Source organism: Tachysurus vachellii, chromosome 18 (assembly GCF_030014155.1).
Source record: "Tachysurus vachellii isolate PV-2020 chromosome 18, HZAU_Pvac_v1, whole genome shotgun sequence".
In the NCBI taxonomy this organism is placed as follows: domain Eukaryota; kingdom Metazoa; phylum Chordata; class Actinopteri; order Siluriformes; family Bagridae; genus Tachysurus; species Tachysurus vachellii.
In genome coordinates this window covers 9046295-9116391 of record NC_083477.1, presented here as the reverse complement: position 1 = coordinate 9116391, position 70097 = coordinate 9046295, and the positions used below count along the sequence as shown (strand labels likewise).

The 70097-nt window shown below is 38.7% G+C and overlaps 8 protein-coding genes and 1 long non-coding RNA gene across 10 annotated transcripts in view; 5 read left to right on the top strand and 4 right to left on the bottom strand.

The window, feature by feature from the left end:
• Window positions 1-22786: 22786 nt before the first annotated feature.
• On the bottom strand, window positions 22787-26390 carry LOC132860584 (chymotrypsin-like protease CTRL-1). Its single transcript, XM_060891805.1, has 6 exons — window positions 26192-26390; window positions 25233-25253; window positions 24953-25124; window positions 24454-24710; window positions 23894-24036; window positions 22787-23817 (listed from the first exon to the last, which is right to left on the bottom strand). Exons 1-6 carry the CDS (start codon window positions 26250-26252, stop codon window positions 23542-23544), a joined length of 930 nt encoding a protein of 309 aa, XP_060747788.1. The 5' UTR covers window positions 26253-26390; the 3' UTR covers window positions 22787-23541.
• Window positions 26391-27791: 1401 nt separating this feature from the next.
• On the top strand, window positions 27792-36865 carry LOC132861521 (chymotrypsin-like protease CTRL-1). The gene is made up of 5 exons (XM_060893083.1): window positions 27792-27801; window positions 28047-28067; window positions 28212-28383; window positions 28630-28685; window positions 36186-36865. The coding sequence occupies exons 1-5, from the start codon at window positions 27792-27794 to the stop codon at window positions 36401-36403; spliced, it is 477 nt and encodes a 158-aa protein (XP_060749066.1). The 3' UTR covers window positions 36404-36865.
• Window positions 28772-31447, top strand: LOC132860582 (uncharacterized). The gene is made up of 2 exons (XM_060891803.1): window positions 28772-29521; window positions 30247-31447. Exons 1-2 carry the CDS (start codon window positions 28904-28906, stop codon window positions 30571-30573), a joined length of 945 nt encoding a protein of 314 aa, XP_060747786.1. The 5' UTR covers window positions 28772-28903; the 3' UTR covers window positions 30574-31447.
• LOC132860580 (uncharacterized) lies at window positions 31488-35586 on the bottom strand. Of its 2 annotated transcripts, none has more exons than XM_060891801.1 (2): window positions 35050-35586; window positions 31488-34141 (listed from the first exon to the last, which is right to left on the bottom strand). In XM_060891801.1, exons 1-2 carry the CDS (start codon window positions 35191-35193, stop codon window positions 32204-32206), a joined length of 2082 nt encoding a protein of 693 aa, XP_060747784.1. In that variant the 5' UTR covers window positions 35194-35586; the 3' UTR covers window positions 31488-32203. The 2 variants fall into 2 exon arrangements, with proteins under 2 accessions (XP_060747784.1, XP_060747785.1); XM_060891802.1 differs by lacking the exon at window positions 35050-35586 and adding an exon at window positions 34501-34641.
• A 3702-nt stretch (window positions 36866-40567) lies between the features above and the next one.
• On the top strand, window positions 40568-43679 carry LOC132861354 (uncharacterized). The gene is made up of 3 exons (XR_009649926.1): window positions 40568-40626; window positions 42022-42098; window positions 43333-43679. It is a non-coding gene; the product is annotated as an uncharacterized LOC132861354 (long non-coding RNA).
• Window positions 43680-51094: 7415 nt separating this feature from the next.
• Window positions 51095-55192, top strand: LOC132860687 (chymotrypsin-like protease CTRL-1). Its single transcript, XM_060891961.1, has 6 exons — window positions 51095-51264; window positions 52201-52221; window positions 52436-52607; window positions 53234-53490; window positions 53906-54048; window positions 54125-55192. Exons 1-6 carry the CDS (start codon window positions 51204-51206, stop codon window positions 54401-54403), a joined length of 933 nt encoding a protein of 310 aa, XP_060747944.1. The 5' UTR covers window positions 51095-51203; the 3' UTR covers window positions 54404-55192.
• A 2296-nt stretch (window positions 55193-57488) lies between these two features.
• Window positions 57489-60617, top strand: LOC132860688 (tryptase-2-like). The gene is made up of 6 exons (XM_060891962.1): window positions 57489-57694; window positions 58063-58083; window positions 58339-58501; window positions 59355-59620; window positions 59711-59856; window positions 59952-60617. Exons 1-6 carry the CDS (start codon window positions 57634-57636, stop codon window positions 60219-60221), a joined length of 927 nt encoding a protein of 308 aa, XP_060747945.1. The 5' UTR covers window positions 57489-57633; the 3' UTR covers window positions 60222-60617.
• Window positions 60618-60792: 175 nt separating this feature from the next.
• Window positions 60793-65017, bottom strand: hirip3 (HIRA interacting protein 3). The gene is made up of 8 exons (XM_060891960.1): window positions 64831-65017; window positions 64520-64640; window positions 64278-64434; window positions 62651-63409; window positions 62381-62565; window positions 62098-62248; window positions 61900-61998; window positions 60793-61161 (listed from the first exon to the last, which is right to left on the bottom strand). Exons 1-8 carry the CDS (start codon window positions 64896-64898, stop codon window positions 60971-60973), a joined length of 1731 nt encoding a protein of 576 aa, XP_060747943.1. The 5' UTR covers window positions 64899-65017; the 3' UTR covers window positions 60793-60970.
• A 684-nt stretch (window positions 65018-65701) lies between these two features.
• Window positions 65702-70097, bottom strand: part of kctd13 (potassium channel tetramerization domain containing 13) — a 6922-nt gene continuing 2526 nt past the window's right edge. Inside the window, exons 3-7 of the mRNA XM_060892641.1 lie at window positions 69824-69993; window positions 68888-68977; window positions 68725-68777; window positions 68011-68206; window positions 65702-67890 (exon numbers count right to left, since the gene is read on the bottom strand). Of these exons, the coding sequence (XP_060748624.1) occupies window positions 67639-67890; window positions 68011-68206; window positions 68725-68777; window positions 68888-68977; window positions 69824-69993 (761 nt within the window). The 3' untranslated portion in view covers window positions 65702-67638. The remainder of the gene's footprint in view (window positions 67891-68010; window positions 68207-68724; window positions 68778-68887; window positions 68978-69823; window positions 69994-70097) is intronic.

Below are 70097 nucleotides of genomic sequence, written 5' to 3'. Positions count from 1 at the left end.
GCACAGCTCGGCGATTACCTCACTTTCAAAGTTACGACCTTGATCGGAGTGCAACCTCTCTGGGACGCCATACTTCATAAACCACTCCTTTAACAAGACCTTTGCTGTGGTATCGGCCTTTTGATCTTTTGTGGGAAACGCCTGTGTAAACTTTGTGAAAACGTCGGTAACAACCAAAACATTTTCACGCCCGTCAGAAGCAGGCTCTAAGACTGTGAAGTCCACCGCAATCACTTCCAGGGGTCTGGAAGCCAAAAACGCTCTCACAAGGGGCATGAACTTTGGGCTGAGGCAACTTTGTGAGGATGCACCGCTGACACTTCTTTACCCATTCCTCCACATCCTCATACATACCGGACCAAAAACACCTCTGCTTCAACAACCCCAATGTCCGTTCAATGCCCTGGTGCCCCAAATCGTCGTGCACACTTCGCAGCACTTGTTCCTTTAAACACCCTGGCAACAACAGTTGCCAGCAGCTCTCCCCAGAAGGGACATCTACCACACGATATAGCAACCCATTTCGTTCTTTTATGAGGCCCCACTGCTTCAGAAGGCATTTCACAGACCTGGACAGAGACTGTCTTTCCAGGTGAACTGGTTTCTTTTTCTTATCCCAGAACCCTCGAAACACCTGCAGAACAGGATCACTTTTCTGAAACTCAACCCACTGTTCCCTGGTGTATCCGGGAAGCGTATGAGTGTTACCTTGGAGAGCAGTGATAGCATCTTCCCCAGCCTCCAACGCACGAATTTGCCTCAACCTGCTGCATTCAACACCCTTCAATGCAAGTTCAGGTTCCAAGGTGGTACCTCGCCTTATTACACCGCAAATCGCTACACACTCATCCCAGTCAGCGTCTGGATAAAGTTCAGGCTCCCCTGCAAACTCCTGCCTAGACAGAGCATCAGCTGCAACGTTACTCTTGCCCGGTCTGTACTTCACCTCGAAGTTGAATACCGACAGCTGTGCTACCCATCTCTGTTCGATCGCTCCTAACTTGGCAGTTTGCAAGTGACAGAGCGGATTATTATCCGTAATCACCTCGAACCAAGACCCAAGTAAATAGCCGCGAAATTTCTCGACTACAGCCCACTTAAGAGCCAGTAGCTCGAGCTTCATGCTACTGTAATTACGATCATTTCGCTCTGCATTACGCAACCTGCGGCCTGCATACGCAATGACCCTCTTCACGTCACCCTGTTTCTGGCACAGGACGGCTCCTAAGCCATTCTGGCTTGCATCGGTTTCGAGAATGAAAGGACAAGTGAAGTCTGTGAAACCAAGCACAGGTGCTGTCGTCAGCTCCCTCTTCAACTGATTGAATGCATGGTCACATTCAGCAGACCACAGAGTGCTAAAGTGACGACCCCTCCTTACACATCTGCCTTCACTCGAGCACGCATTTACTAGGTCATGTAAGGGGCCAGCTATCCTAGAAAAACCCTCAATGAACTTTCTATAATAGCTGCAAAACCCTAGAAATGACCTCAACTCCTTGACGGTTTCTGGGGTCTTCCAATTACTGACTGCAGCAACCTTGTCTGGGTCAGGAGAAATCCCTTGCGCTGACACCTGGTGGCAAAGGAAACGCACAGAGTCTTGGAGAAACCGGCACTTGCCCAGCTTGACCTTTAAACCAGTCTCAGCCAACCGTTTCAGCACCATCTCTAACCTTTCTAGGTGTTCCCCAAACGTCTGTGAAAACAGCAAAATGTCATCTAGGTACACTATCAACACCTGGAAGATCAAGTCGCTCATGACAGCCTGCATCAGCCGCTGAAAGGTTGACGGTCCATTACAGACCCCAAACGTCATCCTCCGGTACTCAAATAAACCGAAAGGCGTGGTGAAACGCCGTTTTGGCCCTATCCCTGTCACTCACCGCGATCTGATGATACCCAGAGGCCAAGTCCGCAGTTGAGAAAAACTTTGCTCCCCTGAGGGCATCAAAGCTCTCGTCAATTCTGGGTAGCGGAAATGCGTCACGCCTCGTCTTGGCATTGAGTTTGCGATAATCTACGCACAACCGTAGCGACCCATCAGTTTTTCGCACCAGTACCACAGGCGAGGCGTAAGCACTCACACTCTCTTGAATGACACCCTTCTTCAGTAACTTAGTTATGTGCTCTCTAACCTATTGGTACTGATTTGGGGGAATTCGTCGGTACGGCTGATTCACTGGTATGTCATCAGTCAGATGTATCTCATGCTGAACCTTATCTGTATAACCCAAATCATCGTCCTCCAGGGCAAACACACTTGAATACTTGCTCAGCAGAGCTTTTAACTGAACCTGCTGCTCAGCAGTGCCTCCCATGTTGACATAATCTAAGACTGACTGGGCCTGAGGCTCAGAAACAGGACCTCCACCCATAGTGACTTGTTCTGTGTCTGCAGAGATTCGCTGAAACCTAACTTCGCAGGACGAACCCTCACTGTTACCACCTACCGGGGACAGCAAACCCAAACGGGCCCTAGGTTGAAGCCAAAGATCTTCCTGTGACAGGTTAAGTACTCTCACTGGACACACAGGTAACTCTGACGTGACCAAGGTAGGTACTACAACCAAACCTTCTGGTAAGGGCAAATTTGCTGGTTCTACCAACCACACAGAACCATCCTTTTTACTGCATTCAATCCCCTTAATCAGGACAGTGGCTGCCGACCAAGCTGGCACATGAGCAGGAGTCTTACCCACGACCCGAGCAGATGAAACTCGCTCAACTAACTCGACTGATTGTGCCTGCTGGAAGACTGCCCTCCAGTCAGAATCCAGCCTACCACCCAGCGTGGTGTCAAATTCAGCGTGAACAATCTGTCGGCACTTACTGATAATGTTCATTCCGATAAGCACAGCCACAGATGTTGGGCTAGGAGCTTCCTTCACGATCAAGAACCCACACTCGGGCAGGGTCATCCCCATAACCTCCACGTCCAGCTCCATGTAACCCAAATAGGGAATATCTAAACCGTTGGCTGCTATGATCTTCAGCCAGCTAGAAGTAGACAACACATCACTCTCATCCCCAAACAGGTGCTCTCGGAAAAATTCCTCAGTAATAGTACTGACCTGACTACCAGTGTCAAGCAAACATGACACTGGAACAGACTTGATTTTCAGTTCTACCATGGGGCAAGTTCCAACTGCACGTTCCAAGAAACGGTCTCGACTAGTTCCCTCAGGCGGTAAACCAGAAACTACCCCTTGTGCAGCCTGACTCATCGCAACAGAAGGACCTGGTTTTTCTTGACCTTCAGTGGTCCGGGTAGCACTTTTAGGTCTCCCACCCCGTCTCACAGTGCAGCGTCTAGCGATATGCCCAACCCCATTGCACCTGAAACAGATAGGTTCTCCCTTTTCTGTAAACCTGGGAGGAGAATTTGATGAAGGCGCGAAATTCTGCAGAACTGACACTGACCGCTGCACAGTCAATTCTTTGACCACCTTAGTGAGCTCTGAAATAGTCTGCTCTTGCTCACTTATTCGCTTGTCTTGCCGGGAAATTACCTGCAAAATATCATTCAACACAGAAGAGTTTTGATTCTCAGACCCGACAGAAGTACCTTCAGGTTTCCTTAACACTTCTAAATGGACCGGTCGACTATTTGCTACTCTGGTTGACCTGGTCTCTTCCATGGACCAGAGAATGGCCTCATTACGAATCTCAAGCAGGGTCAAATAGGGCTTTTCCCTGATTATTTTACGCAGCTCTCGCCTCAATGCGGCATCTCGCACGCCCTCTACAAACTGATCGCGCAAAATCCCCTGCTCGTTAGCCAAACCATCTGGGGACTGTTTCACAATGGAACTTAACAGGCGAGGGAGAGCATGAGAGTAGTTTTGGAGATCTTCCCCCTCCAATTGTTTGCGATTGTAAAACATTTGCAACAACTGAGTCCCACTACGCCGTTCCCCAAACGCGTCCCGCAAGAAAGTAAACAAATCACTGGCCTGTCTGGACTGATTTCCCACACATAAACGCACCTCTTCCAGTGCAGGCCCCCGCAAAAGTGAGATGATAAAGTCCAGCTGTTCTTCTTGTGTTTGGTCTCTCGCCCGTAGAACCCTTTCCACCTCCTCAATAAACTCCTCCTTCCATCTTTGTTATACTCCCCGCTAAAAGGTTGTACCTGGCGTTCACGGGGAACATAAATGTAAGAGCGGGTTGTATTACCCCCACCAGCAGCCCTATTGGCCAGAGTGTCATTCCTCCAATCATTTAAATCTTGAATTTGACCCTTTATTTGCTCTATGACATCATTCCCCACAGCCCCAACATCAGGGACTTGTCAGAGTCAGACATTTTCTACAGAAGTAGGTCAAAAAGCATTAACTCAGAATTAACTCAACTCAGTTGAAGATTAATGTCCTTGGTGCGAAACTCGTCCCACTTTCTGTCTTTTTTTTTTTTTTTTTATTACCTTAGACACACCCTCACACTAATGCACAGTTCCTGGGATGCAGCCATGAGATCCTGGAAGGCCATACGTTGACAGCAGGAAACGCATCAGTCTGGACCGATCTTCTTAGCAGCCGTCAAGCCTGGCACACAGGAAACCCAATCAGTTGCACGCTGACCACCTCATCTGCGATCCTCTGCACTCTGGAAGTCCTCCGCCTCTGTAAAATATTCACCACTGCCGTACTGTCTAACTAAACCGCTCTAAAAAAACCTAATCAGATTGAATAAACAGCCCCACTCCTGGTACCAAAATGTGTGACCGGGGATTTAAATTCACCACCAGGAACACATTGAGGGGTTCTACTTTATTGTTTATTCATTTACTGTTTTTGAGAAAATGATTCACTATCAAAAGTGACCTCTCAACTTAATTGAGAAGAAAGTTACAAAAAGATCAGTAAAAGTGAAACAAAATTTATATAAACAAAATGAGCACTTTCACAGAGCTGATGACACAAATTTAAACCTTCGTAGCTCTACAATGTTATTTTCAAATGCAAGAGAATAGGAAAACAAAAATCTAAGTGCAAAAAAAGATAGAAAATAAAACAATTACAAGTAATGCAACAATATCAAAATGTTACAACACAATACGGCAGTGGGAATACTGTACAAAAAGGACAAAATGACATGAGTACATTTTTATATTACCCACTTACACCATTTGAGTGAAATCAGAGAAAATAACACTCACATCACGATGAGCTCCAACATAAAACCAGATACACTTTACAAAGGATGAAATCTCCAACATTTGTTCACTGCGTAAAGAATCACATTAAATACACATCACATGAAAAGCACAACAACATTTGAAGAATAAAGTGTACAACATTTTCTTAATGTTAAATGAAACGGGCTAAACCGCATGGTATGACGTCATATCAGCATGGCCATTATACACGACATATCATTTCAAATACGACAGTTCTCCAAATCAACATAACAAAATATACATCCAAAATGGGTATTTAACAAAAATATAATCACAAATCAGTGTATTTACCCATGGATGATCACAATTTACAGAGAACACGCGTTGCTTGCACTGCTTGCAATTTCAACGAGTGAGAGCGCATGCACACTGTCTTATAACACACGCAGTGTCACCTGCTGACCACTCCAGGAACATACATGTAGCTACTGTTTATCTTAACTTAATACACTGAAAATAATGAGAATAATAAAATAACAGAATTTAACCTGCAAGGAAAGAAATAAATTTTAAGGTAATTAAACCACCCGGTTACATATGTAAGTGACAAACGTGGAAAAACATTTTAGTTCTGTGGGATCAAAACCGAATTGGTGACATCTAGAAATTCAGAGATATATATCACATAGGTCACTAACAGGCAGGCCGCGGTCCGGGTCCGGACCCAGAAGCTGTCCAATCCGGACCCTGACCTACGGCCAAAACAAAAGGTTATGATTTAAAACTTGACGAAGCGCTTCTATTTTAACCGGCGCAGCTTTTGCAGTCTTTACGGAAAAGGTAGTGGAAACGCACAGACCAATCGTCTGTGCATTCCTGAAGTAAACACTGCGACTCAACAGTGCAAGACAGATGAGAGAGAATTAGAGTAAAGTTACACGTGAAAGATAGATAGCTATACATGTAGAAAACAAAGGGAGAGAAACAGTCGAGTGAGACGGAGAAAGGGAGAGAAACAGACGAGTGAGACGGAGAAAGGGAGAGAAACAGATGAGTGAGACGGAGAAAGGGAGAGAAACAGACGAGTGAGACGGAGAAAGGGAGAAAAACAGACGAGTCAGACGGAGAAAGGGAGAGAAACAGACGAGTGAGACGGAGAAAGGGACAGAAACAGACGAGTGAGACGGAGAAAGAGAGAAACAGACGAGTGAGACGGAGAAAGAGAGAGAAACAGACGAGTGAGACGGAGAAAGGGAGAGAAACAGACGAGTGAGACGGAGAAAGGGAGAGAAACAGACGAGTGAGACGGAGATAGGGAGAGAAACAGACGAGTGAGACGGAGAAAGGGAGAGAAACAGACGAGTGAGACGGAGAAAGGGAGAGAAACAGACGAGTGAGACGGAGAAAGGGAGAGAAACAGACGAGTGAGACGGAGACTGATTTCTGTTCACACTTCACACTAAACCAGTGTGTCTCATATTAAAAGTGTTAATGTGAAACGCCATTATGAGACAAAACACACATGTTTTGAACAAACATATCCACTCAAATCTGAAGACAGCGTCCCTGAGACAGCTTTCCCAGGTCTGAGGGAAGTAGCCCTATACATCCTGACCATGTTTGGCTCTACATACAACTGCGAGGCAGCTTTCTCTGCAATGAATATAATCCAAACTAAATATGGTTCCAGGGTCACTAATGAGCACCTCCACATGTGTATGAGAACGGCCCTGGCTCCATTCAAGCCCAGGTTTAACATCCTGGCAAGCTAGAGCTCAGTTCTCTCACTGAGATATAAAAGGGAAAGTTAAGGACTTTATTTAAACATACACAATTTTCACATTTTATTTATTTTCTCTTATTTTGAAATGTAGCCCTTCTTTTATTTATTTAATGAGAGAATGTTATACATATCTACAATCATACAGATGTTCAGTTCTATGTTACGTGACAATAAATATTGTCAAAAGGTTTTTGAATTGTACTGAATTTATTTGATTTGACAGTCAGGTTGCTTGCTTGCAGATGTTGATACAACTACTAGGCTACTTAAATATATATCACACTAACTAGTGAGACATTATGATCTTCCGGACCTTTGCTTCAAGAAATTTTCTCTTACTGGACCTCTTTAAATTTTAGTTGAATACCTCTGGTCTAGTAGGTAAATATAATTAGACATTAGACATACCCTTTTTCACTCATCTGATTTTTATCTTTATGCTATGATGAAACATTTCTATTTTGATGAGGCACGAGGGCAACTGTGGTTAAAATGGTTTGTTTAGACTTAAATGTAAATTTCATTCATTCATTCATCTTCTACCGCTTATCCGAACTACCTCGGGTCACGGGGAGCCTGTGCCTATCTCAGGTGTCATCGGGCATCAAGGCAGGATACACCCTGGACGGAGTGCCAACCCATTGCAGCACTGTAAAAAATCCAACTTGCAAATTGTTAACTCAATTTAAAATTACAAGTTAGGTGGACAAATTTTTGAGCACAGTGTTGAGTTTACTCATAAAACAGATTTAACTGCACGTTTAGTACTATTTTGTCCAATGAAAATAAACAATTAAGTTGGTAAAACGTAATATTTTGATTTCATAATTCAAGCGTTTAACTTACTGTCATTGCGCATGTGCAGTCTGTTTCCGTAGCATTTTGCACAGGGTTTCCCCCTCATCAACTGCATTTTAGAAGGGGCTGAATGTGCTCTGGTTCAGGTAAGCTTTCTTTTAGCTTTATTATCAAAAATAACCTAAATAAATTACACAAATGCTTAACGTATAATGTAAAGTTGTGTTTTTGGAAAGGCTATTTTAAGGAATGTAATGATATCTTCCAATGAGCTCATTGAGGTCAGACAGCTAACGTGCTTCATTTGAAGGTCATGTACAGTACATTTTTAATGAAATGTATCAAATTACACGATTTTATTTTGTAAGTTATAGTTATTACAATAAACTGTATTTAAATGGATTGTGTGTTGTGGATGGAGTTAATAGAATTTCTAGTATTTAAGTCAGAGAAGCATACGAAAGCCATATGAAACACAGTCATACGACTAATGCCAATTACAAATGCTAAATTGAGAATGAATCTTTCTTTTTGGATACATCTTTGCTTGATTTGCGTTAGAGGAAGGCTTTAGGACCCGGCAGAATCCTCTGCCAGCTGGTCAGTTTCATTTCACCATCCGTGTTTTGCTTTGTTTAAATCAGTTTAGGCTAACTTTAATGCTAAATACGTGATTATTGATCAGAGAAACAGAGCACTACTTATGGGGAAAATGCGATCTACCATTACACGAGTTAATACCATTACACGATCAACAAGGAAAGCCGTTAGTATTGTTAAATAGAGGGGAAAACAGCATTTACATGTAAGTTATAGGGTATTCTTAACCTTGTTAACCGTGTGGTTATTTCTGATCTTAGACGTACAACATAACGTGCTTTACATAACATCCGGTCTCAAACAGAAAATAGATCATGTTGATTTATCACAAATGTCTAGTATTTTAGGAGCTTAATTGTTTTTTTAGTGTAGCTCTTCTTAGCACAATTTAACTAGTTAAATGTATCCATCCATCCATCCATTTTCTACCGCTTATCTGGGGCCGGGTCGCGGGGGCAGCAGTCTAAGCAGGGACGCCCAGACTTCCCTCTCCCCAGACACTTCCTCCAGCTCTTCCGGGGGAATACTGAGGCGTTCCCAGGCCAGCCGAGAGACATAGTCCCTCCAGCGTGTCCTAGGTCTTCCCCGAGGCCTCCTCCCGGTTGGACATGCCCGGAACACCTCCCCAGGGAGGCGTCCAGGAGGCATCCGGAACAGATGCCCGAGCCACCTTAGCTGACTCCTCTCGATGTGGAGGAGCAGCGGCTCTACTCTGAGCTCCTCCCGGGTGACCGAGCTCCTCACCCTGTCTCTAAGGGAGCGCCCGGCCACCCTGCGGAGGAAACTCATTTCGGCCGCCTGTATCCGGGATCTTGTCCTTTCGGTCATGACCCAAAGCTCATGACCATAGGTGAGGGTAGGAACGTAGATCGACTGGTAAATAGAGAGCTTCGCCTTGCGGCTCAGCTCTTTCTTCACCATAACAGACCGGTATATCGACCGCATCACTGCAGAAGATGCACCATTCCGCCTGTCGATCTCCCGCTCCATCCTTCCCTCACTCTTGAACAAGACCCCAAGATACTTAAACTCCTCCACTTGAGGCAGGAGCTCTCCACCAACCTGAAGGGGGCAAGCCACCCTTTTCCGGTTGAGAACCATGGCCTCGGACTTGGAGGTTCAACTATCGGCCGAATTCTCCTCTCCAGTACCCTGGCATAGACTTTTCTGGGGAGGCTGAGGAGTGTGATCCCCCTGTAGTTGGAACACACCCTCCGGTCCCCCTTCTTAAACAGAGGGACCACCACCCCAGTCTGCCAGTCCAGAGGCACTGTCCCCAGCCTCCATGCGACGTTGCAGAGGCGTGTCAACCAAGACAGCCCCACAACATCCAGAGACTTAAGGTACTCAGGGCGGATCTCATCCACCCCCGGTGCCTTGCCACCGAGGAGCTTCTCAACTACCTCAGTGACCTCAGCTTGGGGGATCGACGAGTCCACAACTGAGCCCTCGGCCTCTGCTTCCTCAATGGAAGACATGTCGGTGGGGTTGAGGAGAACCTCGAAGTACTCCTTCCACCGTCCGAGGATGTCCCCAGTCGAAGTCAGCAGATTCCCACTCCCACTGTAAACAGCGTGAGCAGGGCACTGCTTCCCCCTCCTGAGGCGCCGGACGATTTGCCAGAATTTCTTCGAGGCCAACCGATAGTCCTTCTCCATGGCCTCACCGAACTCCTCCCAGACCCGGGAGGGCTGAAGCTCGCTTGGCCCTCCGGTACCTATCAGCTGCCTCCGGAGTCCCCCGAGCCAACCAGGCTCGATAGGACTCCTTCTTCAGCTTGACGGTATCCCTTACTTCCGGGGTCCACCACCGGGTTCGGGGGTTGCCGCCACGACAGGCACCGGAGACCTTACGACCACAGCTCCGAGCGGCTGCGTCGACAATGGAGGTGGAGAACATGGTCCACTCGGACTCAATGTCTCCAACCTCCCTCGGGATCTGGTTGAAGCTCTGCCGGAGGTGGGAGTTGAAGACTCTGTCAAACGTTCCCAGCAGACCCTCACAGTACGTTTGGGTCTGCCAAGTCTGTCCAACTTCCTCCCCCGCCATCGGATACAACTCACCACCAGGTGGTGATCAGTTGACAGCTCCGCCCCTCTCTTCACCCGAGTGTCCAAGACATACGGCCGGAGGTCAGATGAAACAACCACAAAGTCGATCATCGACCTCCGACCTAGGGTGTCCTGGTGCCATGTGTACTGATGGACACCCTTATGCTTGAACATGGTGTTCGTTATGGACAAACTGTGACTAGCACAGAAGTCTAATAACAGAACACCACTCGGGTTCAGGTCGGGGGGGCCGTTCCTCCCAATCACGCCCCTCCAGGTGTCACTGTCGCTGCCCACATGAGCGTTGAAGTCCCCCAGTAGAACGATGGAGTCCCCGGTTGGAGCACTTTCCAGCACCCCTTCCAGAGAAGGCACTCCTTCCATTTGGCCCGTAAACACAAATAACAGTGAGAGACCTATCCCCGACCCTCAGTCGCAGGGAAACGACCCTCTCGTTCACCGGGGTGAACTCCAACACATGGTTGCTGAGCTGGGGGGCTATGAGCAAGCCCACACCAGCCCGCCGCCTCTCACCACGGGCAACTCCAGAGTAGTAGAGAGTCCAGCCTCTCTCAAGGAGTTGGGTTCCAGAGCCCAAGCTGTGCGTGGAGGCAAGCCCAACTATCTCTAGTCGGTATCTCTCAACCTCCCGCACCAGCTCAGGCTCCTTTCCCCTCAGCGAGGTGACATTCCATGTCCCTAGAGCCAGATTCCGTGTCCGGGGATTGGGTCGCCGAGGCCCCCGCCTTCGACTGCCACCCAATCCACATTGCACCAGCCCCTTACGGTCCCTCCTGCAGGTGGTGGGCCCACAGGAGATCGGCCCCACGTCGCTCCTTCGGGCTGAGCCCGGCCGGGCCCCGTGGGGTAAGACCCAGCCACCAGGCGCTCGCATGCGAGCCCCAGCCCGGGGGTAGGCTCGAGAGTGGGGCCCCGGTTGCGCCATACCGGGCGACGTCATGGACCTTGTTATTAAATCACTCATAAGGGGTATTTGAACCGCTCTTGGTCTGGCCTGTCACCCCTGACCTGTTTGGCTTGGGAGACCCTACCAGGGGCAGAAAGCCCCAGACAACATAGCTCCTAGGATCATTCAGGCATGCAAACCCCTCCACTACAATAAGGTGGCGGTTCGAGGAGGGGTAGTTAAATGTAATTTGGCATTATTATTTTGCTTTGAATGTGATTCATTGTATATTCTCATTTTTTGTATGTAATATTTATGTAGTGTTTTAAAAAATTAATGTCAATTTAGTTGGAATGTAACAATGCACATGTCAAACAGCGCTTGTTTTTCTTTAAATAGGTTTGGAATGCAGTGTAAACATTGCAAATTTGCCCACAGTAGCAGAGAGGTCATCTTGAAACACTACAGGCTTCGGCACTATCAAGGGCGATCCTGGCAGCATCCTTGCTTGTATACTGACTGCATCTGCACTTTTAAAACTTTAGGTGCGTTAAAAACACATTTGACAAGATCACACAAACACACTGCAGTTACTGACCACATTAGTTTTTCATGTGAGTTATGTGATTTCAAAGATGTTTGTCAGCCATCCCAGTTTTTAAACCATCTCAGAAATCATTTGAGGAGGCATGACACAGTCAATTGTCCTTTTAAAGGTTGTGAGCTGACAACAAATGTTCTTTCAACATTTAGTAGCCACATATCTCGGAAGCATAAATTTAAAGGTTTTGAAGATTTTAGTTCTTCTGTTACATTGCAATCTGGTTGTTTTGGAAGCAATGAAGAGACAGGGTCTGAAGAGTCAGGAGATTTTATGCAGAATCTGCAGTCAAATTTTACTGATGTCACTGTTCCTGCAGTTCCTTCTGAACATGAAACAAACGTGTATTTAGAGCCTGTAGAGTATAGAGCTCTAGAGCACAAACTTGCATCATTGATCCTTTACATGCAGACAATTTTGCATGTTTCAAAAAGTGCAATTCAGGATATATTAAGTTGGATGTGTGATATTGTTTCGTTGTCTAGATATAAAGCAAAACAATCAATCAGGGATATTCTAAGAAAGTATGAAAGCCACATTGATGAGTCATTGGCAGAAGAGCTTGCTGAATTGTTATCAGCAGAAGTGCTCAAAACAAATCCTGTTTTTATAGCCACTGCAAAGAAGGGTACTCTCTCAACAGAATACAGAAGGAATGCTTATTTTAAAGAGCATTTTCAAGTAATTGATCCTGTGGAGTACCGATTTCATAGACTACACCAAAATAGCTTTGTGTATGTCCCAGTGTTGAGGGTTCTTGAAGTGTTGCTAAACCGAGCAGATGTCTTGGAAAAAGCAGTTTTTGTTGAGGAGGATTTACCAGGACAGTACACATCAACTCGTAGTGGACAGTATTTAAAAAAAAAACAACTTCTAGGGGTACAAAGTGATTGCATTTCAGTGTCGATGTACACTGATGAATTTGAGGTTTGCAATCCCTTGGGGACTTCAAAAAAGATTCACAAAATCACAGCCGTTTATTGGGTGCTTCTGAATTTGCCTGCCAAATTCCGTTCTACTCTTCACTCAATACAACTTGCTCTGCTTGGAAAAAGCAGTGATATAAAACAGTTCGGCTATGACAAATTTTTTGATCCACTGTTAAAAGACATGAAAGACCTAGAGCAGAAAGGTGTGTTTGTTGAAGCACTGAATGCACATCTCAGAGGAACGGTGTATTGTGTATGTGCTGACAATCTTGGGGCTCACAGTCTTGCTGGCTTTCAAGAAAGCTTTCAGGCTGAAAACCTGTGTAGATTTTGCCAAGTCAGCAAAGATGACATACAGACACAATATGCTAGTTGTCTTCAGCTTCGAACAATTGAACAGCACAACTCCATTACAAATGAACCGAGGGACCACCATGAGCTTCAGAGCAGACTGGGTGTAAAAAAAGAATGTGTTCTCAGTAAGCATCTTTCTTTCTTTCACCCAATAACAGGGTTCCCACCAGATGTCCTACATGACACTTTGGAGGGAATTGTTCCATTTGAGTTATCAGTTTGCTTAAAAGAACTCATCACAAAGAGACATTTTACTCTTGATGTTCTGAACAAATGTATTAAGTCCTTTTCTTACAAGGACTCAGACAGAGTAAACAGACCCAAATTAATTTCCCAGTCCAGTTTCTCAAAGAAAACCATAGGTGGGAATGGTCATGAGAACTGGGCATTACTACGCTTATTACCATTACTGATTGGTAATCTTGTACCCAATTCTGAGCCTGCTTGGGAAATTTTGATGGACTTGAGAGAGATAGTGGAGTTGGTCATGTCTGCAAAGTTTTCAGAAGAAATGCTATGCTTTTTAGAACGAAAAATTGTAGAACACCGACAACTGCTCAAAGACAAAACTTGAAATTGCGCCCAAAACACCACTATGTGGAGCATTATCCACACCTGATTCGCTGTTTTGGACCATTAGTTGAGCTTTGGACGTTCAGATTCGAGGCAAAGCACAGCTATTTCAAAGGTGTTGTGCGTGATGTCCACAATTTCAAAAACATTCCACTCACCTTGGCAACTAAGCATCAGCTTATGATGGCCCATTATCTCAATGGTCCAAGTCTCTTTTCATCACCTTTGTCTGTGCAGAAGGTAAAAACTGTAAGAACTTGTACATTGGAAGAACTGCAGAAGACTGCAGTTCGTAAAAAATACCCGCACAAAGAAGTTTTGTCACTTGCGTCTGATGTGCATTTGCATGGAATTCACTTCAGTGAAGGCATGATTTTGTCCTCAGGTCAATGCAGTGGCTTGCCTGATTTTTTCAGAATACTCTGTGTACTTGTCAATGCTAACAAGGTAGCCTTCCTTTGCAAAAGGCTTTCGTCATGGTACATTGAGCACTACAGGTGTTACGAGTTTTCTGAAACAAGTGCAATTGAAATACTTGAGCCAGAGGATCTAAATGATCCTCATCCTCTCACATCATATAAGGGAAGGAACATGATTGCACTAAAGAGATTCCTTCTCCATTAATTGTTTTTCACATAGCCACACAATGATTTCCTGATTTGAACTTTAACGTAACAAAGTATGTCACAGGTTGAAGGAACTGTTCTCCGAAATGTAAATTACATTTTAAACCTGTATGACTTCCTAATGCAGAAGACAAAAGCGGGTGTTTTAAAGTGATAGTTCACCCAAAAAATCCAGTAATTCCAAAACTGTAAGATCTTTGTTGGTCTTTGGAACACCAATTAAGATATTTTTAATTAAATCCGAGTGCTCTCTGACCTTCCTTAGACAGCAAGGGTCTTCAACATTCATGCACTTGAGTCGGTCTTCTTTATAAAAGCACTAGGCCCCAAATAAATAGCTCAGGTGAGGCAGTGGGTTTCCATGTGACATCAGGGGTTCAACTGTGATTTTATGAAGCCATGAGAATACTTTTTTTGGTACTCTCCAAAATGACACTAGGGTGATGTGGAGGAGAAGAATTGTTGAATAAAGGTATTTTTCACACACAAAATATTCTTGCAGCAAATTATGTAATTTTGAAAGTTTAAATTTTTGAACTACCCCCTTTAAGTCATTTAACATGTTACCACATATAAAGCTTTGCTATATACTTAATGTACTTTTAATCAGAATTTTGTTTTACAGAATATGCGGCTCCGTGTTGTGTTGGCCCCTGATAATATTAGGAGGCTGGATATTTTGCAAAATCTCACTTCGGTTGAACATTTGAAAACAATTATTCAAGAAAGGCTTGAAATCAAGGATGATTTTCTGATTCAGTTTGAGGATCCCGAGTTCGGAAATGAACTCTGTAACTTGACCAATATAACAGAGCTTCCACCAGAAAGAGCAGTGCTGAAGATCATCCAGAAAGTACCTGAAGATTCAGAACTAGAGACCTCGATTTCCTCTTTAGACACTGCCAGTATGTCCTCCCCATCTGATAGCTCAAACCAGAGTTTCCCCTTTGTGTCTGTGAGACAGCGTGAAATGTCTTGGTGGCCATTTCCTTTTCCGATTCCCAAGTTCTCTTATGATGTTGAGTTGCGGCTTGAGAAAGGGAATGATAATTTTAAAGAAGATGGAATACTGCTCACAGTACCAAGAGAAATGAAAATGGACATCCTGGATAGCATAGCTCAGGCAATTTTTTCATTCAAAGCTTACCCAAACAATCAAGAGTTGGAGTCTGTGTCTGCTGCTCTGATTGAAAAGTATCCATGTCTGAAGGACCCAGGCTCAGGAACAGGTTATCACAGCTGGACTATGAGCATCAAATATAAGGTTGGGAACTACCGCCAGAAAATACGAACGGCAGGTTGCTCTGAAGTTACTGTGAACCAAAAAAAGTGAACAATGACTCTAGATGTTTAAAGAAAGCAAAGAGATGTGAGGTAAACTTCCTCCCAGACAACCCAGTAGGGCAGACAGATTGTTCCTTACAGAAGGAAAAATATGCACTACAAGAGGAAATGAAGAAGAAACATTTCAGCATGGCAATTGTTGACTCCAAAATGGAACTGACATTCTCTCTGAGAAGGAAGGAGATAGTTAGTGAAGAACCTCTTGTGGCTGATGTCCTAAAACAATGGCCAGCATTGTTTTTGGAAGATCAAGTGAGTTTATGTATTTGAGATTATTTATTTATTTATGTAAAGATTAATTAACTTGTGTAGTCTTAATTTTTACTGTTCACTGTGTGCGTGTTTTAAGGTCTGTGCCGAGTTTTACAGAATTACACAAACCAACCTGAAGAGTACCTTTTTGTCTTCTTTGAATGAATATGCACCAAAGATGATCATGTTGTACCGATCACGTGGTGGAGCCTATGGAGATGAAATGAAGACCCTCCTAGACCAACTTGATCAAGTAATTATTTAGTGTCAAATCATGTAAACATATTGTAAAATTTGTACCCTGTGAATGAGCATAATACTGGCCCTTAAAAGGTGTAAGCCCTAATCTTTTGGTTGAATATAACATGCATAAAACCCTTTCTGTGTTTTTCAGGCTTCTGATGTGCTTGCTCAAAGAAAAGCTACAGCTCTCAAAGGTCTACCTTTGTTTATGAGGGAAAAGTCTGGAAACTTCCTGAAGACTTGCCTGGTAAGTGATTTATCAGTCTGTTATCAGCATATACTCTCATACCTGAGGTACAGATCATGTAAAGAGAAAACAGTTTTGTCTGGTGTCCGAAACTAATCAGCTAACTGTTCTATAAGCTAAACAGCAGGGGAAAGAGTAGAATGGAGGAGGCAAAGTGTTGCCAAAAATGTATTTATTGAATAATCCTGGTTGAATACTTATCAGAAATGAGTCTGACAGCACAAATTTTAAAAAGTGTTACACTATATTGCCGAAAGTATTGGGACACTCCCCTTTAAGAACAGGTTTGACTACTTTAGTAATTTCCATGAGTACAAATCTTAATGTATAGGCATATAATGATATTCTAAGGAATTGTGTGCTTCTAATGTTTAACCGTTTTTACGGGCCCCTTTTCTCTTCTAACATGAAAATGCCTCCGTGTATAAGGCAAGGTTAAAAAAGAATTGATTGATTCAGCCAGTGTGGAAGAACTTGACTGGTCTGCATAAAGCCAAGTCCTAATAAAAGCTGAACACCTTTGAGTGTTTAAGTGTTTACTTTAAGTACAAGACATTGGTGTTTGGTGATGTTTTTGGCTCAGGGTCTGCATTTATATTCCCACCAGAGGTATTCAGCTGGGATTAAGCCTTTGCCTTCTGCAGTCAAGTTCTTCCATACTGACAGTCATTTCTTTGGGAATCTTTCCTTATGCACAGCGGCATTGCTATTTTTGAATAGAAAAGAGTCCTGTTAAAATGATTAGAAGCACACAATTCTATAGAATATTATTATATGCTTAAACATTAAGATTTGTACTCATGGAAATGACTAAAGTAGTCAAACCTGTTCACTAGAAGGGGGGTGTCCCAATACTTTTGCCAACAGGGTGTATATGCAAGCAAACAATGGAAAATTGCGGCATGTGTGATTTCTGGGTGACCTATCTCAAACAATATAAAAATCTTTTTGTGGTAAAGCAGTATTAAATAAATTATGGGTTATAATTCTGTCTTTATGCTGCTTTTTACTGCAGGACACAGACCCAGAAGACACTCGTACAAAAGGAATGAAGATGGGGGTCTTAACTATCATTGAAGATGATGTTGCCACCATCCATTCAATCCCAAATGTAAGGTAGTTGTAGAGGAGCAAGTTGTGCTGGATAATGTGCAAGACTTCCCTACAGCTGTTGCTCTCCTATTTGGCTTGATTTATGCCATCAACATTAGCTATCCTAAAGAACTAAAATACACTTTTGAAACTATTCAGAAAGTGTTTATTGGCCTTGACCCCCAGTGCTCTGCAAGAGTCCAGTCCTTCAAAACCAAATTGTTAAAGTTGAAGTAGCTGCAGTTCATATGGCTAATCAAAAGTGCAAGTTCTGATTTTGTTTTTGTTTGTTTTGTAACAACATATGCCAAAGTCAGTTTTGAGTTTTATTGTAAGGTTTTATGACTTTCATGTTACAACAGTTGTAATGCTTGATTGCTCTAGCACATGTGTTGAAACACTGCTTGTTTATTGCTGCAGCATTTTAAGTTTGTTATTCTGGCACTTTGAGAACAATTTTTTTTTACTCCAGCACTTTAAAAGCTTTTTTTGTATTTTCTTCAACAGTTTAAAAGCATTTGTGCTGGTTTACTCCAGCATTTTAAAGACATTACAAGTTTGCCTTTTTTGCCTTTTATTTTATAACAATTTTATGTATATTTTTTATTTTTAATTATTTATTTTATTTTGATGACTGGAGTGGAACTATATCTGAGTCCAATTTTTGCAGTTAATGTTGACAGAAAATGTGTCGCTTGGCAGATTTGTAAAATAAATATTTTTCTGTAAAACCGAGTCTTTTTTTTATTGTGTTTACAGTATGGTTGCAATCTCTGTGTTTGATTTTTAATGTGAATGCCATACAGGAATTTGTGGACGAAGTTTGAATGGAAGATTTAAAGCTGTACATTAAAAGAAGAAAATTAAGTTGAACCAACTTAAAAATTGAGGTAATTTGCTGCAAAGCTTTTTTGAGTTTACCGAACTTCAGGGCTGTAGTTCTTCTTACTTGTTTCTTAAAGTTCACTCAACCCGCTTTTTAACTTTAAACGAACTCATGATGAATAGTTAGATGTACTTACTGAGGAAGGTTGGATCTACCTACTGATGAAGGTTAGATGAACTTACTGAGGAAGGTTAGCTGAACTTAAACTAGCAGTTTCAATCCACTTTCTACAACGATTTGGCATAACTTTAACCACGGAAGTTGAGTAAACTCAAAATTGCTTTGCAGCAAATTTACTAAATTTTTTAAGTTAACTCAACTTTTTATTTTTTACAGTGAGGGCACACACACACTCTCATTCACTCACGCAATCACACACTAGGGACAATTTTCCAGAGATGCCAATCAACTTACCATGCATGTCTTTGGACCGGGGGAGAAAACCGGAGTACCCAGAGGAAACCCCCGAGACACGGGGAGAACATGCAAACTCCACACACACAAGGTGGAGGCGGGAATCGAACCCCAACCCTGGAGGTGTGAGGCGAACGTGCTAACCACTAAGCCACCGTGCATGTACGCTCTATGACTAAAGGTTTCTGTGCACCATAATACCCATATGTGTGTCTTCACCATCATACCCATATATGTGTCGTCTTCACCATCATACCCATATGTGTGCCAAATTGTTGACACAAAATTGGAAGCACAAAATTGTGTGCAATGTCTTTGTATAGTGTAGCAGTATAACTTCACTTCTCTGGAATTAAAGTGCCCAAACATGTTCCAGTATGGAAAATGCACAAACAGCAATGTCTATTAAGACCGTTTGCCACGGTCAGATTGGTAGGATTAGAATAGTCTACGCAGAGCCTTGACTGCAAAGCCTACTGAACACTTTTGGGATAAACTGGAAAAATGACTGCACCCCAGACCTCTTTGCTATTGCTGCTGTATGAGCAAATCCCAACAGTTCCAAAGTTCTTGTGCAAAGAGTAACTAAATCTGGAGTGGGATGTTCAAAACACATCTCAGAGTCATGGTCAGATATCCACAAAATTTGGCCATTCATTGTATACATATATCTTTTAATTGAAACACAAGTTATTAATTGATTTAATAAGAAATCTGCTAATGATAATTTATCCAATCATTTTATTGTTTTTTACATTTTAATTGTTTATAATGTATATTTAATATTTTATTGAATTCACATAGAATTGAACACCTCACTATATATGTACAAAATTTAATTACATTCTACAAGTTTTTTTTAAATAAATACATTTTTATTTTAGAGCGGAAGAATAGAGAAAGAGACAGGGGATCCTCAGCAAGGATAAAGATGAGCTGAGTGGATTTTTCACTAGACTATAGACAGATTGTTCTTTGTCATTATTAAACATGTAGTACAGATGCAATCTATAAAATGTAGATTTGTAGATTCCTTTTCAGGTTTTGTAGAAAATTCAGGTTCAGTAGTAAAAGTTATAGATAAAATCATATAGCTCTTCTGTAAGACACTGATGAAATACAGTAACAGGGCTCTCAAGTTTTGAAGACAGGCAAGAGTGACATATTTTAAATATGTCTAGCCCCCCAAGAACATTTATGACATAAAACAGTCCAAAACATAATATTTTAGTTAAACAAAACATAATAAATTATACAATGTAGTTCTGGTGGTTAGTAGCCTTATTTTTCTGAGATGTAATTCATGATAAATTCATTATTTTATAAAATGTCATAAAACCGGGCCCCCTGGCACCATCTCAGGGCCCCCAGTTTGAGAACCACTGGCCTAGACTACTTGTTCTGAGCAGGTTTTGTCAGTGAACAGGCTGTAAAACTGTTGGCTAAGATAAAGACACTCATGAAAAACTCATGCTGATTATCTGGGAAACATCTCTAACAGCAGTCAAAATGTCATTGTTTGTGTCAAACAAGTTGTGGATTTGTTGTAACATTACAACAGGAGATCATGATTTACTCTGTGCTCAAAGTGATGCTCGCAGCTCCAGTGGTTTTCTCTGTTCCAGGATATGCTTTTTTTCATTGGTTGTTGCGTTAAATCCTACCCAGATACGATAGTGCTATTTTCTGATTGGCTATTCTGTAGCCTCTTTTTTTGATTGGCTGATAAGTGTCAGGCTCGACTAAGAACTCCAGAGCAGACGCACTTGATTCCTGCCGGGCTCCATAGAGACGGCGGTGCGGGCTGATACATTTTGGGTGCTGTGGCATATTAAATATATGATAAATAGTAAGTTTTTCTGCGTGACAAATACAATGTGTGGCGGGAGAACGTGACAAAAGACCGAAATAAGTGACTGTCATGCTCAATGCGTGATACTTGAGAGCCCTGCAGTAATATACATTAACTCCTGTCATATGTGCATATATGTTTAATTTGACTGACATCAGTAGCGGTTGCAGAGGAGGGAGATGAAGGAGAAAAAAGGATCAGACAGAAGAGGTTGGAGGAGCCACAACTGCTATTTGATGTAACAAATCCAATATTGTTGCTGCCGATGTTGCTCTTAATCCAGTCTTGGTACTGAGACACTCTGGTGTACACACCGGGAAAATTGGGTAAAGCACAGCCATTGCCAAAGCTCACAATCCCTGAACCCAGACTCCATTCTCCTGGACCACTAGTGGGCCTCCAGAATCACCCTGCATGGACAACAAACTGGTAGCTACATATCTGTTTGTTCTATTTTCTATAACACCGAACTGTGAGCAGAAATATTATGACACGGTGAGTTTCCTACCTGGCATGAGTCTTTTCCTACCTGAGCTAAACCAGCACACAGCATATTGTCTGTTATAGGACTATATGCTGTTGCACAGTCACTGTTACTGACAATTGGCATCTGCACCTCCTGCAGGGTTTGAGGGGACGGCAGACTCACTGTGAATATCCAAGATATTTTAGATTATTCAAGATTTTATCTTTTTTATATAAATTTATATAAACTTTGCTGAAAAATCTAATTTGGTCTGATTAGCTACCATCCACCAAAACAACATGGTGAGCTACCATCCACCAAAACAACATTATTTTATGTCACATGGTGAGTTTCCTACCTAGCATGAGTCTTTTCCTACCTGAGCTAAGCCAGCACACAGCATATTGTCTGTGACAGAACCAGATCCATATGCTGTTGCACAGACACTGTTACTGACAATTGATTATTTATTCACTGTACATATGTGTACATATATCTATATATTACATGCTGTACATATGCTACATATCTATGCTACATATTTATGCTACATATGCTACATATTCTGCACTTGTCTATTGGCACAATTGCTACTCTTTGCACTTCATGGTAGATGCAAAACTGCATTTCATTGCTGTGTACCTTTACTATGCAATGACAATAAAGATCTATCTATCTATCTATCTATCTATCTATCTATCTATCTATCTATCTATCTATCTATCTATGTTGTAGTTGTTGGAAAACAAAACATGAAACATTTGTTTTTTCTTGTACTATTATTTTAAACTATAACACAAACTACAAGACACCTATGTGATTTTGGATAAAAACGCTGTTTTAAATGTGTAAAAATGTACAGAATTCAGAGAAAGGTTGCTGATGTACATGAATGAATATAAATGATGACAGAAGATGATGACTGAAACTGTACTCTCCTCCACAATGTGGAAACTTGAGTACTCCTTTCATCTCAGAAACTAAACTTAACAAAATAATGTCTGAGATTCCTAGTCATAATTACGACTTGGGGGTCATTCATATTCCACTATTGGGAAACGTATATTTATGATTATTCTGATAGTGTAATGAGTCTGTCTGTGTTTTACCCTGTTTCTGTCTGCTGTCTTTCCCTGTTGTTAATTGTTTGCTCCGCCCACTCATTGGTTACCATGGACATTAATTGAACTCCATCTCTCCTTCAGGTGTGTTGTCTTTGTCTCTGATTGTTTCTGCGCTGTAATTGGTTCCTGTCTGTTATTTATACTCTGTATGTTCACTTCCCTGGTGTTGGTCGTTTTTGCATGTTGGATGTTGGTGTGCCTGTTCCGTTGCTAGCTCTGTGCTCTGCCTTGTTCTGTCTGTCTGTCTGCCTGCCTGCCTGCCTGCCTGTTCCCGTTTCCTGTTAGCTCGGTTTGCTGTCTTGTTCTGTCTGCCTGTCCGTTCAGCCGTTTTTTTGTGTTTTGGATTATTAAAACTCTAAATCTGCATTTGGATCCTCACTCGCCTTTGTCCTGCATCAATACAGATAGCATGTGAGTGCCCATTAGTCACATCATACTTTACTTTATTGTTAATGACATTAAATACCTCAGTAACATGTTTCATGCATGTAAAGACTTCTTGTATATAATGAAGAATCTCAATAAAATTAAATCACATTGTGTTTATTCATCTATTTCAACAATGGGCATTGTCACAAAGCAGGTTTACAGTTATTTAATGTACATTTACATCCATAAGAAGCAAGTCAGAAGTGAATGGTATTTATGTTGAAGAAAGATAGAGATAAAATACTCCGAATGGAGTCTATTTTATTCTAGGTCATATGGAAAAAAAAAAGGGCATCTTTCAGAAATTGCTTTACCCACAAAGTCACACAGCCTTCCAGCAGATGATGCCAGTTGAAAAGAGTTTGAAGATACATGCTGCTGTCACTGTTATATACTGTATCAGGCAGAATAAAGCCATAAACAAATTCACTCAATTATTTAAAGCATCAAAAATGGTAATGATGCCAGCTGGTAATGAAAGAGGAGCAAATTCTGAAACTCAATTTCACACTTAAGGGGTTGCGATTAAATGTTGGAAAACTGATAAAACACTGAATGATGGAGGGTGTACTTTTTTCCCCATGACTGTTTATTAAACATGAATTCATCAGAAATTAATTTGAAACTAGAAATTCTCATGATTAAAACGTTCTTTGTAACAAATATGCCTAAATTTGCTTTTGAATATTTATGCAGACTTTAGTTTTCAGACACAAGCTTATAGGTTTTGTCTCTTCGTTTCACATGAAAATAACAAGCTTTGTAGAAAATTAAGTTCAAAATTTAAGTAAAGACTGTTAGATTACTTTCTGTGCTTGGTGCTTGTGTCTCTAATTTGGCTAACATCGCTAGTAGGTGAATAAGGACGGGAGAAGGAAGGGGATGATGGTGAAAGAAAAAAGGCAGAAGAGGTTGGGGGAGATGTAACTGCCAAATGAGAATGCAACAAATTCTGGTTGATTGTTGCCTGTGTTGCTATTGATCCAGTCTTCGTACTGAGACACTCTGGTATACCCACTGGGTATAGATGGAACAGCACATCCACGTTGAGTGTTAAAGCTCACAATCCCACCCTGAATCCAGCTTCCATTAAATTTCACCTCCAGTGGACCACCAGAATCTCCCTGCAGGGACAAAACGCTGTTATTTAAATATATGCTCCTTTATCACAATTAATATGACAGGTTTTAGATTTCCTACCTGGCATATGTCATGTCCACCCACAGGAGAGAGAGCACACATCATACCGTCTGTGATCATAATTGGTGTTAATATTTGTGCACAGTCACTGTTATCGATAATCTGCAACTTCACCTCCTGCAGCTTTTGAGCGAGCTGCAAATCTGTGGAGACCCATTATGAATTTTTACCAACATGTTCATCATAATGAAAGGTGCTGAAAAATCCACACTGATCTGACCAGCTACCATCAATGAAAACACAGGCTAAGCTAATCATACTGTAAGCCATCTTTGCCAGCCAATAGAATATTTTTCAGCCACTTTACTCTCACTCTTTCAGTGTATATTTTTAATATTTTCTTTTAATATTATCTAATCTATGATGTTACATTACTAGTATTTGTTTAGAACATTTGAATCCAACATCACACCAGATGGCAGATTTGGCCTATTGGCTTAATAAGTGTGGTTTGTTTTTCAGTAATATCTCAAGGCAAAGAATAATAGACTTCTTACTGTTTTACTGCTTATACTGTTTATTTTTCCAAATAATTGAAATAAATTATGTGAAGAACTTACTAATATTACTGATTTTACCCCATCCTGTGGCCCAGACATTGGTACCACTTGGAAAAGAACTGGTGCTTGCAGCAAGACACACCGGACGGAAATAATCATTAAACTGCACTGAAGAGGAGAGCTGGACTAGTGCAATGTCATTGACCAGAGTGTTATCATTATAGCCTTCGTGGATGATCAGTTTAATAGCATTTATTGTCTCCATTACAGTCCCATTTTCAAGTCGTCGTGAGACTGAGATTTGAGGTGCAGTAAAACTGAAAATGAAAAAAGTGATATTGAGTAATTTGTCACCATTCATCCTATATTTCCCCTTATATTCTACATATATTTACAAAATATATTTATGTATGTTTATAAAGTTTACATTTATAAGTAGCTTTAACCTGTTTACAGTAAACTGTTGGACACTTTATAAGTTGCACAAATTGAACATACAAATAATTATATTATTATTGCATAGATACTTTTGACATTTTTCTCAAGAAAAATTTCTCACGGTATTCCGTTCATTTCCAAACAGTGAGCAGCTGTTAAGACCCAGTTCTGACTGATCAGACTGCCACCACAGAGGTGGTTTGCTGACTGAACAATAACCTGCCAAGGCCAGGAACCAAGAGCAGCATCTTGACCACCAACAATCTTGTTGTTCAGTGGAGCCTGACCACAAACTGGGAGAAAAGGAAGAGATCACAGAAACAAACGTACACATTCTAACTTTACGAGCAACTATTAACAAAAAAGACAAAAAAGGTGTGTGTGTATGTTTAAGAGCTTACCTCTGAGCTGAGACACTGAACCTAAAAAAAGGAGAGAGGGACACAGAACTCTGAGCTCTATTAAACAATAATGAAGCTGTGCGATTTTACTTGTAGCTGTTGCAGATTACAATGAGAGAAAAAAATCCTTCAAGACTTTTAATTAGATATGTTTGGGCACTCTTAAGAATCTTCTGTCTTGTGGAACAAGTTTGGGTTTCGATAAAGAGCTTATACAGTTGTGTGCTTCTAGGATGGGTGTGATCACATTTAGAGGATCACATACGTATGCCCATATAGTGAACAGAGTGTTTGTGTAAAGAATATGTGCTCAATGTCTGTGCTAAATAAAAAATAGCAAATAGCAATTCAATTTCAAAGATATTTTTTAATTAATCATTTGTAACACATCCTAATAAATAAAAAGTCTTTGTCATGGAATAAATTAATGATATTATTATAGTGAAAATGATGAATCACATTTTTCAGTCAAATTGCATAGGAAATTAGTTTATATTAAAAATTTACCAATAACAAATATACAGAGCAAAACACTTCAGTTGGCCATGAGCAGGGTTAGTAATTATACTTTACACATTCCAACAGCTCCAGGGCAAAGATAGAAGAGTAAATAAGTGCTTGCATTTTGGTCTTAGTGTTTAAACAGCACTTTATATCAACCATAAGGTTTTTACTTACAAAATGACGATTATAGTCACATTTTCAATTTTTTAGACAAATTCCATTGCTATTTTATTAAGCAATAAACAATTTAACAGTGTAACATAATTTTTCTCGAGAGTCTCTTCACAGTGAAGTACTGGATTTGTTTAGTTTTATTAAGTATGCAAATGTAAATGCAAATTTAATTAGATGATTCCTCATTATAAATTGTAATGTATATACTTTTGAAAAAAAAAAGACTTATTAATCTGTATTGTCTTGCTTTAAATATAATATGTACTTCCTTTTACACATACCTGTAGCATTAAGGAATAGAGTGCATACAACACACACGACTTTCCACAAAATGATCTTCATGGTGTACTCTTTCCTCTGGCTCCTGTTGTCCTGTGTCTCTAAATGTTTTAGATATTTTCTGTTAATCCAGGCATGTATAAAACTATTTTCTTCCTGTTTAACCGGCAATACACCCTCCCACACTGACACTGAACTTTTCTTTCCTTTACGTTTTAACTCAAAATTCTAAGTGAAAGCAAAACTGACTTGAGATTTATTTGAGAATTCTTCAAATTTAGGAAATTCATTATATTCTAGGATTCTATATTCTTTTTATTGCCATCACTCTAGTCAATGAATTTCCTAAATAGAAGAATTCGAAGAATTCTCAAATAAATCTCAAATGAATTGTTCCAGGAAAAATGTAATTAGAACTTTCTATAACCAATTATTATTAGTGGATTGTTCAGAGAAAACTAACGGCATATGTAAGTGACAAACGTGGAAAAACATTTTAGTTCTGTGGGATCAAAACTGAATTGGTGACATCTAGAAATTCAGAGATATATATCAGATAAAATTTTACTACAAACATAAATCAGTGAATCCAGTTCTAAGAAAGCTCTCCTTTCCAAGGAAGATATCTGTTTTATTTGTTTGGTATATTTCCTCCTGATCTCAAGTCAGTTTTGCTTTCACTTAGAATTTTGAGTTAAAACGTAAAGGAAAGAAAAGCTCAGTGTCAGTGTGGGAGGGTGTATTGCCGGTTAAACAGGAAGAAAATAGTTTTATACATGCCTGGATTAACAGAAAACATATCTAAAACATTTAGAGACACAGAACAACAGGAGCCAGAGGAAAGAGTACACCATGAAGATCATTTTGTGGAAAGTCGTGTGTGTTGTATGCGCTCTATTCCTTAATGCTACACGTATGTGTAAAAGGAAGTACATATTATATTTAAAGCAAGACAATACAGATTAATGAGTCTTTTTTTTTCTTCAAAGTATACACATTACAATTTATAAAATTTATAATGAGGAATCATCTAATTAAATTTGCATTTACATTTGCATACTTAATAAAACTAAACAAATCCAGTACTTCACTGTGAAGAGACTCTCGAGAAAAATGATGTTACACTGTTAAATTGTTTATTGCTTAATAAAGTAGTTAGCAATGGAATTTGTCTGAAAAATTGAAAATGTGACTATAATCGTCATTTTGTAAGTAAAAACCTTATGGTTGATATAAAGTGCTGTTTAAACACTAAGACCAAAATGCAAGCACTTATTTACTCTTCTATATTTGCCCTGGAGCTGTTGGAATGTGTAAAGTATAATTACTAACCCTGCTCATGGCCAACTGAAGTGCTCTGTATATTTGTTATTGGTAAGTTTTTAATATAAACTAATTTCCTATGCAATTTGAATGAAAAATGTGATTCATCATATTCACTATAATATCATTAATTTATTCCATGACAAAGACTTTTTATTTATTAGGATGTGTTACAAATGATTAACTAAAAATATCTTTGAAATTGAATTACTATTTGCTATTTTTTATTTAGAATAGACATTGAGCACATATTCTTTACACAAACACTCTGTTTACTATATGGGCATACGTATGTGATCCTCTAAATGTGATCACACCGATCCTAGAAGCACACAACTGTATAAGCTCTTTATCGAATCCCAAACTTGTTCCACAAGACAGAAGATTCTGAAGAGTGCCCAAACATATCTAATTAAAAGTCTTGAAGGATTATTTTTCTCTCATTGTAATCTGCAACAGCTACAAGTAAAATCGTACAGCTTCGTTATTGTTTAATAGAGCTCAGAGTTCTGTGTCCCTCTCTCCTTTTTTTAGGTTCAGTGTCTCAGCTCAGAGGTAAGCTCTTAATCAAACAACACACACACACACACACACACACACACCAACACACACACACATTTTTTGTCTTTTTTTGTTAATAGTTGCTTGTAAAGTTAGAATGTGTATGTTTGTTTCTGTGATCTCTTTCTTTTCTCCCAGTTTGTGGTCAGGCTCCACTGAACAACAAGATTGTTGGTGGTCAAGATGCTGCTCTTGGTTCCTGGCCTTGGCAGGTTATTGTTCAGTCAGCAAAATTCCTCTGTGGTGGCAGTCTGATCAGTCAGAACTGGGTCTTAACAGCTGCTCACTGTTTGAAAGTGAATGGAATAGCGTGAGAAATTCTTCTTGAGAAAAAAGTAAAAAGTATCTATGCAATAATAATATAATTATTTGTATGTTCAATTTGTGCAACTTATAAAGTGTCCAACAGTTTACTGTTAACAAGTTATAGCTACTTATAAATGTAAACTTTATAAACATACATAAATAAATATATTTTGTAAATATATGTAGAATATAAGGGGAAATATAGGATGGATGGTGACAAATTACTCAATATCACTTTTTTCATTTTCAGTTTTACTGCACCTCAAATCACAGTCTCACGACGACTTGAAAATGGGACTGTAATGGTAAACATGTCCCGCCTTTCAACTTTAATCCGGTTTTATTTTACTTAGGGTTTGAGACATTGGGAGATTCTGCTGTCTTTAAGTAATATAAATGGTATTGTTATTAGTGCATCAACTTTGCGCAGACACCTCAAGACTTTGCGCCTGTTCAGACGAAAAGAACATTCTGATCTGCTTGACGTTGCTGTGTTTCTCCAGGATCAGTTGAACCGATATGGTATGCTTCACGGATATAAGATGATGCATCTAAAATGCATTCAGGCTGGCTATGTGGTGACACAAGAGACAATCAGGCAATTGTTGAAAATACTGGATCCCCATGGAGTGCAACTGAGGCGCCGGAATCGTCTTCGGCGACGTTTGTATCATAATCCAGGTCCGAACTTTTTATGGCATGTTGATTCATATGACAAACTCAAACCATATGGGATCTGCATCAATGGTGCAATCGACGGGTTTTCACGAATGCTGATATGGCTACATGCATACTCTACAAGTAGTGATCCCAAGGTCATCGCTGGATACTTTATTGATGCGGTGTTATCAAGGAATGGGACAGCCACCCGAATTCGCTCAGACTTAGGGACAGAGAACTGTTACATGGAACAGATGCAGATGTTCATGAGACATGATCATACGGACGACTTTTCGAGAAATTGCTATTTGTATGGCTCAAGCAATCATAACCAACGGATAGAGCATTGGTGGGGATTTTTGAGGAAACAGCATGCACAGTTCTGGATCAACCTATTTCAAGATCTAAAAGATTCTGACGATTTCTCCGGTGACTTCCTAGACAAAAGTCTAATACAGTTCACATGTCTTGAAATAATAGAGGTAAGAAATGTGCTTTAGACATGTAAATTGTGATATGTTATTCAGCTATAGATTTTGTCAATATGCCAAAATGTTGTGACATGCAGCATAATTATGTCATTTCATAGGTCTAACAACTGTTCCATAACAGAAGCAAATGGACAATAACCATTAGTTATTTAATTAGATTATGAAATTAATTTGTAGATCACAATTTTTCCCTTCTTCCCATATAGTTGACTTTTTAAGAGATGGATCTCAGTATAAGTAGTTAGAATTAGCAGCAGCCTACGTCTACAACAATAAAATGCAACACAAACATTAATGCAGCTGTAATATTAATCCTGTTATATGTATGTTGCACAAACTGCTATCTAATATTAACCCAAAAACATCATAATATAAAACACTGACAAGGAAAATTTACCGCACTATGAGTAGCCTACTTTTATTAATTTTATTCTGGTTTTTTTATGTACATTTTGGTGAAAGAAAATTGTTTCTCTGCATTAGTGGGACACAGTATGTGAGAGAGGGATGACTTATCTGACCCTGATCATATAACACAAATCTTAACATACAGAGATTTATTGTTTTCAAATATAGAATTTAACATGCATGAAACTGTTTGAGAGAACGGCTCTACTGTATCATACTGGACCATAAGCATTTATTTTGCCTGCAGGTGCTATTGCAAAGGTGTGGACTAACTTTCTTACTTTCCCACTCTTTTTCTTTATATTTAGAGAGAGCTGCAGGATGTTGTTCACCTCTGGAACACACACAGAATTCGCCCATCCAGAAATGCTGTGTCCCCATGTGGACGTCCAGTGATGATGTACACCCTACCCCAACTTTTTGGTGCTAGGGAGTACCTTAAAGAGGCATCCCAACAGAAGATACAGGCTTGTAGGGAGGAATGTCGTGAGAGAGGACCATATCCTTGTGATAATACAGTGTTTGACATTTGTTGCCTTGCCATGGCAGAAAACAGTCTTCATCCACCAACCTCTCCAGAGGAAGCCATTGATCTTTACATGTTCTTACGTGCTTACATACGTACCCAAATTTAATAATCACAAGTTGTTCTACTGGATCAAATGACTGAATGTGAGCACCCACTCATAGCCAAAAAAACAACAGAATTGCCGTTTGGACGGAAAAGGATATATACCATGACATTCACTGTAAATGTTTGACAGAAGTACTGTGTTTAAGCAATCGATAATAGACAACTCTTTCATAATGGACATCTCCCAACTGAGCTCCATATCATCTCTTTTTATTCATCATTATGTAAAAAGTACATCTCATCAACAGAACTGGGAAAAATCCTGTACCTGCAAATGAAAGGTATCACATGTTGCCATTGTCAAAAATGGCACATTTGTCCTTATGGTGGAACTATTTCGCATCACCAGATGTGGTCTGACACACTTTGGGCTCATTGTAAACAGGGCAACCTACATGATGTTTGGATGGCTTTTAAATCAAACATATTATTGTATCTTGTTATCATGTGTCTCTGGGCTGCACATAAAGCACTTTTTTACACAATTATTTGGCATCATATAAATACATGCTAAACCAGTAAAACATTTTTTCTCCCCAGTGTGATTTACTGTGTATGTAGGAAATAGACCTATTTGTTAATGTAGAGATGACTGTTTAAATATGTTGTCTAAAGAGTACTGGTGAATGCAGGAACTGCAGTGCAGTTGTCAAAACTCAGTAATTCTATTGTGTGAGACAAAATTTGTGTGTTATCTGCAGTAAAGACCCGATTTGTTTGAAAACATCTGTACAAAACGAGAGAAACCTGTGCTTTTTATTTGTAAAAAGCAGAACACCTTCTAATGTACAGTGCTGTATGTTAGAACAGATTTCCAAACACTGGCAAAATTTAGATTTAACATGAGCTGACATTACCCCAGGGTCCAAGTTAAAATGCAACTTTACAAGAACATTTCTTTTAATTGTCCCAAAAAGTATGCTCCTAAACTGCTAACAGAAATGATGGCTTACATAAAAGTACATAAAAATACTGGTACATGTATCTAAATCACTTAAAAATGAAAACCACATGCATTTATAACATACATTGTGTAAAAGGCTTATAATTGTTTTTTGGTTAAATGGACCTTAAAGTATACTAACAAAATGTTCAGCCACTCAATATGTTTCTACAGACAGTTTAAGTCTGGTAATAACAGCAACTGCATATGAAACGTTGCAAAACATGTTGCCATTGTCAAAATGGCAAAATTGGTCCTCATGGTGGAACTATTCAGCATGACCAAATGTGATTTGACACACTTTGGGCCCACTGCAAACAGGGCAACCTAAATGGCATTTAAATGGTCCAGTATCATTATCAATAAATCAAACTGATTATTGAATCTTATCATGTGTAAATGTTTCTATGGGCTGGATATATTCGGAGTCCATCAACAAAATGCTCACCAGCCAGTAAACATGTTTCCACAGTAAGTTTGGTAATGACATTTTGGATAAAACTTAAACTGAAAAACAAAATAAATAAATTACTCTGCGCTCATTATGCACCACCCGAGTTAATTACTTCCCCTATGTGCTCTGTCTTACATTCACACACTATCTAAAGGTACTGTAAACAGATGGCACTGATAAGGCTATAACTGGGCAAGAGGGAAGAGTGTGTACATGTGAGTGAGAGAGACACTTCTATGCAATGTCCATTGCATAGAAGTTGCTGGACAGTATAGCCTCCATTTCAGCTCGGAGGTCAGGATAGCTGTTGTAAGTTGATGGCAGCTCTAATGTTGGGCCACAAGTATGTGCAATAGGCCGCCTAGATAACCCTTCCAAAGGGGTGAATATGACTTGAATGTCTTTAACGCAGATGACATCAGACCCTGTCATGAATCTCAACATCTTCCGGAGGCCTATCTCATCCAATCCCCTGATGTACTGATGTAAAAATTGCAAACTTTGGTTCTCTGCTGGAGTAGCTGGAGAGGCCGTGATCAACTTTAAAACCTTCCGGGTTGATGGTTTAAGATTCTCATACATCTTCTGCATATCCAGCACACTGGGGAAGAACTCCCTGAGAGTTGGTCCTGCGACTGCTGCAATGTTATCCAGTGCATATTTTGGTTGCTGGATTATTTGCTTGTGGGCCACTTGGAGAAGCACAGCTTTCAAGTTCTCTTGTGTTGGTACTGTTCTTACTCCCATGCGATCCATAAGATCAAGAAGCTCATCTTTATCATCACCATCAAGGGCGTCTTGCAAAGCAGTGGACAAGAGATCACGCTCAGACTGACTAAGATACAACATTAGTGAGTCAAACAATAAATCAGGTGAGACAGTGTGTTCACCAAATATGATTGCTGCTGTAAAGGCTTGAGCCAGCCGAGAAGGAAAATATCCATGTTCCTTTAATCCCTTGACCATTATCCTACCAACGGATTTCCATTCTTCCTCTTGCCATTTTGGGGATAGTGATGGCACTCTCACATCTGCACCCTCTGCTGCACAGTCTAAAAACTCTGTCCAGAAGGCAGCATATACATCCCTGGACACGCCATCAGCATCTGCCCCCATTTCATGAATGAAGCTGTATTTCACAGAGTAGGACATAATCACTTCATCCTTGAATTGGGTAATCAGTTCCTCCAAGAGATTGACTCTGTGGAGTTTCACTGTCACATGCAAAGGTTCATAAGTAGGACTTAATGGGCCAGCAGGCACTGTGTCAGAATGGACAGGAGTTGAGCTGTAGGCGTTGATGTTTATCTGTGCCTCTTCTATAGGCTCATGTAAGATTGTGTCATCAAGATCTTCTAAAAATGGTCCACCTTGCAAAGGGCCAAAAATGACCTCCGATGTATCACACAAAGATGTAAGATCAACAATCTCTACAGCAGTAGAGACAACATCTTCTACAGTATGTGTCTGCTGTTCACTGTCATGTGTTTTTTGTGTCAGCTGCTCATTATCTTCTGTTGTGTTTTTCTGTTGCTCATTTAGCCTCGCTGCATCTGTCTGTTCATCAGTTCCTTCTGTCATCTCTGTGAACACTTCATCTTCATTTGTCAGGTGCTCTGTGAACAAGTAAAATCTTAAAATCCCCAATTTATGTGTCTCATAGAGCTCTCCCACACTAACACCCTCATCAAGGTATGCTTCCTGAAAGTCAACAATGTTGTGACTGAACTCTTCCCACTTTCCCTTTCTCGATTTCTCATTGGGGAAAAATAGCTTTTTAGCTTGTGATAGAATCTCTGTTTTTGTGGCTTTTTTGGAAATATCAAGAACTCTGGTTCCTCCACCATTGCGTTTTCTCACTTGTTTCTTGTCGTGTATCCATCCTAGTTCTATTTTCCTTGTCATCTTCACGGCCCTTTTGTTATTTCTCAGATGTATCTTTGTTGGCTGCATAGAATGCTCCTCCTCAAAATCTTGATCTGTGTCTTTATTGCTTGTCAATGTGCCCAACTTTCTTCTAAGTTTTTCAAATAAGGACTGTCTTTTTAGATCATCACCACCTTTTCTCTGTTTTTCCATACAGAAACGCCTTGTAGCAATCCTATCACCATATGCTGGAATGTAAGCAGTCATAGTGGCATCATCTATTTCTCCAACTACCGAGCTGTCAATCTGTAATAAAAACAAAACAATACAGTAAGATATATTGATTATCTTAAATCTAAGAGATGGCTATATTTCCATATGAGTGAAAATTAATTTCTTAGCAGTAGCTACAAATCAGCAATTTATTTCTATTTTTCTTCACTTGCTTGTTTCTCTTTTCGCATGGGAATAGAAAGGAGCTAAGATATTAAGTAATTTAACACAAGAACTGCTGTCTAAAAAATGGTTGTAACCATAACAATGAAGTTTGAGTGACATAATGATGCTGAAAATAAAGTGTATTAACAGTGAAAATCCTTGACATCAAAGTTAGTCAGGGGACTGATTACTTTCATGTATTCCTCTTTAATTACATAACTATTTACCTCAATTACAAGAAAAGCACTTCTCCCTTATATTACTGCTATTATGTACTCCATAATATTGCTATTCCATATTGATTCCATACTTCAGCTCCCAACCAAGGCCTGTGCTGGCATCTAAACATTACTCCATCCTTTTAAAACAATATCAAATCACAACAAAATGGAAAGCAGTTATTGTAAGGGCACAATATTTATTTTGTGTATTTATTTATAATTTCAAACATATAAGTCAGCACTTTGCCTGAATGTATAATGGTGATGCTACTGCACAACTACTGTTACTTGTTTATGTAGGGTAGAGACCAAAATATAGTGTGAATTGACTCCTAAATATACCTATAAACCTTATTTTACAGGGCTAGAATAGGGAAGACATGAATGCATTGTTGGGAGAGACAGGTGTGCTTGGCTTAAAAAAGAAATCGGAAGCACTGGCACTAAATGTGATAGGGTTACAATTTATGATTACTTGTATAATCTGCAGAGATTCAGTAAAATGTAAAACAATTAAAATTAATATATTGCAGGAATGAATGTGCTGTCACCTACATGATCTTGCTGCATTTTCTGAATATTTTTCTCAGGAATCCCTCGGCTCTGAAGAAACATCCACAGTCCATCATCTTGTGGGAGGGGGGTATTTGAAGACGTAGCCATAGCTGGCCCTGAACAAATGTCGGAAAAAGGCAGCATTTATGTAAATATGCGTTGCACCACAAATATAAACAGATTTAGGACTGTACCCTCAAAAGTGTAATTGCTTTAAATATCTCAAATATGTATTTCGGCCAAGAGTGTGATAACGTTGCTAAAAATGGATGTTTCATGTATCAACTGTATAGGTAGGCAACTATAGGCCTTTCTTATCACTTGGAAGTCAAACTGTCTTAAGCATTTGAATGTGCTCACCTTTAACAGTAACATTACTCAAATCATAGAGATGGCTAGACTCAAGAAGGTCAATAGTGTATAGACACAGGCTATACAGTATGTACTCATTTATCTGTGATTCACTGCACAACTGGAATCTAGTTTCTGAAAAATATATAACTTGCTTTGGAAAGCTTCAAAAAGCTAGCTTTGTTTCTAAATTATTAAATGCATCAAGTACACAGTTTAGAAAAATATCAACAAATAAAACAATTACAGGACACATATGCATAGTGACAAACCAAAAGAGAGGGCACAACTAAAGAAACCGAAGCAATGTCAGAATATATTCAACATTATTATTGGTGTAGCACGCTGAACACTATACTAAACGTCCGTGCAAAACTTAATCGAAATAGTATCCCTGCTGGCTTTGAAACTGGCAAAGTTCTGAATGTTTGTTTACTGTTATATAATGTCGCGATGTCCAACATGCAGCATGCACTGTGGATTTCTGACGTGACTTTTTCACTCCCCCTGACAGCAGCCTCGCTGTGTTCGAGGACCTCTTGATTTACAAATTAAGCACTAAAGTTACAGCAAATAGCGTGGTTTACTTATCTTAGCCAACAAACTGAAAGAAAGGTGGTTAACGTTATATTCCTCCTAAAAATAACACGTTATTATCCCCTCGACCTTAAAAGTTAAGGTTCCTTTTGCTGACTAATGATAAATATTAGCTTAACGTTACATAAGTTAGCCTATCAACTGCAGTTGATGGTGTAACTTAAGTTAACGTAGTTAGTAAAAATATGAGACAATAAATGCTATTAAATTGATCATCCATGAAGGCTATAATGATAACACTCTGATCAATGACATTGCACTAGTCCAGCTCTCCTCTTCAGTGCAGTTTAATGATTATTTCCGTCCGGTGTGTCTTGCTGCAAGCAACAGTTCTTTTCCAAGTGGTGCAAATGTCTGGGCCACAGGATGGGGTAAAATCAGTAATAATAGTAAGTTATTCAAATAATTTATTTCAATTATTTGGAAAAATAAACAGCATAAGCAGTAAATCAGTAAAAAGTCTATCATTCCTTGCCTTGAGATATTGCTGAAAAACAAGCCACACATATTAAACCAATAGGCCAAATCTGCCATCTGGTGTGATGTTGGATTCAAATGTTCTAAACAAATACTGTAACATCATAGATAACAATATTAAAAGAAAATATTAAAATATGAAAAATATATACTGAAAGAGTAAGAGTAAGGTAGCTGAAAAATATTCTATTGGCTGGCAAAGATGGCTTACAGTATGATTAGCTTAGCCTGTGTTTTCATTGTTGGTAGCTGGTCAGATCAGTGTGGATTTTTCAGCACCTTTCATTATGATGAACATGTTTGGAAAAATTCATAATGGGTCTCCACAGATTTGCAGCTCGCTCAAAAGCTGCAGGAGGTGAAGTTGCAGATTATCAATAACAGTGACTGTGCACAAATATTAACACCAATTATGATCACAGACGGTATGATGTGTGCTCTCTCTCCTGTGGGTGGACATGACATATGCCAGGTAGGAAATCTAAAACCTGTCATATTAATTGTGATAAAGGAGCATATATTTAAATAACAGCGTTTTGTCCCTGCAGGGAGATTCTGGTGGTCCACTGGAGGTGAAATTTAATGGAAGCTGGATTCAGGGTGGGATTGTGAGCTTTAAAACTCAACGTGGATGTGCTGTTCCATCTATACCCAGTGGGTATACCAGAGTGTCTCAGTACGAAGACTGGATCAATAGCAACACAGGCAACAATCAACCAGAATTTGTTGCATTCTCATTTGGCAGTTACATCTCCCTCAACCTCTTCTGTCTTTTTCTTTCTTTCACCATCATCCCCTTCCTTCTCCCTTCCTTATTCACCTACTAGTGATGTTAGCCAAATTAAAGACACAAGCACCAAGCACAGTAATCTAACATAACACAGACTTTAAGCTTTACTTAAATTTTTAACTTTATTTTCTACAAAGCTACATTTTAAGGTACGGTTATTTTCATGTGAAATGAAGAAACAAAACCTATAAGCTTGTGTCTGAAAACTAAAGTCTACATAACCCTTCTGCAGACCTCGTCTACATTCCTATGCAAATTAGGAGCGCCGAGTCAAGTTGACCTTGTCTGTTTTGACTGCTTATAAAAAATGAAGTATATATGATAGCCTTTTTTTTCTGGTTTTTTTCCAGGCCAAATTGACTTGAATGCTTATAAATAAAAAAATCTACAATAATCACCATTTTTGTGATCAGCTTACATTTGTGAAAATTTTACACTTGTAACTATTTTTCCAACCAGATGTCATCTGATCAACCAACAACAGGCTACACACACACACACACACACACACACACATACACACACACCACTCAAAAACATGCCATAATTTCATGTGAATAAAACTTCTTTTACACTTCTTATGTTTTTTATTATACTTAATTTATAAACCTTAATTTAAACCTTATGAAATTATGCCATGTTTTTGATTAAAATATGCAGAAATTATTTATTATTAGAAATGAAATATTATTTTGGATAACCACTGACTGGTAAATGTCAAACATTACTCAGCATATCTCCAGGCCAAAGCTGACTGATGCAACTAAATTCATAAATAAGAGAGAGGAAACAAATATGATTTGCAAAACACATGTATTTTATTTTTGAACTTCTTTATAAAAATATGAACCTGTGTGTGTGTGTGTGTGTGTGTGTGAAATGTTTACAAATGTGTAGCTTTCGTTTGGTCTGGAGGCCAACTGAAATGCAATGCCCAATGCTTTGAACAGTGTTTGGCTGTGTATGTGTGTATGTGTGTGTTTGTGTGCGCGTGTGTGTGTCTGTGTGTGTGTGAAATGTTTACAAATGTGTAGCTTTTGTTTTGTCTGGAGGCCAACTGAAATGCAATGCCTAATGCTTTGAACAGTGTTTGACTGTGTGTGTGTGTGTGTGTGCGCGTGTGTGTGTAGCATCATTTCGGTAGATCATATTTTGCCCTCTGCTAGTTGAAGGCATATCATTCATTCATTCATTCATTCATTTTCTACCGCTTATCCGAACTACCTCGGGTCACGGGGAGCCTGTGCCTATCTCAGGCGTCATCAGGCATCAAGGCAGGATACACCCTGGACGAAGTGCCAACCCATCGCAGGGCGCACACACTCTCATTCACTCACGCAATCACACACTACAGACAATTTTCCAGAGATGCCAATCAACCTACCATGCATGTCTTTGGACCGGGGGAGGAAACTGGAGTACCTGGAGGAAACCCCCGAGGCACGGGGAGAACATGCAAACTCCACACACACAAGGCGGAGGCGGGAATCGAACCCCCAACCCTGGAGATGTGAGGCGAACGTGCTAACCACTAAGCCACCGTGCCCCCCCTCGAAGGCATATCAAAAGTGTGAAATATTTACAAATGTGTAGCTTTTTTTTTTCTGGAGGCCTAATGAATGCAATGCCCAATTTGTGTGTGTGTGTATGTGTGTGTGCATGTGTGTGTGTGTGGTGTGTGAATGTGTGTTTTGGGTGCGTGTGTTAGTGGACATTTTATGTGTGCATTTTTGTGTCTGTACGTATGTTCATTGCACTGAAAAGGGCAAAAGTCTGACCTATTGACCCTCTAAATGTGGCCGAGTCAAATTGACCCAGGATGACTTGAGGATGACTATTTTACGAACACATAGTTCAACAAAAATACACAAAATTAATTTTACTTGCAAAGTTCATCATTTGGAACAATCCTGGTAAATTTCAGGCAAATATGTGAAAGGAAACCCAAGTTATGACACATTATACTTTCCAGATGAGTCAAATTGACTCCAGGTCTGCAGAGGGGATAAATATACAAAAGCAAATTTAGGCATATTTGTTACAAAGAACGTTTTAATCATGAGAATTTCTCATTTCAAATTAATTTCTGATGAATTCATGTTTAATATACAGTCATGGAAAATCTATCAATTCATTGTTTTTATTTATCAGTTTTCCAACATTTAATGGCAACCCCTTAAGTGTGAAATTGAGTTTCAGAATTTAGGTTGCTCCTCTTTCATTATCAGATGGTATGGTGCAAAATCAAATGAATAACATTTAAACAGGTACATAAACAGGCTTGGCAGTATTTTTGATGCTTTAAATAATTTGGTGAATTTGTTTATGGCTTTATTCTGCCTGATATATAACAGTGACAGCAGCATGTATCTTCAAACTCTTTTCCACTGGCATCATCTGCGGGAAGCATGTGTGACTTTTTCATATGACCTAGAATAAGATAGACTCCATTTGGAGCATTTTATCTCTCTATATTTCTTCCACATAAACACCATTCACTTCTGACTTGCTTCTTATGAATGTAAATATTTAATAACTGTAAATCTGCTTTGTGACAATGTCCATTGTTGAAATAGCTGAATAAACACAATGTGATTTAATTTTATTGAGATTCTTCATTATATACAGGAAATCTTTACATGCATGAAACATGTTACTGAGGCATTTAATGTCATTAACAATTAAGTAAAGTATGATTTGACTAATGTGAATAATGGGCACTCACATGCTATCGGAATAATTATAAATATACATTTCCCAATAGGGGAATATGAATGACCCCCAAGTCGTAATTACGACTAGGAATCTCAGACATTATTTTGTTTAGTTTCTGAGATAGGGGGGCACGGTGGCTTAGTGGTTAGCATGTTTGCCTCACACCACCAGGGTTGGGGGTTCGATTCCCGCCTCCGCCTTGTGTGTGTGGAGTTTGCATGTTCTCCCTGTGCCATGGGGGTTTCCTCCGTGTACTCTGGTTTCCTCCCCCGGTCCAAAGACATGCATGGTAGGTTGATTGGCATCTCTGGAAAATTGTCCGTAGTGTGTGATTGCATGAGTGAATGACAGTGTGTGTGTGTGACCTGCGATGGGTTGGCACTCCGTCCAGGGTGTATCCTGCCTTGATGCCCGATGATGCCTGAGATAGGCACAGGCTCCCTGTGACCCGAGGTAGTTAATGCGAGTCTGTTGTATCATGACATGCTAAATAAATAAATAGATAGTACTTTATTTTGGATAGAAATTTTGTAGATAACAGATCAAAAGATATAATTTTTTTATTTTTTTTTAAAAAGCAATCTAATGTTTTTTATTACTCTGCAGATTCAACTTCAAAGCAAGGCTAATCAAGATGATCTGGAAATGTAAGTATTGCATATTTGCTTGTGACAAAAGGGGATACTTGTTAAAACATTACAGACTTAAACATGGGAGCTATGCAAGAAGCCAGCCTTTTCCATGCCTGTATCAAGAATGTTTATGTAGTTTTAGTCTTTCAATAGCCTTAAAATACACTTATCCCCTTTTCATACAACAACTAATTAACAACAATCGGAGGGAAAATTTGAAGCTAAGTTTCGCTGTCAACTTTGTGATTTTCTTGAACCCTATCAGATTACTGAATATTTTGCCCACCTTCGGCGTAGACATCTCAAAGACCACCAAAAAGTTCAATGTCCATTTCAAGGCTGTAGCTTTGAAAGTAGTGTATATTCCACGTTCAGTGCACACAAAAGTAAGCATCACCAAGATCAAAATGAGAGAATGTTTAAACCAGAGTTAGTAGTAAGAATAGAGAGTAATGAGAATGAAACTGATGACAGTGTAATTGACACTCAGGATTGTGCAGTGCAGGAGATGCTTCCAGGTGAATTTGGCCAAGATGATTTCAATGCAGAAGCAAGCAAAACACAATCTCAAGATTTAGGAGAACAATTGGAACATAATTTAGCAGCTCTTTTTTTAAAAATGCAAACCATGCCAGGGAACTCTGTTCAGGAAGTAATACAACAGCTTTGCCAAATAGTTCAGTTGTCCCTGCCACTTTTGCACAAGAATGTGAAGGCTGTTCTTCAGAAACACTTTGGAGATGTAGTTGAGTCAGTTTTGAAAGAGGTGGTTGAGACTGTGGCAGAGAGTGACATATTGACCAAATCATGTGGAAAAAATGGATGTCTTGCAACTAGTAAATGGAGAGCATCATATGTAATGCGCAACTTTCCTCTGGTAATGCCTATAGAGTTTGTTGTTGAGAAAGGAAGGAAAACAGTAGCGTATGTTCCGCTCTTACAGATGCTACAAAAACTGTTAAACAAGAAAGACATTTTGGATAAGGCTATGTCAAAACAAGAACATAAAACACATGAATATAGGACATGTAGTGGTGGCTCGAACTTTAGAGAGAATGCACTTCTTAGTTGTGATGAAATCACAATCGCACTGGGTCTGTACATTGATGATTTCGAAGTGGCTAACCCTTTAGGAACATCTAAAAGAAAACATAAGATGTGTGCACTTTTATTGGGTTATTGCAAACTTGCATGGAAAATACAGATCCACACTTAACTCAATTCAGTTTGCTCTTCTGTGCAACACTGAAACAGTTAAAGAGTGTGGTTATGAAAGTGTTCTGTACCCACATCTTTGTGATTTAGCCACTCTCGAATAGCATGGGGTCTACATTGAACATCTTGGTAGAAGTGTTAAAGGGACAGTACTCTTTGTGTCAGCAGATAACCTCGGTGCCCATTCTCTTGCAGGATTTTATGAAAGCTTCATTGTGGACAAGTTTTGCAGATTTTGCATGGCATCCAGGATTGACACACAACACCAAGAGGTAAGATCTGGCGCATTTCAACTCAGACAGAGAGATAAACACAACAGGCATGTGCAAGAAGCATTGCAGGATCCAAATTCAGGTCGAAACACAGGTGTGAGAAGACAATGCCCACTCACAGCAAATTTGGAGCATTTTCATGTCATTGGTGGTTATCCCCCTGACATATTACATGATGACTTTGAGGGAATAGTCCCAATGGAGTTGTCTCTTTGCCTCAAAGACCTGATGGCAAAGAACTACATCACCTTAGATGTGTTGAATGATGCTATCAGATCATTTCCTTATACATTTGCTGACAAAACCGATCAGCCTCAGCTGATTTCAAAGGCCTTAACCAAGGGCACAATTGGGGGAAATGGCCATGAGAATTGGTGTCTAATAAGGCTTCTTCCTCTGCTTATTGGCCATAACATTCCTGAGTGTGACAACACATGGGAAATACTCATGCTCCTCAAGGACATTGTTGCATTAGTTGTGGCACCTCAGTTTAATGAAGAGTCTTTAAACATCCTTGACTACAAAGTAGCAGAGCATAGGGACCTTCTGCAGTCAACCTTCCCTGACTTTACACTACGACCAAAACACCACTACATTGAACACTACGCTGAACTGATTAGGGTACATGGTCCACTTACTGAAGTCTGGACAATGCGTTTTGAAGGAAAACATAAGTTTTTCAAAAAGGTGATATGTGATGCCCAGAACTTCAAGAATGTTGCCATGACACTTGCACTGAAACACCAGAGGGCTCTTAGCCATCAGCTAGACTGCAGTTCTTTTTTCAAGATGGACTTGGAAATGGCTAAGGTTATACCAGTGTTAGTTACCACCTTCCCAGGGAACATTCAAAGAGCACTTGAAAAAAACTCCCTCAAGCTCAAGCACTTCTTGTTGCACCATCTGTCTGCATTAATGGGACTGATTATAAGACAGACATGATACTTTCAGCTGGATCATGTTCAGGGCTACCTGATTTTAAGCAAATTACTCACATTGTTGCAGTGAATACAGAGGTACTTTTTGTGTGCAAAGTGATGACATCATGGTATTATGAGCACCTTTGTTCTTTTGAGCTTTGCTGCCCAGATATGCCATCTTTTTGCATACTTCAGCTTAAAGACCTGAATGCTATTCTTCCACTTTCAGCCTATAGTGTACATGGTAAACTGATGGTGACATTGAAGCCTTTTATTCTTTGCTAAATGAACTCTCTTTTGTGCTTTCCTTCCAGATGGCTTCTAAAGAAACCATGACTTTGCGAGATATTCTTACAGAAGCTGATATCAGAAAAGTAAAGCTGACAACCAAGCCAGGCTCAGTTGAAGAATTAATTAGTTGTTTAAAAAACACTCTGAGACTGGACTACAATTTTACTTTACATTTTCAAGATCCCGAGTTTGATAACGAACTTTGCAATCTGACCGTTTTGTCAGAGCTCCCTCAGAAGCCAGCTGTGAAAATCATTCCGGTGATTGAATTGGTGCCACTCTCTTCAGGTGAAATGGAGACATCAAGTGATATGTTGAGTGATGCTCCAAGTACTGCAGACACAGTATTGACCTCGGAATTACCCCAGGAAAAGAGAATGCAATGGCCTGATATCTTTTTGACTCCAAAATTCTCTGTTGATGTTAAATTTAGGCAGCGTCAAGCAAATTTAATCTATTTGAAAGATGTTACGCACCTAAAAGTGACAAAGGAATTGAAACATGACATTCTTCTTTGCAGAGACCATATATTCCTGCAAAGCATACCCAACTACTGGGGATCTACGAGCTGTTGCAAAGGCTCTGGTCAATACTCACCCCTGCCTTCAAGAACCAGGATCGCCTTCTGGATATTGTGGATGGACAAACAGTTTGAAAGACAAAATGGGAAATTAACGATCCAAAATGAGGAGCCTTGGACACACAGACATCATGGTTAATGCTGGGAAAAGAGGAAGATACTCTACGAGCAGTGATCCACCTAACAAGAACATTAAGAAGCCAAGGAAAGGGGAGGTCAACTACTTACCTGACCTCCCAGATGGGCAGGATGCTTCCAGTCTTGAAATGCTCAGACAGCAGTTGGTGGACGAAATGAAGAGAAAAAACCCTGATGCCGTCTTTATTAATCAGAAGATGGACATGACTCTGTCTTTGAGGAGAAAGGATGTTGTGATCAACAAGCCTCCTGTAAGCCAAATACTTCAACGTTGGCCAGCACTTTTTAGAGAAAGTCAGGTAAAGGGAAATGTTTGCAACATTTGTACTGAAATGAGTATTGATAAACATGATGGTTAGATATTAATTTGACATTTGTTCATTTTTGACAGGTCTCATAACAAATGTTTTTTTCCTTTACTACTTCAGGTGTATCATGAATTCAGCCGGGTGGTTGGGAAAAACCTTAAGCAAGAATTTTATGGGTCTCTTGATCGTCACTGTCCACAACTGATTCAGATCTTCAGGTCAAAGAGAGGTCTCGCCGGGCAGATCTTCTGCAACAAGCCAAGGTTTGTACATTTAAGTTGATGCCATTGTTTGCTTAATTTTAAAATGCATTCTGATATGATTATTTTTAAAAGGGTTAGTTTACCCAAAAATTAAAATTCTGTCATTAATTACTCACCCTCATGCCTTTCCACACCTGTAAGACCTTCGTTCATCTTCAGATCACAAATTAGGTTATTTTTAGATAGTGTTCCATAGACAGCAATTTAACCTCAACTTTCAAGGTCCAGAAAGATACTAATGAAATCGTTAAAATAGTCATATCAACTATAGTAGTTCATTCTTAAAGGATTAGTTCACTTCTGAATGAAATTTTCCTGATAATTTACTCACCCCCATGTCATCCAAGATATTCACGTCTTTCTTTCTTCAGTCGAAAAGAAGTTAAGGTTTTTGATGAAAATATTCTAGGATTTTTCTCCTTATATTGGATTTCAATTGGCCCCAAACGGTTGAAGGTCAAAATTAGTTTCAGTGCAGCTTCAAAGGGCTTTAAACGATACCAGATGAGGAATAAGGGTCTTATCTAGAGAAACGATTGGTCATTTTCTTTAAAAAAAACCCAAAAAAACCCAACTGTGTATACTTTATAAACACAAATGATCGCCTTCCAAGTGCTTCCGTCTTCCGTATTCTTCAAAAAGCTTTGCTGTATGTCCTACACGAAAAAACGGAAACGCGTTCGTTCTGTAAGTTGAATAGGGAAGGCATAGGACATACAGCGTAAGCTTTTTGAAGAATACAGAAGACGGAAGCACTTGCAAGGAGATCATTTGTGTTTATAAAGCATATACATTTGTATTTTTTAGAAAATGACAGATCGTTTCACTAGATAAGACCCTTATTCCTTGTCTGGTATCGTTTAAAGCCCTTTGAAGTTGCACTGTAACTGTAATTTTGACCTTCAACCGTTTGGAGGCCATTGAAGTCCACTATAAGGAGAAAAATCCTGGAATGTTTTTCATAAAAAACCTTCATTTCTTTTCGACTGAAGAAAGAAAGACATGAACATCTTGGATGACACGGGGGAGAGTAAATTATCAGGACATTTTTATTTGAAAGTGGATTAATCCTTTAATATTATGAAGCGACGAGAATACTTTTTGTGCACAAAAATAATGACTTTATTTAACAAAATCCTCTCTTCTGTGTCATTCTCTTGTAATGTTTACGTCCAGCGCTTCCAGGTTCTACATCAATAATGAGTTGACATTCTGATGTAGAACCTGGAAGCTCTGAATATAAACAGTGTATGAGAATGACACAGAAGAGAGTATTTTATTGAATAAAGTCGTTATTTTAGTTTTTGTGCACAAAAAGTATTCTTGTCTCTTCATAACATTAAGGTTAAACCACTGCAGGCACTTCAACTGTTTTAACAATGTCTTTAGTACCTTTCTGGACCTTGAAAGTGCTGGTTAAATTGCTGTTTATGGACAAGTCAGATACCTCTTAATTTGTGTTCTGAAGATGAACAAAGGTCTTACAGGTGTGGAACAAAATGAGGGTGAGTAATTAATGACAATTTTAATTTTGGGGCAAAGTAACCCTTTAAGACTGTTAAGTAACCGTTAAAATTATGATTAATAGAAATTGCCTTCCTTTCATGTTGACAAATGATACAATGTTTAATCTGCAACCACCACACCTTGGTGCCATGAGAGGGCTTCCAGTACTTCTTGGTGATGACCAAAGTGAGTTCTTCAAAGCATGCTTTGTAAGTATTACTAATGCATTTTTACTGTCAGAGGTTTATTATAATATTTTCAGCTGGAAATATGAAAACCTTGCTGTGCATTTATGTTAGTAAGAACAATTAAAAAAACACCAAAAACAATGTTATATTTTACATAAACATTGAATGAAATGGGTGAGGAGGAAGTTTTAATTTTAAATCATTCAGGAGAATTTTAAATTCATGTCATGACACCTTTGAAACACTTAAATACAATCAAGATTAATCTCATAATGTTTTATTTAAATCAGTAATTCATGTCATATGCAAAGACTTGTATACAAAAGTGTACTTTAATGTTTAAATATAACTGAACTCCTGGATGCACTTGTGTACATAATTTACAAAGAATTATGCTTGCATACAACTAAACAAAAAATGTCCAATAAAATTAATATCTAGAAAAAAATTGTATACTGCTAAAATGTATTTTAGTAATCTCCAATCTCTTGTCCAGGCTTCTGATGATGGAGACTCGTACCAACATGTGCCAGTTGGAATCCTCAGCTTGGAAAATGCAGATGGCTCTGCAACCCCTGTCCCTCCGTCTCAACCCATCCTCAGTAGGAATCATCTTGGAGGGGAATGTTGTAATGGACAATTTAGACAACATACCCCAGGCCATGTGTCTTCTTTTTGGTTTAACTTATGCACTGCACCTAGACTACCCAAAGTGCATGGGCAACACCTTTCTTTTCATTCAGCAAGTTTTGCTAGGTTTAGGCAAGAAGGAGTTGAAGGGCAAGATTCTGGCTGTTACAAATCAGCTAACCATGTAAACAGGTACGGTAAATTCATGTTTCTTCTGGGTCACTTTCAGAATCGTTAGATAAAAAAACGTTCCCTTTCCTTTTGTTGAGCTATGCCTTAGGGTTGGACAAATGTTCATGTTCCTTATTAATACAGTATAACAACACTGTGCTTGTTAAATATTTGAAAAAGTTTTAAAATACTGTTTTAAAGATTTAAAATTGGGTAATTGGTACTTAAGGTATTTCATTGTTTTTGTCAGTCTTTGAAAACTTGATGAAATACAGTAACAGCACTGTAAGCCCTTACAGGTTGATTGAAAAACCTTTATGGAAAAAATTTATGGAAACATTTTAAGTTTAATGTACCTACTGCATTAAAAACTGTTAGTTCAATGAACTAAAGGTTTTCAATTAAATGCATTTGAAATCTTAAGTTCATATAAACGGTCTTAATAGACATTACTGTTTGTGCATTTTCCATACTGGAACATGTTTGGGCACTTTAATTCCAGATAAGTGAAGTTATACTGCTACACTATACAAAGACAATTTTGTGCTTCCAATTTTGTGTCAACAATTTGGCACACATATGGGTATGATGGTGAAGAAGACACATATATGGGTATGATGGTGAAGAAGACACATATATGGGTATGATGGTGAAGAAGACACATATATGGGTATGATGGTGAAGAAGACACATATATGGGTATGATGGTGAAGAAGACACATATATGGGTATGATGGTGAAGAAGACACATATATGGGTATGATGGTGAAGAAGACACATATATGGGTATGATGGTGAAGACACACATATGGGTATTATGGTGTACAGAAACCTTTAGTCATAGAGTGTACATGCAGGTGGCAAATTAAGAGCAATATAAATCTACCTTGAGTCATGAGAGAAACTTCAATGTAGCTTGGCTTACCAAGATTCTATATTTCTCTGCACCTGTATTAATGGACTCTGTTCAAAAGATATTTCCCCAACTAGCATAGGTAGTGGGAAATGCTGTCTAAGGTAGGACGTGCCAGTTGTGAACAGACCTTATGGAATATTTAAGTCTATTTAAGTCTATTAAATTTACATTTAAGTCTAAACAAACCATTTAAACCACAGTGGCCCTCGTGCAAAATAGAAATGTTTCATCATAGCATAAAGATAAAAATCAGATGAGTGAAAAAGGGTATGTCTAATGTCTAATTATATTTATATATTTATCTCCTAGACTATTTTAAATAACTACTAACAACATATTTTAAATGATTGCTTCTATATAACTGTGTAATAATTGTGTATTTAAAGAGGATTGGATAAATGAACAATACACATTGTGTGACATTAAGTAAGCTGTAGTAAAATCTAGCAGCTGTTGGTAATTTGTAGGTAAAAATTGCTGCCTGCAGGGTATTTGTGCCTCTAACAATTTAGAGAAATCAAATCTGTCAAAAAGAATGGTCTCAGTGATGTTATGGTAATGAACGGCAGTCAGAGAAGCAGTTTAGTTTTCTGCAGTCTCAAGTGTAATAGTATCTATACTACATACACTGCTGCGTTGCTATATCTTGTTTAAAATTGTTTGGGGAGTCTGGAGCTTTAAAATGTTTGTGTTGTCAGAGTGTAACATTGACAGCAGGGATTTTGAATCTGATCATTTACATTTGTGGCATTTGGGAAACATGCATAAGCAAAGAAACATATATGTGTAAGGTCTCTATAAATGAATACATCATGATACTGGTTCACAAGGACACAGACAAAGAATGCCATCAGTCTAAAAACTCAGTTGGGAGGCAATATACCAGGAAAAGCACACAGACAACACAAGTATTAATTTAAGAATTTCAAGAAAGGGCTGGTCTTTAGATGTTTTAAACATTTTTTGAGTCTGGCTGTCCGCAACCAACTAGGACACCAAGGTGCCAGAATAGAGAATAGATTTGATATGTAACTTCATTGTACCCTAAGAGACGGTGGGACCATCTGTCGGTTGCTGTAGGAAATTGTGTATGTGCTGGTGCTCAGGTTGTAAATGTAGTCCTGGGCGCGCTCTCCTGGACAACTCTGGAGTGACCTGGAGTTTCTGTTCAGTCATATTTCCTAAGTTTGTAAATCAGCTGTGACAAACTGGTGCTTAAGACACACCAGTAAACTGAACTTAGAGCAAACCAACATGGCAAACATGCAGAGCGGTCCTCATTCCTCAGATCCAAGATTTTTATTCATTCACAAGAATGACATGAAATCTGCACAAACCCAGAGAGAACATTTCAAGAACAGAAGGATGACTGACTGTGGTATATAGTTCCATACATGAATGTGTAACTATTTTGGAATTTATGTGCACACTGGATCTATGAAATAGTATGGATGGAGAAATGTGCCACTTATGTCTGAATTTGATAATAACCAGATGTAGAAATATTTTGGTGGCACAATCTATTTCAAAAAAGGAACTCAGTTTTATTGCCATCAGTCTAGTCAATGAATTTCCTTAAATTTGAAGAAATCTCAAATAAATCTCAAATGAATTGTTCCAGGAAAAATGTAATTAGAACTTTCTATAACCAATTATTAGTGGATTGTTCAGAGAAAACTAACGGCATATGTAAGTGACAAACGTGGAAAAACATTTTAGTTCTGTGGGATCAAAACCGAATTGGTGACATCTCGAAATTCAGAGATATATATCACATAGGTCACTAACAGGCGGACCGCGGTCCGGGTCCGGACCCAGAAGCTGTCCAATCCGGACCCGGACCTACGGCCAAAACAAAAGGTTATGATTTAAAACTTGACGAAGCACTTCTATTTTAACCGGCGCAGCTTTTGCAGTCTTTACGGTAAAGGTAGTGGAAACGCACAGACCAATCAAGTCTGTGCATTCCTGAAGTAAACACTGCGACTCAACAGTGCAAGACAGATGAGAGAGAATTAGAGTAAAGTTACACGTGAAAGATAGATAGCGATACATGTAGAAAACAAAGAGAGAGAAACAGACGAGTGAGACGGAGAAAGGGAGAGAAACAGACGAGTGAGACGGAGAAAGGGAGAGAAACAGACGAGTGAGACGGAGACTGATTTCTGTTCACACTTCACACTAAACCAGTGTGTCTCATATTAAAAGTGTTAATGTGAAACGCCATTATGAGACAAAACACACAGGTTTTAAACAAACATATCCACTCAAATCTGAAGACAGCGTCCCTGAGACAGCTTTCCCAGGTCTGAGGGAAGTAGCCCTATACATCCTGACCATGTTTGGCTCTACATACAACTGCGAGGCAGCTTTCTCTGCAATGAATATAATCCAAACTAAATATGGTTCCAGGGTCACTAATGAGCACCTCCACATGTGTATGAGAACGGCCCTGACTCCATTCAAGCCCAGGTTTAACATCCTGCCAAGCCAAGCTAGAGCTCAGTTCTCTCACTGAGATATAAAAGGGAAAGTTAAGCACTTTATTTAAACATACACAATTTTCACATTTTATTTATTTTCTCTTATTTTGAAATGTAGCCCTTCTTTTATTTATTTAATGAGAGAACATTATACCTATCTACAATCATACATATGTTCAGTTCTATGTTACGTGACAATAAATATTGTCAAAAGGTTTTTGAATTGTACTGAATTTATTTGATTTGACAGTCAGGTATTGATTGCTTGCAGATGTTGATACAACAACTAGGCTACTTAAATATATATCACACTAACTAGTGAGACATTATGATCTTCCGGACCTTTGCTTTGCTTTGCTTTGCTTCTCTTACTGGACCTCTTTAAATTTTAGTTGAATACCTCTGATATATCAGATAAAATTTTACTACAAACATAAATCAGTGAATCCAGTTCTAAGAAAGCTCTCCTTTCCAAGGAAGATATCTGTTTTGTTATTTGTTTGGTATATTTCCTCCTGATCTCAAGTCAGTTTTGCTTTCACTTAGAATTTTGAGTTAAAACATAAAGGAAAGAAAGGTTCAGTGTCAGTGTGGGAGGGTGTATTGCCGGTTAGACAGGAAGAAAGTAGCTTTATATGTGCCTGGATTAACAGAAAACATCTAAAACATTTAGAGACACAGAACAACAGGAGCCAGAGGAAAGAGTACACCATGAAGATCATTTTGTGGAAAGTCGTGTGTGTTGTATGCACACTATTCCTTAATGCTACAGGTATGTGTAAAAGGAAGTACATATTATATTTAAAGCAAGAAAATACAAATTAATGAGTCTTTTTTTTTCTTCAAAGTATACACATTACAATTTATAAAATTTATAATGAGGAATCATCTAATTAAATTTGCATTTACATTTGCATACTTAATAAAACTAAACAAATCCAGTACTTCACTGTGAAGAGACTCTCGAGAAAAATGCTGTTATACTGTTAAATTGTTTATTGCTTAATAAAGTAGTTAGCAATGGAATTTGTCTGAAAAATTGAAAATGTGACTATAATCGTCATTTTGTAAGTAAAAACCTTATGGTTGATATAAAGTGCTGTTTAAACACTAAGACCAAAATGCAAACACTTATTTACTCTTCTATATTTGCCCTGGAGCTGTTGGAATTTGTAAAGTATAATTACTAACCCTGCTCATGGCCAACTGAAGTGCTCTGTATATTTGTTATTGGTAAGTTTTTAATATAAACTAATTTCTTATGCAATTTGAATGAAAAATGTGATTCATCATATTCACTATAATAATATCATTAATTTATTCCATGACAAAGACTTTTTATTAGGATGTGTTACAAATGATTAACTAAAAAATATCTTTGAAATTGAATTACTATTTGCTATTTTTTATTTAGCACAGACATTGAGCACATATTCTTTACACAAACACTCTGTTCACTATATGGGCATACGTATGTGATCTTCTAAATGTGATCACACCCATCCTAGAAGCACACAACTGTATAAGCTCTTTATCGAATCCCAAACTTGTTCCACAAGACAGAAGATTCTTAAGAGTGCCCAAACATATCTAATTAAAAGTCTTGAAGGATTTTTTTCTCTCATTGTAATCTGCAACAGCTACAAGTAAAATCGCACAGCTTCATTATTGTTTAATAGAGCTCAGAGTTCTGTGTCCCTTTTTTTAGGTTCACTGTCTCAGCTCAGAGGTAAGCTCTTAAACACACACACATATACGCACACACACACATACACACACACACACATATACACACACGCACACACACACATACACACACACGCACACACATACACACACATGCACACACACACACACACACCTTTTTTGTCTTTTTTGTTAATAGTTGCTCGTAAAGTTAGAATGTGTACGTTTGTTTCTGTGATCTCTTTCTTTTCTCCCAGTTTGTGGTCAGGCTCCACTGAACAACAAGATTGTTGGTGGTCAAGATGCTGCTCTTGGTTCCTGGCCTTGGCAGGTTATTGTTCGGTCAGCAAATACCCTCTGTGGTGGCAGTCTGATCAGTCAGAACTGGGTCTTAACAGCTGCTCACTGTTTGAAAAAGAACGGAATACCGTGAGAAATGTTTTTTGAGAAAAAAGTAAAAGTATCTATGCAATAATAATATAATTATTTGTATTTTCAATTTGTGCAACTTATAAAGTGTCCAACAGTTTACTGTAAACAAGTTATAGCTACTTATAAATGTAAACTTTATAAACATACATAAATAAATATATAATTTAAATATATGTAGAATATAGGGGGGGCGCGGTGGCTTAGTGGTTAGCACGTTCGCCTCACACCTCCAGTGTTGGGGTTCGATTCCCGCCTCCACCTTGTTTGTGTGGAGTTTGCATGTTCTCCCGTGCCTCGGGGGTTTCCTCCGGGTACTCCGGTTTCCTCCCCCGGTCCAAAGACATGCATGGTAGGTTGATTGGCATCTCTGGAAAATTGTCCCTAGTGTGTGATTGCGTGAATGAGTGAGTGTGTGTGTGACCTGCGATGTGTTGGCACTCCGTCCAGGGTGAATCCTGCCTTGATGCCCAATGACGCCTGAGATAGGCACAGTCTCCCCGTGACCCGAGGTAGTTCGGATAAGCAGTAGAAGATGAATGAATGAATGAATGAATGTAGAATATAAGGGGAAATATAGAATGGATAGTGACAAATTACTCAATATCACTTTTTTTCATTTTCAGTTTTACTGCACCTCAAATCACAGTCTCACGACGACTTGAAAATGGGACTGTAATGGAGACAATAAGTGCTATTAAATTGATCATCCATGAAGGCTATAATGATAACACTCTGATCAATGACATTGCACTAGTCCAGCTCTCCTCTTCAGTGCAGTTTAATGATTATTTCCGTCCGGTGTGTCTTGCTGCAAGCAACAGTTCTTTTCCAAGTGGTACCCATGTCTGGGCCACAGGATGGGGTAAAATCAGTAATATTAGTAAGTTATTCAAATAATTTATTTCAATTATTTGGAAAAATAAACAGCATAAGCAGTAAATCAGTAAAAAGTCTATCATTCCTTGCCTTGAGATATTGCCGAAAAACAAGCCACACATATTAAACCAATAGGCCAAATCTGCCATCTGGTGTGATGTTGGATTCAAATGTTCTAAACAAATACTGTAACATCATAGATAACAATATTAAAAGAAAATATTAAAATATTAAAAATATATACTGAAAGAGTAAGAGTAAAGTGGCTGAAAAATATTCTATTGTCTGGCAAAGATGGCTTACAGTATGATTAGCTTAGCCTGTGTTTTCATTGTTGGTAGCTGGTCAGATCAGTGTGGATTTTTCAGCACCTTATTATGATGAACATGTTGGTAAAAATTCATAATGGGTCTCCACAGATTTGCAGCTCGCTCAAAAGCTGCAGGAGGTGAAGTTGCAGATTGTCATTAACAGTGTCTGTGCACAAAAATATTCACCATTTATTATCACAGACGGTATGATGTGTGCTATCTCTCCTGTGGGTGGACAGGACACGTGCCAGGTAGGAAATCTAAAACCTGTCAAATTAATTGTGGTAAAGGAGCATATATTTAAATAACAGCTTTTTGTCCCTGCAGGGTGATTCTGGAGGTCCACTGGAGGTGAATTTTAATGGAATCTGGATTCAGGGTGGGATTGTGAGCTTTACCTCTGGAAGTGGATGTGCTCCCCCATCTATACCCAGTGGGTATACCAGAGTGTCTCAGTATGAAGACTGGATTAATAACAAGACAGACAACAATCAACCGGAATTTGTTGCATTCTCATTTGGCAGTTACATCTCCCTCAACCTCTTCTGTCTTTTTCTTTCTTTCACCATCATCCCCTTCCTTCTCCCTTCCTTATCCACCTACTAGTGATGTTAGCCAAATTAAAGACACAAGCACCAAGCACAGAAAGTAATCTAACATAACACAGACTTTAAGCTTTACTTAAATTTTTAACTTTATTTTCTACAAAGCTACATTTTAAGGTTATTTTCATGTGAAATGAAGAAACAAAACCTATAAGCTTGTGTCTGAAAACTAAAGTCTACATAAATATTCAAAAGCAAATTTAGGCATATTTGTTACAAAGAACATTTTAATCATGAGAATTTCTAGCTTCAAATTAATTTCTGATAAATTCATGTTTAATATACATTCATGGAAAAAAAAAAAAAAAGTACACCCTTCATCAATTCAACTCATCAGTTTTCCAACATTTAATGGCAACCCCTTAAGTGTGAAATTGAGTTTCAGAATTTAGGTTGCTCCTCTTTCATTATCAGATGGTATGGTGCAAAATCAAATGAATAACATTTAAACAGATACATAAACAGGCTTGGCAGTATTTTTGATGCTTTACATAATTTGGTGAATTTGTTTATGGTTTTATTCTGCCTGATATATAACAGTGACAGCAGCATGTATCTTCAAACTCTTTTCCACTGGCGTCATCTGCTGGAAGCATGTGTGACTTTTTCATATGACCTAGAATAAGATAGACTCCATTTGGAGCATTTTATCTCTCTATATTTCTTCCACATAAACACCATTCACTTCTGACTTGCTTCTTATGAATGTAAATATAAATTAAATAACTGTAAATCTGCTTTGTGACAATGTCCATTGTTGAAATAGCTGAATAAACACAATGTGATTTAATTTTATTGAGATTCTTCATTATATATACAGTAAGTCTTTACATGCATGAAACATGTTACTGAGGCATTTAATGTCATTAACAATTAAGTAAAGTATGATTTGACTAATGTGACTAATGGGCACTCACATGCTATCGGAATAATTATAAATATACGTTTCCCAGTAGGGGAATATGAATGACCCCAAGTCGTAATTACGACTAGGAATCTCAGACATTATTTTGTTTAGTTTAGTTTCTGAGATGAATGGAGTACTCAAGTTTCCACATTGTGGAGGAGAGTACAGTTTCAGTCTCTTCTGTCATCATTCATATTCATTCATGTACATCAGCAACATTTCTCTGAATTCTGTACATTTTTACACATTTAAAACAGCGTTTTTATCCGAAATCACATAGGTGTCTTGTAGTTTGTGTTATAGTTTAAAATAATTGTACAAGAAAAAACAAATGTTTCATGTTTTGTTTTCCAACAACTACAACATAGATAGATAGATAGATAGATAGATAGATAGATAGATAGATAGATAGATAGATAGATAGATAGATAGATAGATAGATAGATAGATAGATAGATAGATCTTTATTGTCATTGCATAGTAAAGGTACACAGCAATGAAATATAGTTTGGCATCAGAAGTGCAAAGAGTAGCAATTGTGCCAATAGACAAGTGCAGATAAATATGTAGCATATGTACAGTGAATAAATATAAAGGCTATAAGATACACATAAATAAAATAGTGCAGATGTATGTAAAGCACAATATGTGTAGAGAATGAGGAGTATAAAAAAAAAATACAATATTTAGTATGTACATTCTATGTATTATTGTACAGAAGTTATATACAATATTTTTACAGTGTTCTAACAGTGTAGTGTAGAGTTCAGTAGTGTGATGGTGGATGGCTGTGCCTGAACCTGCTAGTTCTGTTGCGTATGTTCCTGTATTTCCTTCTTGATGGAAGGAGGTTAAACAGTTTGTGACCGGGATGTGAAGAGTCCTTGATGATGATGTGAGCTCTGCGCAGACATCTGCTGTGCTGAAGGTGCTCAATGGCAGGTTGTTGGATGCCAATGATGCATTGGGCGATTTTGACCACCCTTCGCAGGGCTTTACGTTCACACACAGTGAACTAATATTCAGTTACTCACAAATTTACCACTTAAGAAGTGAGAAGTTGGCTAAAGGGAAAATTTCTCCATGCTGATGATGACAAAAGAGTTTTTTTTGTATAAAAGCAAGTCAAGACATTTGTATTGCACGTTGTAATCCTTATCCCTAATACTAACTAGAGAAAATGTTTTGGATGGGAAAGGCAATGATAGCTAATATTTCTTTAGAGTAAGGGCAAAGTTCAATACATGTACAAGGCAGAAATTAAATAAAAGTATTTTTATAGTGTCTTTTCTTCTTAAAACAGGAAGCTCTAAACACTGACCACTTGACTGAACAAGCCGACTATAGAGCTCCTTTTCTTATACTGATTAATGTTTTACTTTTATAGCATATATTGGCAGCAGTGGAGCCAAGCACAGGTTTTACAGTACTGTTCCTTGTACATACGCATTAATCTGACATGAGTTGTTATCTTATCTATTCCTCATGATTTACACTGCTATAGTGTTAAAGTCTTGGGGGAAAGAAAATACACCCTTTTCAGTTGTATGTTTTTATTTATCAGCATATAAATATCAATTGTCTAATCCTCACTAACTTATACAAAGAAACAAACAACTTTAGATCAAATTTCAATATATAATCGTTTTTTACAGTTAAAAAGTAAAAAGCATTACCAAAAAATTCACACACTTTCTACTTCCACAATCATTAAGAGTAATAAACAGCCACATGGTACTAATGTGTATTAGGTTTTACTACCTCTATAAAGGCAGAACTTTAAAACTGAGTATTCTACAGTGAAAAGGACTGTATACAAATGGAGAGCCACCAATGTCAGACTGTTTAATACTCAGAAATATAAAGAATATCCAAAGAGTCATGTTATGTGATCTACAGGCCTACATATTCATCACTGGGGTGACATGGGTTAGTGTCTGTGTGGGGTTTTGTATGTTCTCCCAGTGTCCAAAAAACATGCTTTTAAGTGGTTAAGTTGTTAAGATATTAACATAATAACATACCAAAGTGGGTCCATGAACATGACTTTTAACCCTCAACTGCTCAGTTGTTTCTGGTTAGATGCTAAAACAGATTTATTTGTACATGTACTTTGTACAATGACATTAAAGTCAAATGCACTCCTAATGGCCACTAGGTCTAAATTCATATGGAAAACCTTTCATAAGGGTGTGTAAGCAGGTGACACAGGTGAGGGAGATAAACTACATGCTTAGAGTACAAGAAGGAAACATCTTAGAAAGTTAGAGGCAAAGGACTTCAAGAGTGGGAAGACTAACTGAAGTCAGAAGAGACACAAGATCATGGAGATTTATTTGTGGAAATTTGTGGCTGTTGTATGTGCTCTACTTCTTAATGCTTCAGGTAGGTGCAAAGAAAACACTGGTTATGATGAACATTAATATGATCATATATTTAATTATACTCTTATAATTAATTCTATTTAATATGAAAAAAAAATCAAGTTATTAAACAGAATTTACAGGCTACTGCATTCAGACAAAGATACAGTACACTATTCTATTTTTTTTGTCATTTTTTATACACTATTCTATTTTTCCTATTTTTTTCCCAAGAACACTACACACAAACCTAGCACACTAAATGACTTTATTTCTGCTGTATCTTGTCCAAGGGAATGCAAACTTAACTAGTAATTATAAAGTTAAACTCTTTTGTAATGTTGGACAGAGCATTCAATGTAACTGTTCTCTCTCTTCCTTCCCCATTAGGCTCATTTTGCCAACTAGATGGTAAGGTTTGCATTAACATAACACAAACATGCTTAGTTTACATAAGAAATAATGATGTCATTATTTTTTGCCATTTATTATTGTTTAACATGGTGTAAGAAATCAAGAGATTTTCCATAATTGTGTTTAGCCGTGTATATGCTTATTTACAGGCAGATGTCGGGTTAAGTATCCGACACCATATCAGACACAGTGATATGCATTTAAAAGGATATTTTATTTATTTGTTTATTTATTCTTTCTGTTTTCTATCAGTGTGTGGTCAGGCTCCCTTGAACATCAAGATTGTGGGTGGTACTAATGCTGTTCCCGGTGCTTGGCCTTGGCAGGTCAGCATTCAGGAAAGAGACTTGCATTTCTGTGGAGGCAGCCTGATCAATGAGCGCTGGGTCTTAACAGCAGCTCACTGTTTTCCGAGGTGTGGAGGCAAAAACTCTAAAATATCCATAATTTTTGTTTAAACAGTTTGTTTAGACTACACATATACAGGCATATATATATATTAGAATAAATTCTAAATAAATTAGAATGTTGTGGAAAAGTTCATTTATTTCAGCAATTCAACTCCGACTACCATTCAGAAGGTTGTGAGTTTGATTCCTGCTGCCACTGCTGGGCCCCTGAGCAAGGCCCCTAACTCTCAATTGTATAAAATTAGATTAAGGATGTCTGCTAAAGACAAGAAACAATAGACAAGAAATGTAACTACTGGTGCACCCCAATAAGTTAGAATATCATGGAAATGTTCCTTTATTTCAGTAATTCAACTCAAATAGTGAAACTCGTGTTTTATATAAATTCATTACACACTAACTGAAGTAGTTTAAGTCTTTGGTTCTCTTAATTGTGATTATTTTGTCTCACATTTAACAAAAACCTAATAATCTAAAAAAAAAAAAATTAGAATACTTCATAAGGCCAATAAAAACATTTTTATGTTGGCCTTCTGGAAAGTATGTTAATTTACTGTATACGTACTTAGGGTAGGGGCTCCTTTTGCTTTAATTACTGCCTCAATTTGGCGTGGCATGGAGGTGATTTGGCATGGCTTTCTGTTAACATGCTTGAATACAGCACTCTGTGAACAGCCAGCTTCTTTGGTAATGAATGTTTGTGGCTTACCCTCCTTGTGAAGGGTGTCAATGATTGTCTTCTGGACAAGTATTTTGTATGATCATTGGCAAGATAAGGTATGAGATGGCAGATAGTATAGCAGCTAAATAAGTTATTATTGATATTCAGTCTAACTAAACCTCTACTTTGATTTTCAGTTTTTCACTCCTGGGTGTCACAGCCAATCTAGGATTGACAAATCTGGAGGGGCCTAACCCAAATAAGCAGCAAAGAACCATTGCTGAATTAATCAGACACCCAAGGTATAACATAAATAATGACAATGACATAGCACTTCTCCAGCTCACTTCTCCGGTGACGTTTACAAACTACATCAGGCCAACATGTCTGGCAGCAACCAAGAGTGATTTTCCCAATAGAACTAATGTCTGGGTCACAGGATGGGGTGACATTAAGTCTAATGGTGAGTGCTCCACTACAACCTATGACCCGCATGTTTAAAATGTTCTTTTTTCATGTGTAAAGTTGATTAGTTTATCATTGATCCATACAGTGGAACTGCCATCCCCTCAAACCCTGCAGGAGGTGAAGGTGCCAATTGTCAGTAACAGTGACTGTGCAACATCTTATGGAAATGATATCATCACATACAATATGATGTGTGCTGGCCTCAGTGAGGGGGGCAAGGACTCATGCCAGGCAAGAAATCAACACTATCATATTATATCTGGTCACAGTACAGAATTACATGGTAGAAAAGCAGACATGTAGCTAACAGTTTGTTGTTCTTGCAGGGTGATTCTGGAGGTCCAATGGTGTTCAAGCATAACACAACCTGGGTTCAGGCTGGGATTGTGAGCTTTGGCCGTGGCTGCGCTTTACCTAATTTCCCTGGTGTGTACACCAGAGTGTCTCAGTACCAAGACTGGATTAACAGCATTATCAAAACCAAACAACCTGGATTTATTGCAGTCTCCAATGGTAATCCTGGCTCCCCAAACCTCCTTTGTCTGTTTCTTTGTTTTTCCATCATTTACTTCCTCTGCTCCCTGTCTATCTTCTAGTAATGATAAGAAAATGAAACAAAGCCAGAAAAGGTTTTCAAAGATTTGTGTCATACTGCATGTATCAGTTTTATTCATTTGACCTAATTCTACTCCATTCCAATTTAATCTATGTTAGAAACATGAATTACGTTAAGCCGTTGGTGATATCGCCAAACTAATTTGAGGTTTTACCCGGAAATATATAATTGGTTTAATCATTGTCAGCAATCACATAGCATCTCATGATGTACTATGTGAAATAATGTGAACTATGTACACTGAATTACTGGAATATCAAAGCACTGTATACTTCCTCATTCCCCTAACAAAGTTCTTATGCTGAACGAGTTTTATTGTGTTGTATATTGCTTGGAATCTTAACCAGAAATAAAATCTACATATTTATTTACAGAAGACAGTAACAAAGGAGTGTCTCCTTGTGTGCCACAACTAAAAAAAAAAAAAAAAAACAGTTGAGAAATCGCAAAAATATCAGCAACATTTTTCATATCATTGTATCAGAATAACCTATGACAAAGTATGTAATTTTTTTAAGGATGTATGCAATACCCAAATAAGTAAAAAGGAGTTAAAGTACAAATGACAATTCTTTATTTCAATAAATTGCATAAAGTAACATTAATATATAAAATTAGTGCACTGATAAATATTTATCATATCAAAACACAATAACAAACATGGAAATTTAGTCTAAAGCACTTGAACAGAGAGTATTATGAACACTTTGGCTATAATAAAAAAACTGGTTAGTTGCTGTCTCCGTCGTCGCTGATGATCCCCCTCAGGCTGCTCCAGTCTGTTGCTTTCTTGCGCTCTGTGTCCCCATTGCCCTCTTCACTGTCTGAGTCAGAGTTCACCACACGTTTGTAGGTTGACGGTGGAGGTAAGCTGCTCTGAAGATCTGTCCAGTGTGCTGCAGTTCGCCGTTTAGGACGACCTGAAATGCAAAGTAAATACAAAACGACCTGAAATACAAATGTACACAGTTGGCAAAAGAAATGAATAGAAATTTGTATAAAGGAAGAAACATTTTTTTTGTAGTAAATTTGACATCTATACTGTATAAAATTCTAGAAATCATAACAGTTTTATAGATTAGTTATAGTGTAGTTGCAGAGACCAGCAGAAAAGTTAAAGTTAAGCAGATAAAAAGTTTAAATTGAAGTGTCCAATATTTGGTTGCTAATTTTCGTGCCTTATGCGTTAACCAGTGCTAGAAATCACAGGCTTTAGACACGCCGGTGTTGAGACTTTGATGAGGTAGGGATTTCAGTGTTGTATAATTTATAGTCCATGTATAATTTATCATTTTGCGGTTTGCAGACTCTTGACAGCCATACACGGCCATACCACCATGTTCCACAGGAGAGATTAAATCAAGAGAAGCTTCTTATTCTTAATACAGCTTTCTGGCACAGGTTTATCTGTTTACAATCTCCAAAAAATATTCCATATTATTTAATATTATGTGCATTTTAGTCATCTACCACAACTACATCATTCTACCAGCATGATATTCCATCTCAACAATATAACAGGCAATTTATTTATTTTTTCTGTTTAATTTAAAACTTGTATGGGATGGCCGTGCTAAAACAGGTGTTAAAGTATGCTTTTGCCTGAACTTGGCCTTGGTCTGGACCTGGAAAAAAAAGTCAGTACACCAGTGATGTACCCTGAGTGGTGATTATATTGCTGACATCCAGTTCTGCCAGCTCCTGAGCTTCCTCCCTCTTCATTCTGGCCTTTTTACACTTCTCTATGGATGGCTGACCTGTAGGAGACACCTGAGAATATTATACGTGGTCTTTACACTCCATGCACACATGAATAAAGAAAAATAAACTAGTATGATGAGTTAATCTTCGCTGACCTTCAACCCCCAGCTCTTCCAGTTCTTTCTTCAGCACAGCAACTTTGGCCTTCACTGAGCGACAGCCCTCGAGCAGCTTCTTATAATTACGGCGTACGCCACAGAGGGAGATGTAGCGTTTAAGTCTGGACACAGCTTTATCATCATCATCCTGTATGTGAAACCACACAAAAGTCAGCATGTTGAATACATACCTGATCATACACCCCTAGACCTGATATGTAAAATCTAGTAATAGGAAGTAAACACAATTGGTGGTGAAAACAGCAGCATCATTATTCACCTTTCCTCCTTTGGCCTTGCTCTCACTCATTTCACTACTCTTCTTTGGCACACTCTTTTTTTTCGTCTTTTCTTCCTGTTTCGGTTTCATCTCCCCTGCGTCTCCATCCTCCTCCAGAGAGGGCAAAGAAGAAGAGGAAGTGTCTGAATCCTCTGTTTCTACCCGGTCTTTATCCTTTACTTTCACTGGGGAAGAAGATGATGCTAAATGTGAGAAGACATCACAAATAATACCAGGAACAGCTTTAAAGTAGAACAGCAGCACCTGTACCTGTTTCTTTTACTTCTTCAGAGGGCACCTTATCAACATTTTTCTTTCTGTCTGTTTCTTCATCACTCTCCTCATCACTGCTCTCGCTCGTTCCTTTCCTTTCTGTTTTCCTTGCCTCCTCTTCCTCGCTTTCAGAGCTACTCCCGAAGACTTCTTTCTGCACTTTTCTCACAGCATCACTTTCTGTTGACTTTTGCTTTTTTTTGTCTTCTGTTCTTTTTCTCTCCTTCTGAGCAGCTGCTGTGGTCTTTTTTCCAACTTTTTTCTCACCGCTGGTTTTCATCTCTTTACCACTGACCCCAGCTAAGCTGTCCGAACTCGCACTTTGCTTTTTCTTTCCACCACAAGCTTTTACTTTTTTTTTATTTTCTTGGTCTTCATTTTTCATCTCTTCATCGCTCACCTCCTCCACGCTATCAGAACTCATGCATTGCTTTTTCTTTTCACCTATGACTTTTACTTGATTTTCTTTGTCTTCATCTGAACTGCTGGAGGTGATGTGATTAGCTTCCTCAATATCTAAAGCCTTCCCCTTCTTTTTTGCCTTATTTTTCTTCTCCTCCTCTTCATCACTTCCTGAACTTATACCTCCCTTCCTGTTCCTATTCACATTATGCTTTTCTTTTGTGTTGTTTCTTCGAACATTTGCATTCTGTTCTTTCTCACTCTCTTCTTCCATGTCCTTATCACTTCCATCATCATCCTCTTCTTTAACCTGTTCCTCATTTGCCACTTTCTCTATACCAAAGTCTGGGGAATCTGAAACAAACAGTGATGATGGAGAAGTTACACACAGACACACCAAAAAAATTCAATAGTTGAATTGTAATGCAGGTTTGTCTTATTAACAAGCTATTCACAGATAGTTGCTACACTTGAAGCTCATTAAAATCCCTCTCAAATTATCGCAAAACAATTGGTCAGTAACGACTTTTCACCTCAAATTCCTGTGTTTTGTGTGGACTGGTTGGACAGGTCACAAGCATTCTGTGGTCAATGAACTATATTTTGGGTTCAGTGTCCGTCTGAAAGATCCAATCAAACCCAGCTGTAGCTTCAAGTTATATTTACTATAATTACATGCAAGTGTAGCATAGTTCAGAAAAACAGACCATCTTTGTCCCTGAGTCCATTAAACAAATCGGCACCATCACAAACTGCAGAATTGCACTAACCACTGATCACTTTCTATGACAGTTAGGGTTTTAATGCAAAAAAAATCCTCTCATATAGCCTTTATAACCTTTTTTTGGGGGGGCGGGGTCTGTTTTGAGTTTCCTGGGTTTTCTAGACTGGAAATACTTTTGAATCTAATTTTTAAGCTTTCAATTTAAGAAACCTTCTAGAATTAGGTCAAGAAAATTAAATTCTACACAAACTTTGCAACACTGGTGGCTAGTGAGTTCTTTGCTAGACAACTGCCCAGGATGCATCAGGTGCTTTAACACCCCTTCTGCATGTTGCATGAATAAACAGATTACTGTTTACTCTCCTAGTTGCAAATGATCCTGATAACACTTTTCCTTAAACTTATGCTCTGAACATTTGAGATGCATGTTAATACTAGGTGTAGTCATGCTAAAAAAAAACCTGATATTGTACAAAATAAACAGTGTGATATTGTAACCTGGGGAATCTGGTGCTAAACACAATTTCTTCTTTCTGGACACATCACTGTTTTGTGCCTCTTCTTCATCATCTTCCTCATCCGCCCTTTTCCGTTTATTTTGCTTCTGAGGTTGAACCACACTCATTATTAAAGGTTCATCATCACTGCTGCTGTCCTGTAAATGCACAAGAGGTACAGGAGGGTAATGATTTAAACAGATGAGAAAGGAGCAAATACTCAAAAACAGAACTAATCCATACCTGCATTTTTAAAAGTTCCTCTTCTACGACTTGCTTGAGAAACTGTCTGTGTTCTGCAGAAAGTGAGTCCCTGCCCACATGCGCCAGATACTTCTTTCGTAGAATGGCAAGTGTCAAAGTACTAAACACAACCAGTTTGGGTTCAGGATTCATCAACACACAAAACACTAAGTAAGATGCATTAGTATAAACTCCAAAGTGCGCACGAGCTCAACATAAACATGCGCTCGCGACCTCCCCAGAACACGTCCTACGTCATGAAAACACTTTGTATGTAAACAGCGACATGTTGTTACCAAAAATCCGCTTACCTAAGGTCTGAGCACCTCTGCAGCTCTCGTGTGACGAATTTGCGGATTGCTGCGGCCTCTGAAACCATCACCAAATTGAAAGCTCACTTTTTTCTTTCTGAAAAAACGAACCGAAGACGTCGCGCACTTCCAGGTTTGGCGCGCTCTCTAGCGGTGGCGCGCACGCTGCGTTGCGTCATCACGTCCTCGCGTTCTGCTGATTTGGAATCCCTTAGATACTGCTTATACGGTCCCATAATCCCAACCTTTTTGTGACTACGTAAAAAAAATTATGCGTCAAACGTCACATCCAGACACAATATCCGAATGTAGTACCTGAAATACCACGTTGATGAGCCGTCTCGAATCATCAAATGCGCGTCCCCGATACGGAGGGCGTCTCAACTCGTGCATGGAGGCGTGGTCTATTAGTGACGTAAAGACGTTTGTATCTATACATATGCGCAAGAAATTTGTTTATATGGTCCAATTAGTTAACATTTTAGCTACTCTGCCAGTGTTTGGGAACTGGTCAGCTCACTAAATATCGGAATATACTCATTTTTATTTCTTATTGATTAATTACGTCCTTTAAAAGTTTTAAAAAAAATAACATGCAGTTTTCCAAGGTTTGACTTTTTTTGTTTTATTAAAAGCAATGTGTCTGTGTAATGATGTAATCATTACTCAGAACTACTAAGTTCTCAATTAAATGAACAAAAATACAGCACAAATGAACAAAGTAGCACCAGTATCACTAACCCCATTTTCATGTCCTTGAGAGTACTTTTCCTTTAAGCCTGCCATTTTTTTTTCTTCTAATACCCACTTCATTATAAAGCATTTATAATTTAGTCATTAGTCAATTAATTAATTTCACATCTTACAATGATTAAAGTATTAAAAACATTTATTAATGGGCAGAATAACAGGCTACCAAACAACACTTAAGGTCTCATAAGCATTAGAAACTTCTGATAATACTGTGTATATTAATGTATTTATTAATGTACGTTGTTTAAACAGAGTGAGTGTAAGCATTACATTGTTGTTTCACTGGCTGTGGAGAACAATTCCCATGAGACACTTTAAGAAATATGAGTGGTCTAGTGCAACAGCTCTTCATATCCTATAAACAGCAGCTTGACAGCTTAGCAATGAATCATTATACCCATGTTATTAAGAGTCATGGTTGTATAATTGAAATACCAGTTACATACAGCTTGGGCTGCATAAACTTGCTTACACAGAGTGTGTCACTTCATGTTGGAATGACTCCATGGCAGGTTTTCTTTTTGATTTGACAAACAAAATGATCTTTTTGATTATTGTTACATAAAAAAAGAAGGTATTATTTATTTGGATATAAAAAAATAGACCTCGGTGGGTCACAAACTGCAGTGGATTTTGCAGTGGATTTTGCAGTGGATATGCAACAATGTTTGGCATTTTTGTAAAGTGAGCTACTGTACAAACTTTTTTTCTGCTCAGGTTTGTCAGTTTGTTAGATGATTTTCTGGTTACAGAAAACCTGCTATAGCCAAATCAGCACAACATTTCTTCAATTTCAAATGTTTGGGCCAAAAATATGCCTTGGATTACGTTCTAGTCGGTCTTCAAGTAAATGGTCAGGTGTTTTCATATTCCTACATATTTTGGGAAGGCTTAGCAACTGGGTTATAGGGCTTTTGAAAGATTTAAACAGGTAACATGTACATTGCTTGGGTGCTTGATGAAAAAAATAGCAGATTTCTAAATCAAGATGTACATCCTCAAAGAAATACTCCAGTGTTTTTAAACTAGACTCCATCAAGCATACCTGTAGCATGTGTGAGTATTACAAAGAAAGCCTTTTGGCATGTTTACCTGTACAAAAAAAAGAATGGAAATTGTGTTTCAATAAACCCAGTTATAATGCAAGCATAGTCAATTTTGTTCTAAAGCATCATGTATATTCTTCCCTAGAACTACATCAGGAAGATGTTGTGGTTATGAGTCACCAGCATACTGCAAATCTTGTTAAAAAGTGACAGAAAGTAAGATAAAACCACAAAAGAGAATCATTTTTAAAGTCTCTTTCTTTTCTTTATCATTAGAAAGTAATTGTGCTAGTTTTCTTGTGTATGCACTGTTTCTTCCTGACAGGTATCACAACTGCCTTATAACTCTCATTATATTACAAATGTGTTTTGCGTGTACAGGATTCCACCCTTTCCTCAAGACAGGGAAACACTTAAATTCCTGTATGTCACAATCACACAAACTACAGATGCAGTTGCTGATGAAAAGGATGAGCAACACTGGAGTGTTTGTATACAGGTCACCTGAACATTTCCGTTGGGACACCTTAAGGGGTCCAGATCGGCACCCGTTCTAGCAGGAACATGCATCATATATCAGTCGAGTATGAGTTGCTTGTAAATACCTGTCTGCAGCCAGCACCCAACACATACATCCGCATAGAAAACATCACAGTTCACCATTGTCCATTCATAATCTTTGCACACACACAAAATATCTCACATATATTCTTAAAAAAAGAAGAAAAGGTGGAAATTATGGACAATAAATTAACAGGATAATAAATACAAATGAAGCAAAAAATCTGAATGATGTACATTCATCCTCACAAAATAAAATAAAAATAAGAAACCACACTGTGGCTCTTCAGATTATTTCTTAGTGCAGTGTTACTGTACCCATCGCTGCTCAACCCCTTCCATCCATTCTGTATCCAAATCCCTGCATATGAATTATTCACGATTTTCCTGTTATAGAACCATTAGGCTTGTCGTACAACTCGTTTATAATTTCTACCAACCCCTGCTTTCAGTCTTTGTACACAGTCTGCTGTCCATGCCCCCTCTCATCATGCATAATATGTCTCCGTACATGGATCCTCCTCACACGTCTGTCTCCACCCCCCACACCAGCCCCGTCTTCTTCTGACTGACCCACACCTGGAGAAGAGACTCCACCTGAGTCCAATAAACCCATGCCTCCATGACCAGAGCCCCGGCCACTCTCATAGATCAGTATGTTTAAGGTTTCTTCAAAGATGCGAGCTTCTGGGAACTCAACCTATGAGGACAAATGAAATGACAGAAAGTAAAAAAGTGAGTAACAAACAAAAAACACAAAAGAAGAACACAAAAACACCAAACAACAACATTTACCAATGTATGCATGGTCTTTGCTTACTTTGGTCTGTTTCTTCTCAGTGGCATAAACGATGGAGGTACAGCAAACCTCTGCAATCTTGCGTCCATCTCCATAAAAGGACCAGCAGCAGATTTCATCTCCGAGGACGTCTTTAATGAAAAGCACTCTACCATTAAAGCGCAGCCCCAGTTTATCAAACAGCTCAATGTTCTTCAGCAAGTTGTCATCTGAGTTACTGGAGGAGTAATAAAGGTTTTTCAGAAATGTTATGCACCAAAATATACTGCATGAGAAAATTCAGTCATCCCGGGTATGTTAAAGTCTCATATTCCTGCTCTCAATATTGAATCATGAAGACATTACACACTGGTACCAAGGTGCTACGTAAAATGTAGTAAATCCCTGGGATTTGGGTTTTAGGAATGGTACTTAATTGGCATGTGAATTGGCTTAATGCTTGTACAGGTCAGTGAGTTCATTGGGTTAATGAGTTTACTATTGCTTGTGTTTTGATGTCCTCATTTTCTGATGTCACTGCAAGAGTTTTGCAATTTGCAAATTAGGCTAGTGCACATTTCCTCCCAAAACATAGAGGAATTGTGTTATGCACCAGGAGCCAGCCTTTGCAGCTTTTCAAACTGCTGCTTATTCTCCATCACAGGGCAGCATAAAACATTTAGAAGCAAGTGGGGAGATTTAACATTTATGCATTTGCATGGCAAAGCTGCAAAAGTGTATACATGCCGACAGTACCTGGTATAAGAATATTTATTGTTCCCTCTGTTATTCTGCAATTTCACCACAGGCTGAAAAAGATTAAAAACAATTTTAGAAAAGATTTTATAAGATTTCATTATTTCATATTTCACATTTATCTGGGTGTCTGTATGTGAAGAATGTCAACAATTTCTCTCACTTTCTTGCAGGTGGCAATCATCCGCTGTTCCTCTTTGGCAGAAGTGATCATGGGGATACGACAGCCTCCCTCATAGACTTCACTGCGTTTCTACAGGATAAAAAAAATGTTCACACCATGGGAAACACATCCTAATATCTGTTCAAAAGGAGAACTGCTGTGAGAAAAGTGAAAATTATGTAGAAGAAAAAAAAATTTCTTCTGAAATGCTCATTGTAGTTTTAGAAACAATTATCAGGTCAAGTTCCCACATCTTAATTTTATAAAATTATTCTGCCACATTCCACACCGACTGAAAACACCAACATTTAAACAGTTAAGTTGAAATGGCTTTCAGAGCATTTAAAAAAAATAAAAAATACAGCAGGGTCAGAGGTCATGAAAAAGACAAATTCACCAACCAAAATAATGATTAATTTCTGCACTGAAATATTTACTGTAATTAAAAAGTAAGCTAATTATATTATGTATACAATATGTATAAAAAGTAAGTGGACATCTAACATGTGCCCATTCCAAAACCATGAAAATGAATACATGGCTGCTGCTATAATAAGCTCAATAGTTCAGGAAATGCTTTCCACTAGATCTTGAAGCATGGCTGTTAGTATTTTGGGGGTTGAGGTCAGGGATCTGTGCAGGCCATTTGAGTTCATGTCTTCATGAACATCATATTATGTACAGGGGCACTGTCATGCTGAAACAAGTTTGGGTACCTTAGTTCTAGTGAAGGCAAACTTTAATGCTACAGCAAACAAAGTCTAGTGACCAGTAACCAGACCTTTCAGTCACACAATCCAATAGTTCAGTGAGTACACCTAAATTCAGACTGCACATTCTGATAACATCATATGGTGCATTCAATACATAATTTGCTGAATTTACTGTACTCTATGTGATTATGGCATTGGTGTATGGATGTGTGGGGAGACTGACCTGCAGTGTTGAAAGGCAGTGCTGGATAAGACCCTGAAGTCTGTAGAATTGTGCCTCCTTAAGTACCTCCTCCAGTTCCCTTTGGCTCTCGGGAAGTGGCACTGTGCCATCCCGTAGGAAGTTCAGCACCAGTGAGAAATGGCGTCCACATCTGTCCAGCACTACCCAGCCTGAAGACAAAAAGGACACTGAGCTAAATAAGTGCTGCACAGTGAAATAGACATGTTCTTTAGTTGCCCAGGAATAAGTCGCAGAAACTTCTAGCTATCTTCAC

Bases quoted from the DNA above. Each gene is read 5' to 3' on its own strand.
- LOC132861521 (XM_060893083.1), top strand. The intron at 28,068-28,211 runs GTAAGCTCTTAA...CTTTTCTCCCAG, and splicing joins TTCAGTGTCTCAGCTCAGAG to TTTGTGGTCAGGCTCCACTG. The intron at 28,384-28,629 runs GTGAGAAATTCT...TTTCATTTTCAG, and splicing joins TTGAAAGTGAATGGAATAGC to TTTTACTGCACCTCAAATCA.
- LOC132860687 (XM_060891961.1), top strand. From the start codon at position 51,204: ATGAAGATCATTTTGTGGAAAGTCGTGTGTGTTGTATGCACACTATTC. The intron at 52,222-52,435 runs GTAAGCTCTTAA...CTTTTCTCCCAG, and splicing joins TTCACTGTCTCAGCTCAGAG to TTTGTGGTCAGGCTCCACTG. The intron at 54,049-54,124 runs GTAGGAAATCTA...TTGTCCCTGCAG, and splicing joins GTGGACAGGACACGTGCCAG to GGTGATTCTGGAGGTCCACT.
- LOC132860580 (XM_060891801.1), bottom strand. From the start codon at position 35,193: ATGCTGCCTTTTTCCGACATTTGTTCAGGGCCAGCTATGGCTACGTCT. The intron at 34,142-35,049 runs GTAGGTGACAGC...TTTTTATTACAG, and splicing joins AGAAAATGCAGCAAGATCAT to ATTGACAGCTCGGTAGTTGG.
- LOC132860582 (XM_060891803.1), top strand. From the start codon at position 28,904: ATGCTTCACGGATATAAGATGATGCATCTAAAATGCATTCAGGCTGGC. The intron at 29,522-30,246 runs GTAAGAAATGTG...CTTTATATTTAG, and splicing joins CATGTCTTGAAATAATAGAG to AGAGAGCTGCAGGATGTTGT.
- LOC132860688 (XM_060891962.1), top strand. From the start codon at position 57,634: ATGGAGATTTATTTGTGGAAATTTGTGGCTGTTGTATGTGCTCTACTT. The intron at 58,084-58,338 runs GTAAGGTTTGCA...GTTTTCTATCAG, and splicing joins CTCATTTTGCCAACTAGATG to TGTGTGGTCAGGCTCCCTTG. The intron at 58,502-59,354 runs GTGTGGAGGCAA...TTTGATTTTCAG, and splicing joins GCAGCTCACTGTTTTCCGAG to TTTTTCACTCCTGGGTGTCA.
- LOC132860584 (XM_060891805.1), bottom strand. From the start codon at position 26,252: ATGAAGATCATTTTGTGGAAAGTCGTGTGTGTTGTATGCACTCTATTC. The intron at 25,254-26,191 runs GTATGTGTAAAA...TCCTTTTTTTAG, and splicing joins TCTATTCCTTAATGCTACAG to GTTCAGTGTCTCAGCTCAGA. The intron at 23,818-23,893 runs GTAGGAAATCTA...TTGTCCCTGCAG, and splicing joins GTGGACATGACATATGCCAG to GGAGATTCTGGTGGTCCACT.
- hirip3 (XM_060891960.1), bottom strand. From the start codon at position 64,898: ATGGTTTCAGAGGCCGCAGCAATCCGCAAATTCGTCACACGAGAGCTG. The intron at 63,410-64,277 runs GTTACAATATCA...TGTTTGTTTCAG, and splicing joins TTTAGCACCAGATTCCCCAG to ATTCCCCAGACTTTGGTATA. The intron at 61,162-61,899 runs GTACATCACTGG...TTTGCATTTCAG, and splicing joins CAATATAATCACCACTCAGG to GTCGTCCTAAACGGCGAACT.